The following is a 72,089-nucleotide window of genomic DNA, read 5'->3' as shown; positions in this document are numbered from 1 at the left end:
CATCACCATGAACAAGACAACTTCAAATATTTCTACATTCAATCATGACTGGCTCCAGTCTCTAAAGTTTCATTGGGAGCCTCTTCACGGACCTCCCCACCAGCAAGACCAAGTTCTCGGATCTCCACACTCCTAGACCTACCCTGAGTGGTGGAGGTCTCGACACCATGATCGAAAAAAATATTGGAGAGATCGAGTCTTGGAAACACCATCCTGATCTGATTCTGGCACATCCAAAAGTCTGTCATGTACCCCGCATCGAACATATGCCTGACTGTGTCGCCTAGAGACACAGGATCAGCTAATTCATTTCCAATCAGGCCTCGGGATCTTTTGGCCATTCACAAACTCTCCCTCGGATCATATTCAGTGACCATGTTCCTTGAATGCTCAAGCTTGGATATTTTCTCCTAGGTAGTGTGAAGATCTCTCTGGAGCTGCACCACATGATCAGCAAAATGCCTCCTAGCCTCATTGGTGGCAACCTCCGATGACTTCAATTCCAAAATTCTATTCTTAGACCAATGAAGCCGGATACGGAGATCTTGCTCTCGAGTAGCGGTGCCCCAAGTGGCATCTTTGACAAGCTTTGACAGTCGTGCAGACTCGATAATGAGTCGAGCCTTCTCGACTGAGAATGCCACTGAAGGAAACGTAGGTAGTGTTATACATGCAATTTCAAAATTTTTATGCAGCGAAAGTATAAGATTAAACTATTTAATCTAAATCACATGCATAAGATCTAATCTAAACTTCCATACCATGAAGAAAATATAAAATATAATGTATTTTAGATCTGAAAATAAAAATACACATCGATCTCATCGATACTAAAATCCTAGATCTAACTATTAGATCTAACGGTATAATCAAAATAGGTTAGAGATGATTACCAAACCAATTGGATTTTGATCTTCTCCAGTCCAACATTTGAAAAGGGTGTTCCTCAGGTCACTTGCAGCCACACAAAATCATCTGACTTTTACAAAAAATCCATGCAAAGACTGATGTAGATCAGGGACTGGGAGGTACTAGCCTGCAAGCAACTTTGATAGTTGGTTTCTTCCTTCTTCTTCAAGCAACTTGGACACTTCAAAGCAAGAGAGGATCTAGAGGAGAAAGAGAGGAGGAGGAGGAGAGGCTCTGAAAATAAAAACCAGCAAGAAAATTGATCATGGGACGTCCAAGAGAGAGGACCCCTTTTTATAAACTAGGAATTAGGGTTTTTACAAGGAAGGGCACCAATAGTCCATGCCAAAACCACCTTTTGGCATCCCAAAAAATTCTAAAAAAATTATTAAGACATGGAGAAGGATTCTAAAGTCTCACATGCCAAAGAATTCTTCAAGAAAAATAAGAATAAAAATAATATGGTGCCAACAATATTCTATGTATAAAAAATCTCTTTTCTAGTTAACATCTTATCTCTAATTCAGACCGCATTCGAATTAAGTAAGAGATAAGATTATGACTCATCAAATATTGCCACCAACTTTTATTGGACCCTCTATCATGATGCCAAAAATCACAATCCAAATCCAATTGGGCATGAAAAAATTGGCATGGGTTCAAGAGTGGCGCAAGAAATAAGGGTAGAGTCCAAGTTGACAAGGACTCTTCATTTTCAATTCTGATTCTAATTCAAATCAAATTTGGATTGAATCCACTGATGAAAATGAATCTAATCCAATTAAAAACTCAGATATCTCATCAAATTTTTAACCCAACTAGAAATTAGCCGAGTCCAAACTTTGATCAAATCAGGATCAGATTTCTCTTGTAATCAGGATTGATCATATCAAACCCAATCTGAGTCGAACTGAATCTCATTCAATTAGACTTAATCCAAAGCTCTTTACTTAATCAAATTAAGTCAATTAGTAATCTAATTACTAATAAATTTTTTATAAATAGTAAAGTCTCAATCCCAATAGAATTTTACTTCAGAGTCTCAGTCCCAGTAGGACTCTTCACCAGAGTCACAATCCAATTGGACTCTTCAGCCATCTGATCTGATCAAATCTTTTAATGCATGTGACCCCATAAGTTTGAACCCAAGCCAGTAGCATAGGAATAACTTTCTATACTAATTAATGTAACTATCTAGAAATGATGACTAGACAACCAGATCGGTCAAAGTATTGCAAAGCAACTTTCTAAAACCTACTGACGTATGGTTACCGTATAATTCATCTCTTTGACCCAAATGCTCAAGGTGACCTAGGATTTAACTGTCAATCCTAATTAAGTCAATCATATTATATTTCAATCTTTCAAATCTATCACATAGATTATCCTAGCCAAGATTTTACTAAATTAAAATATACTGATGCATATCTCCTACTAATTCAGAGGGGTCAATTCCATCTTGACTCACACACTGACTTGTTAAGTACTTGACTGCACCCAATATCTTTCCATCACTAAATTAGAAACTCAGATGGTCTGATACTAAAATACAGTGAGTTGCTTATAAGTTACCGTGATGGTCTCAGGTCTGAGGGATACTTATACCCATACCCTTCTCAAGCTACTCTTGATAGTAGAGTGCCTGGCACATGGTCACGTTCGATGCAAATGTACTTCTATATTTCATCTGCACATCATAACAATATCTTCACACTCCTTGATTAAGAGGACAACCAACTCATATGGTGCACAACGACCTACACTTGATATCGCTATCGTTCTTGTAATAGCATATCGTTTGATCGCAAATATTTTTAAGGACTTAATGACAAATCCTTCTTTATCAATTAATTATAGTCCTAAAGACTACATTACAATACAGAAGTTCAAAGATGATCAATTTATAATGAAAAAGCTAAATAATTTTTATTAATAAAAATTTATATATAATTTACAAGTCTGATCCTATGTCCCATATTAAAGGAATCTTGACCGTATGCAACTTGGGCATCATGATATTCCTCTAATATCTTGAAGCTATCAACTGCCTGAACCAGTTCCCGCTTGAAATCCTTCGACATCCTAAAGGATTCCATAGCCAATTGGTGGGCCCATCCATGCTTTCCTCGGCCTCCCATCTGACCTCGATGATTTGTTCTCTGGCCTCCACTGCTCGCTCCTCGACCTTCTGCTTGGCCTCGGTGAGCTTCACATTGGCCAGCTGAAGCTCCTCACCCTATTGTGTGAGATCGATGAAAGTTTTTTCGAGGGATTCCTTCAGCCTATTGACCTTTGCCTTGGCCGCTTTGGCTTATTCGCATGCCTCAACCACATCGAATTTGGCATCTCTGAGTAAAACCCTGACCATCTCCCTACGCAAACACTCTAAGACGTCGACTGAAAAATGGAGAACTTATAAAGAAGTTGTGATCAGCAAAGAGATGAAAAGAAAAACCTAGGAAGAAGTCTAGAGATGAGAATGGCATCTAATGAATGGCAGTCATGGAGAATCGCTACCAAGCACTGAGGTTCATGCGGCTCATGCCCCTCATCTCTGGGGGAAGCATCACCCTTTCGATCAACTCTCTGATTACTCTCCAATCATCAAAGGTCGCCTCATTAGGAATAAAGTGTTAGATGTATGACATAGAAAGTCAATTATTGACTGACACATTGTAATTTTTCAGGACATAAGTTTGTACTTGATTTATTAAAATTAAAATTAATAAAAAATTATTTTCATTCTAGAGTAATGTGTCCTAGAATCATTCAAGAAATTAATGGTCAATGATACATATTCTCAAAGAATTAAAAATTTAAGATATGTATCATTATAGATTAATTCCTAAAAGCTCCCAGCTGATAATCATCACGAGGATGGTGATTGATTTGAGTAGACTGGTGCATCAATCGCTTTCCTTTAGATAGATGGGTCATGAGCCTACGTGTGAGATACTGGAGTGAGAGTGTAGATGGTTATTAGAGAACTGTACTGAGCATGACCATGAATAAAAAGTCACATGGATGCCTACTCACTCGTCAGTAATTTTTCGATGCTGTAGTTGCATGAGTGGTTCTTTGACCTATGATGCCTCGGCTACTCACAATGGGGTTGATACAGTTTGACTACACATAAACATGATCTCTAGCCATATGTTGTTGGAAAATATGTCCTAAAGTTAATCATCTAGGTTGTAGATGATTGTGCTTCATACATGTATATAAATTATAAAATGATAAATGTTATCTGACAGATTTATCATAAGAAATATATCTTCCTAAATAAAACTTATATATTATGATGAAGTCCTTAGAGCTACTTCCAAAATGATAAAGAAGTATTTATTGTGTGGCTCTTAAATCCTGCTTGCAACTAAATGATACAATTGTTACAAGGATGATAATTATATCGAGTGTAGGTCGTTGTGTGCTATATTAGTTAGTTGTCCTCTTAATTAAACCATATGGTGATATGAGTATGGCATACGGTTGATATATAGAAGTACATTTCACTGAGTATGACCACTTTTGGAGCACTCTACTGTCTAAAGTTGTTTTGATGGGATATGGGTATAAGTGTCTCTCTGATCTGAGGCTGCCTCGGTGACTTACAAGCAACTCACTATGCTTTGATGCTGGACTATCCGAATTTTTAATTCAAAGATGAAGGATTTTTAGGTACAGTCAAGTACTTATGAAGTCTGAGTATGAGTCAAGATGGGATTGACCATTCTAAGTAAAATTAGAGATGATGCATCACCGTATTTCAATTTAGTAAAACTCTGACCAGAGTACTCCTAGTGAAGAGTCACAGAATTTTTGAGGTTGAGACACAATGTGGATCAGTCATCTTGGATTGACAGTTTAACCCTAAGTCATCCTTGAGCATCGAGTGTCAAAGGTATGAATTATACGATAACTATATCCACATAGGTTTTAGAGTGTTGCTGGGCATACATTCGGCCTATCCAAATGTCAGATCACTATTGCTAGATGGTTACATCAATTGATATAAAAATTATTCTTATGCTACCGACTTAGGTTCGAACCTATGGGATTTCACACATAGAAGTACCTGTCTGATCAAATGGTTGATCGACGATTATGAATCATTGAAGGATTTAATTATCAATGTGATTGATGATAATCTAATATAAAGATTACTATAAATTATTTACTAATGATTGATAAATTAAAAAAATAATTAATTAATAATTTAATTGTTATTAGCTTAATTTGATTGAGTAATAAAAATTGGATCAGATCTAATTGAATTGGATTCAATTAGATTTACTTTGGATTGATGGGATGCAGTCCTATTGGATAACAGGGCTTGTTCCAATTGATCTTAGAGAAGTAAATCAAATTTTGAGTTAAATAGGATTCAATTTAATTTGATTTGGATTTATTGGATCAAATCCTATTGGATAATAGGTTTGCTAGTCAAGCACTATTATCAAGAGCTTCCCTGATATCCATTAAGATGAGAAGAATTAATCTCTAGATTGATAGAATCTTAATCTAACTAAATTTCATAATTAGATTGGGGTCTAATTGATTTCATAATTGGGCTAGGACTTAATTAATTAGTTTGTTATAACTAATTCTTAAATTGGTTAGGATTGAGTCTAAAAATTAGTTAGGATTTGATCAAGATTCTTGTGTCCTATTTGGAATAGGAATGAACCAACCCATAACCTATCTATTTAAGAGATCCCATGCCCCTCTTGTTGGAAAATATATCCCAAAAGCCAATCGTCAACCTATTGATGGTTGAGCAACCTTATATTGTAATTGATTTGTTAATAAATAAAATATATTTTTGGCATCTTCATCATAAGTTTTCATCTTCTAATGAACTCCATTATTGTGATGAAGTCTTAAAGACTATTTAGGTTCGATAAAGAGAAGATTTATCGATTAGTCCTTAAAACTGCTCACAACCAAATGATAGGCTGTTAATAAGGATGACAGCCTCTATCGAGCATAGGTCGCTGTAGGCCATATGGGTTGGTTGTCTTCTTCACCAAAGAGTGTGGAGACACTGATATGGCATACAGATGAGATGTAAGGATATATCATCATTGAACGTGACCAACTCCAGAGCGTTCTACTGTCAAGAATGTCTCTAATGGGATATAGGTATAAGTATCCCTTAGACCTGAGATTGCCTCAGTGACTTGCAAGCAACTCACTGTGCTTTGGTACGGGACTAACTGAATTTTTAATTTAGTGACAGAAGGCTTCTGGGCATAGTCAAGTACTTGCGAAGTCAGAGTGTGATCGAGATGAGATTGACTACTCCAAGAGTTGGAGAAGAATGAGTCGCTGTATTTCAATTTAGCAAAACCTTGATCAGGGTAATCCATCAGACGGATTTCATATTTTGAAATACAATGTGGACAACCTGATCAGAGTTGACAGTTGAACTCTGAGGTGTCCTATAAATATTTTGGTTAAGAAGATGAATTATATAGAAACTATATCCGCATGGGTTCTAAGGATGTTGTTTTACACATTCGACCTATCCGGCCGTCAGGTACCATTGCTAGATGATCACTTTGATTGGTATAGAAATCTATTCCTATGCTACCAGCTTAGGTTTGGACCTATGAGGTCACACACATTAGAGTTCATGATCCGATTGGATGGTTGATCAATGATTAAGAATCGTTCTAGGGTTAAACGATCAATACGATTAATATTTAACCTAGTGCAAGTGTTGCAAGAGGATCAATTAGCAATTTGATTGCTAATTGGCTTAATTTGATTAAGCCAAAGGGCTGAGATTAAGTCTAATTAAATATGATTTAATTAGATTTAGTTTGGGCTTAATTGGATCAAGTCTAATTGGCTTATTGGATAAGCCAAGTGCAAGGAAAAACTAGTCCTAGTTCAAATAGGACTTGGGTCAACCAAATTTCTAATTTGATTAGAAAATTAAATCAGATTTAAATCTAATTTAATCTGATTAAATTAGGCTCTTAATTGGGTTAAGACTTATTTTAATTTAATTGGTTTGATTTTGGTTTGATTTGGTTTGAGAAACCAAATTTGAACAAGTCATAGATTGAGTCCTAGTAAGAATAGGATTCCACCTTACGCCACCTTAGCCCCCCACGCCCACTCTCTCTTACCCCACGCCCACTCTCTCTTATTTTCTGTGACAAAACTCTCTCTCCCAGGTCTTCGTCTGACCTCATTCTCTAAATCAATTAAATGCTCTAAAATTATTAGGTCTTAAAATAAAATAGTTATGGTGATAACTAGATCATAGCCTCCCATTAAGTGGATGATAATGGGTCCATCAGTTGGATAATCATTGGAGGCCCAAAGGCCTGATGGTTATCGGTTGATGGAATTATTATTCATAATATAATTTTTTGATTGCATCTTTCTAAATGGTGACTAGGTTAGCCAACCAAAATTGAGCCTAATCATTCATTGGCAAGATGGGCCAAGTATGGTCATGTTAATGGTTGGACCTAACCAGACCTTTTCAGTGGAGGCTAAAGCCTACTGATTAGGGACTGGGGAAAAATTAAAATTACTAAAAATTATTTAGAGAAATAATTGGTTATGAACCTACCCTTAGATATACAGGGATTGGCCAACCAAAGTTGGGCTTGTGTGCAGTCCAAGTGGATTCTAGTATCCACTAAGGAATTAGGGTAATTCCTCGAATTAGAGATAGAGGCTATCAATTCGAATAAAATAATAAAAAAAATCTTTTGATTAAAGTTCAAATCTTTAGATTTAATGAATTAATTACTAATTAGGTTATGGTTTTTCTTTGTGCAGTTATGGCCACTTTCCTATCGCTCTTATCATTGTTGGACAATGATAAGTTGGTGGGACCCAACTTCGATAGCTGGTACCGAAAGTTGAAGATAGTCCTGGAGCATGAACGGATCCTATATGTAATAACGGATCCTGCACCTGAGGAGCCAGCTGCCAATGCATGTGGAACAGTCAGAGATACTTACCAGAAGTGGCTCAGTGATCAGACCATGGTGCGCTGCATCATGTTGGCTGCCATGAGCGATGAGTTCAGTCATAGATTTGAGATGACTCAGCCAAAGGACATGCTTCAAGTGTTGGAGGATGCCTTTGGCATACCCAATGATGTGGAGAGGTACAAGACTAGTTGTACCATCTTCAACACTAAAATGCAGGATGGTGCCTCTATCACTGATCATGTATTGTACATGATCGGCTGATGGAGCATTTGAGCAAGCTCGGCTTTTTCTTGCATGAGCAGCTTAGGAAAGATGTAATACTGAACTCGCTACCCAAGTCTTTTCTCCCATTCCTCACTCATTATAGAATGACAAAGCCTGAAGTAAACTACCATGGGTTACTGGGGTTGCTTCAGAACTTTGAGAAGGATCACCAACTCCACAAGGAGTCGGTGAACTTAGTGGGAGGTTTATCTTTTGGTTCTCACCCTTTAAGAAAGGAAAGAAGAACAAGAAGAAGAAAGTGAAGAAGGTGGAAGTTCAGGCTAGGACATCAGTGCAAGGTCAGACCAGAAAGATCAAGCCCGATAATAGTCAAAAGGAACTGTCCTCAGTACATTGCCTCTCTGGACCCGAACAGGCAGACAAAGAAGCAAGCTATAGCTGGGCAAGGTATTTATACGATAACTCCTTGCAATTTCTTTATTTGTGATATAACTGACTGGGTATTGGATACCGATAGCCCTTACCATATTTGCAATTCATTGCAGGAGTTGCAGGTCAGTAGGAGACTCGAGCAAGGCGAGAGGTTCCTGAACGTTGGAGATGGAAGACCTGTTCTAGTTCTAGCATTAAGAATCTTGAAACTTGTATTTGAGTCCCATATCGTTGTTCTTAATGATTGTCATTTCTGTCCCAGTTTCTTTTTAAATGTCATTTCTGTAGGCCTTCCGGCCAAAAATGATTATGAAATTTCAATAAAGAAACAAGTTTGTAATGTCATTATAAATGGTGTTACTATTTTTTGTGGACATTTAAACAATGGTGTGTATATATTATCACAACCTATTAACGTAGTCTATTCTACTGACAAGCACCCTAGATTAGATAGTGTATCAGATATCTACTTATGGCACTGTAGGCTGGGTCATATAAATAAGAACAGGATAAACAGGTTGACTCAAGAGGAAATCTTCGAAGTCAGTGATTGTGAATCACTTCCAACCTGTGAGTTCTATCTTCTTAGTAAAATGACCAAGTCACCTTTTACCGAAAAAGATGAGAGAGCTACTGAGCTCTTGGTCCTAGTACATACTGATGTATGCGGGCCCATGAGCACAAGTGCTAGAGGTGGATATTTCTACTCATCACTTTCATGGATGATCTATCCAGATATGGATATATCTATTTGATGAAACATAAGTCGGATTCATTTGAAATGTTTAAATAATTTTGAAGTGAAGTAGAAAAACAAACTGAGAAGAGTATTAAAACTCTTCGGTCAGACTGAGGAGGAGAATACCTTTCTGATGAGTTTCTCACATATCTAAGAGAAAATGGGATTATCTCCTAATGGACTCCTCCAGGAATACCACAGCATAATGGTGTGTCTGAAAGGAGAAATCGGACTCTGTTAGATATGGTCCGATCCATGATGGATTTTGCCAGCTTGCCGATATCTTTTTGGGGATATGCACTCGAATTGGCCTGTTATCTGTTAAATAGGGTTCCAAGTAAGTTTGTAATTAAGACTCCATATGAGATATGGATAGGACGTAAGCTAGTACTTTCATACCTTAGGATCTGGAGGTGCCCAGCCTATATCAAATAGTTAGTTACAGATAAACTTGGACCTAGGTCTAACAAATGCACATTCATAGGGTATCCCAAAGAGACCAAAATATATTTTTTCTATCATGCTGATGAACAAAAGGTGTTCGTCAGCTTTAAGGAAACTTTTTTAGAAAAAGAGTTCCTTGGTGAAAGAACCATTGCCTCTAATGTTGAACTTGATGAAGTTCAATAGGTAGAAGGACCGACACCAATAGCTGAACCTGAGTCGGATTTGATTAGATCAGATTCGAAGCCCAATGTACCTGCATTATTAAGGCGATCTGGTAGAGTACCGCGTCAGTCGGACAAACACTACGGTTTCTTGGTCTGGGATGGTGATCCCATCAAACTCGATGAGAATGATGAGGATCTGATCATCTATATGAATGCAATGCAGAGACCTGATTCTGAGAAATGACTGGAAGCCATGAAATCTGAAAAGGAGTCCATGAAGGTCAACGATGTATGGACATTGGTTGACCTACCTGAAGGAGTCAAACCTATTGGGTGTAAATGGATCTTCAAAAGGAAGAGGGGTGCAGATGGAAAGGTGAAGACCTATAAAGCCCGTCTGGTTGCCAAGGGGTATCGTCAACGTTATGGTATTAACTATGATGAGATGTTCTCTCCTGTGGCAATGCTCAAATTCATTCTGATAATGCTTGCAGTTGCTGTCCCTTTGGATTATGAGATCTGGTAGATGGATGTAAAGACAGCTTTCTTGAATGGAGAGCTGACTAAAGAGGTGTATATGATACAACCTAAAGGGTTTACATCCACAGATGAGTCCAAGGTGTGCAAGCTTTAGAGATCCATTTATGGATTGAAGCAAGCTTCTCGGAGTTGGAACATGCATTTTGATAAGGTGATCAAAATATATGGCTTCGTTAAGAATGGAGAAGAACCCTACATCTATAAATGGGCAAATGGTCCAGTTGGAGTATTTCTTGTCTTGTACATGGATGACATTCTCTTAATCAAAAATGACATCCCCACACTACAGGGAATAAAAGTCTGGTTGTCATCACAGTTCTCCATGAAGAACTTGGGTGAAGCATCCTACATCCTAGGGATGAAGATCTATAAGGATAGATCTAAAAGGATGCTTGGGTTATCCCAGTCCACGTACATAGACACTGTGCTGAAGAGGTTCAACATAAAGAATTCCAAGAAGGGCTATCTACCGATAGGCCATGAAATTTCTCTCTCTAAAAAGGTTTGTCTGATAACTCCTGAAGAGAGAGAGCATATGTGTAGAGTCCCATATGCTTCGATCGTGGGATCTATCATGTACACCATGATATGTACAAGGTCAAATGTGGCATACTCACTAGGAGTAGTGAGTAGATACCAATCTGATCCTGGAGAAAACCATTGGAAAGTGGTTAAAGCCATCCTTAAGTATTTAAAAAATACTAAGGACTAATGGTTGGTTTATGGTGAGTTAGATCTGAAACTTGTGGGGTTCACAGACTCCAGCTTTCAATCTGACCATGATGACAGCAGAAGCATGTCGGGTTATATCTTTACTCTGAATGGTGGAGCCATCTGCTGGAAGAGTTCCAAACAGCATATTGTGGCAAACTCTGTTTGTGAAGTAGAGTACATCGCAGCATCGAATGCCTGAAGAAAGCTGTGTGGCTGAGAAAATTTATTAATGAGCTCGGAGTAGCACCCTCCCTCGATGGTCCGATCCTGCTCTACTGCGATAGCACTGGTGCCATAGCTCAGGCGAAGGAACCCAAAGCATACAAGCGGACGAAGCATATTTTGCACCGCTTTCATCTGATCCAGGAGATCATGGATCGAGGTGATGTCGACTTTCAGAAGATCGATGGAAAGGAGAACCTGACCGACCCCTTGACTAAAGTCCTAACGATAAAGGAGTTCGATAACCACAAGTCGAAGATGGATATTAGATACTGTGCCGAGTGGTTTTAGGACAAGTGGGAGTTGTTGAAAAATATGTCTCAAAAGTCAATCGTCAACCTGTTGATGGTTTAGCAATCTTATATTGTAATTGATTTATTAATAAATAAAATATATTTTTGATATTTTTATCATAAATTTTTATCTCCTAATGAACTCTGTTGTTGTGATGAAGTCTTTAGGACTATTTAGGTTCGATAAAGAAAAGATTTATCGATTAGTCCTTAAAACTGCTCACAACAAAATGATAGGCTGTTAATAAGGATGACAGCCTCTATCAAGCATAGTGTTGGGAATAGTGTCCCAAAGCCAAGCGTCAGCCTGTTGACGGTTGTGCTCATTTTTATATATGTACATGAATTATGAATTAATAAAAATTATTTTGGTATTTTTCATCACAAAATGTTTCATCTTCTAATGAACTCCTATGTTGTTGTGAAGTCCTTAGGACTATTTAGACTCGACAAAGGAGGATTTATCGTTTAGTCCTTAAATCTGTTCGTGACCAAATGATACGTTGTTACCAAGGACGACAATGTTTATCAAGCATAGGTCATTGTGTGCCATATAGGTTGATTGTTCTCTTAACCAATGAGTGTGGAGACACTGGTATGGCATACAGGTGAGATGTAAGGGTACATCTGCACTGAACATGACCGACTCTGGAGCTATTTCTGCTGTCAAGATTTGCTCCGATGGAATATGGATATAAATATCCCTCCGACCTGAGACCGCCACGGTGACTTGCAAGTAACTCACTACACTTAGGCACTGGACTACCTGAATTTCTAATTCAGTGACGGAAAGCTGCTGGGTGTAGTCAAGTACTTGACTTGTCGGTGCGTATGTCAAGATGAGATTGACCACTCCAGTTTAGGAGCTGTGTACAGTCGTATTTCAATTTAGCAAAACCTTGGCCAGAGTAGTCTTTGTGAGGAGTCATAGGACTGTTTGAGTTGAGCATGATTCGGATGATCTAATCAGGGTTGACAGTTTAACCCTGAGTCATCCTAAATACAGAGGTCAAAAGGATGAATTATATAGTAACCATATTCACGTAGGTTCTCAGTATTGCGATTGTGACCATTCGACCTATCTGATCATCGGGTACCATTACTAGATTGTCACTTCGATTAGTACAGAAATTGATTCCTATGCTACTGGCTTAGGTTCGAACCTGTGGAATCACACACATTAGAGATTCCTATCTGATCTGATAGCTGGTGAAGAGTCCTTCATGTCTGAGATTTTGTGATCGAGAATTAGGATTCTCTGATCATGAATTCCACACATTTTGGGTATCGGGGTCAAGAGTCCCACTGGTTTAGGACTCTTCGATCAGAGTTACATATCGATGAATTTTGATGCTCGATTACCCATCGAATTTGGATTCAATATTTATGAGAAATTTAATTAGTGATTTGATCGCTAATTAACTCAATTTGATTGAGTAATTATTTTTGGATCAAGTCCAATTGAATTAGATTCAGTTGGGTTTGACCCGATTAGGTTAAGAGTTGACCTAATCATCGAGATGGTTTGGTCCCTGATATGATCAGGGGTTGGGCTTAATCAATTCCTGATTTGATTAGGATTTTATTGACCCTAATTAAGCCTAATTAAGTTGAGTTTAAATTAGTCTAATTGGGTCTAACTTATTTGGTTCAATTAGGTTGGTATAAATAATGAAACCACCTTGACCCATTCTCCCTACGCCACCTCACTTCCACTGCGTCCATTTGAATTCACGAGAAGAAAGTTCTCATGAATTTTTCCTCACGCAAAGCCCTCCTCACACCCTACTTTAATGTGCCAAATGAGTGGATAAGGATGATTAGTTGGCTATTCAAATTCAAAACAAAATTTGAATTTGAATGAGCAACGAATCTTAGCGCCTTGACCTTATCCTCTTTTAACGCCCCATTTATTACATGAGAAAATATTTATCATGAAATCACTCACGCACTAATTAAGCCATGCCCTCCTCTTCTCATGCCCTTAGTGGATAGGAATAAATTGGTTTCCATTTGAATTCAAAATTTGATTTGAATTCAAATGTGCAATTACTCATCTTTATCCTCTCACATGGATAAGACGTTTGACATTATTTTAAAAGGAGGAGAAGAGTGGGACGTGTGTAAGAAAAAATTTGGAGAGAAAATCTAGGTGTGAGGAATCTTTGTGCGTGAGGTGAAGGTCCATATCCTTCCGAGAGAAAAAGAAAAAAAAAAGGTGCGCAGGGTTTCAGTGAGTTCCCCAGGGTTTCAGCCTGGGGTTAGAGAAGTGAGAAGGTGAGCTACGAGTGTCGTGAGCCCACTAAATTTTAGGGAGATCTTCATCATCCTCTCAAGCACGTCTGCTGATGATCCAGAGTATCCGAAGAATCAGCAGACATCGATCGAAGAAGTTCGATCAGCATTGACTGTTGAAAGGGCTCTACAACGAGCTAGCACTTGTGAGGAGTCGATCAGATCGAAAACTTTATGTGGATGATCCACAGAGGCCAGACATGCTATGTGACTATATCGCGATGATCAGACTCTTCCAACAATGATCAGATTGCGGTGATCTACTACCCGTATAAAGGTATTGTGTTCTGAACACATTACAGTAAAGTGTTTATTGTTCAAATTGAATTTCAAATTTAAATGTATGCATGCTATATATCATATTTAGATCCTAGTGTAGGGTTAATTCATGTTAATTAATTAGATTAATTAATATTTTTTCACTGTAAAATCATAATTTTGAAAAAGTTTTAAAATTATCATTTTACCCCTACACTGAATTTTCTCACAAATGGTATCAGAGCAAGGTTCTAAGATATGATATATATATTTGCATGCATAGATTAAGTTGTAATCTAAAAGTTTAAATTTAAAATTTAAAATTTAAAATTTAAAATTTAAATTTTGAAAGTTGTTTGAAATTCAAAATTCAAAATTTGAAATTCAAAATTTAAAATTTAAAATTTGAAATTTGAAATTCAAAATTCAAAAATTTGAAATTCAAAATTTAAAATTCAAAATTTGAAATTCAAAATTCAAAATTCAAAATTTTAAAATTTGAAATTTGAAATTTGAAATTCAAAATTTAAAATTTAAAATTTAAAATTTGAAATTAGTATATTTAGATATACTTAATCCAAGTAGCAAGTAATCGAATTGGGTTGGTTGCCATGGCCATCCGATCATAGGAGAAAAGTAGGGTTTAAAGACCCTTTTCTCCCATTCGATGGAGTCTCCTATGGTGGTTGGGGTGCCGCTGTAATTATATCCCATGCAGATGAAGCAGCGAAAGAAATTAATTGTATAGGTTCAATTATGAAATTTATCATGAATGTGTTAGATTAGATCTAAAGGAATATTCATGATTTATTTTGATTGAGTTATTTTCTGTTATGTAATTAGCAATAGGATTGCTATTTATGAAATGTGCTGATCTATTTGTGAAATGAGTCAATATATTTGGTGAACAGAAAATAAAACCTTTCAAATTTGAAAATTATTTTTGAAATGCCAAACCCTAACCCATCAGCCCAAATACTTAATTAAAAGAATTAAGTGTTGTCTAGTAGGTCTAGAATTATGAATTAAGATCTAAGACAGTTGTATAAACTTGTGGGTCAATGGGTTAGATGGATTAGGTCGATAATTGGGTTAGACCTAAGGTTAGCTTAAAGAAGTGGACTAAACTAGAGTAATTGGTCAGATCTAATCAAAAGTTGAATTAGATTAGGTCAAGGATACTCTAGACTCAACTCCAATAGTTGTAGTTGGATGGGTCCATGTCTTTAACTAGACCAAGATGGACTTAATTCATGGTTACGTGGTGGAACCCTATTTACTAAGTTGATCAAATTAAAACTAATGAACCGGTTGGTGTCTAAGGTAAGTTTGGTAGTTTGACCAGTGGTTTTTAAGTGGGAGCTACTCGCAGTGATTCGATCTCTGACGAGTTAATGGCTTATCCCCACCACTGATCTCACTTACCTGGCCAACCTGGTGAATTAGGTTTTGATTAGATCACTTGGTGATTAGGGCTCACCCATGTCATTAGGTAAATCAGTGTGACTGATTTAGGTGCTCCTAATGCCGGCTTTAATTAAATCTTTTTTAATCTGACTTGGTGAAGCCAGTGGGAGGATTGAAATTGGCTGGATATGATATTTTCTTCTCATCTATCCTTTAATAAAATCTTCAAAATTATTAGGTCCCTAAAATGATTAAGTTATAATGATAACTAAGTCATAGCCTCCCATTAAGTGAGTGATAATCAGTCCATTAGTTTAATAATCATTGGAGGCCCAAAGGCCTGGTGCTTATTGACTAATAGAATTATCATTCATAATATGATAATTTGGTTTGAGTCTTTCTGATGGTGGTCAGGTTGGCCGGTCAAAGTCGGGTCTAATCATTTATTGGTCCGATTTACCAAATCAAGTCAGTTAATGGTTAGACCTAACCAGATCTTTTCAGTGGAGGCCAAAGCCTACTGATTAGGTTCTGGGGCAAAATCAATTACTAGAAGTTGTTTAGAGAAACAACTGGTTATGAACCTACCCATAGATGCACATGGGTTGACTAACCAAAGTTGGGCTCGTGTGTAGTCTGTGTGGATTCTAGTACCCACTAAGAAATTAAAGAAATTCTTCGAATTGGAGGTTGAGGCTACCAATTCGTAAAAATACTGGGAGAAACTTTAGACTAAAGTCCAAGTCTTTAGTATTAATAATTTATGTACTAATATAGGTCTGGTTTTCCTTTATGAAGCTATGGCCACTACCCTTTCGCTTCGGTCATTATTAAATAATGACAAGCTCATGGGACCTAATTTCGATAGCTGGTATCGAAAATTAAAAATCGTCCTTGAGCATGAGCGGATCCTTTATGTAGTAACGGATCCGACACTTGAGGAGCCAGTCCCGAACGCTAGAGGGGTGGTCCGAGATACTTACCAGAAGTGGCTCAACGACCGCACCATCGTTCGGTGCATTATGCTGGCGGCAATGAATGATGAGTTCAGTCGCAGGTTTGAGAACGCCCAACCACAGAAGATGCTTCAAATGTTGAACGACTCCTTTGGCACGCCTGACAATGTTGAAAGGCACAAAACTAGTTGTGCCATTTTCAATGCTCGGATGAGGAATGGAGCCTCAGTCACTGATCATGTACTGTACATGATCGAAATGATTGAGCATCTAAGTAAACTGGGTTTTCTCCTACACGAGCAGCTCGGTAAGGATGTGATCCTTAATTCTCTGCCCAAGTTCTACCTTCTCTTCCTTACTCATTTTCGAATGACAAAGCCTGCAGTGAACTACCACGGCTTGTTGGGGTTCCTGCAGAACTTTGAGAAGGACTACCAGCTCCATAAGGAATCGGTAAATATTGTGGGAGGATCTTCTTTTGGTCGTCAACCCTTTAAGAAAGGGAAGAAGAAGAGAAGAAGAAGAATAAGAAGGTGCAGCTGCATGTTGGGATGTCTGCACAGGGTCAGACCAAGAAGCGCAAGCCCGATCAGAGCCAGGCAGAGTACTTCTTTTGCAAGAAGCAGGGGCACTGAAAGAGGAACTGTCCTCTATACATTGCCTCACTGGACCCGAACAGGCCGAAAAAGAAGCAAGGTACTTATATGATAATACATTGCAACTTTTCCATTTGTGATACTACTGCCTGGGTATTGGATACCGGAAGCCCTTATTATATTTGCAATTCGATGCAGGGTCTGCAGGTCAGTAGGAGATTTGATGAAGGCGAGAGATTCCCGAACGTTGGAGATGGAAGCAAAGTTTCAGTTCTAGCATTAGGAATCATGAACCTTGTAATCAATTTTCGAAATATAATTCTGAGTGAATGTCACTATTGTCTAAGCTTTTTATTAAATATTATTTCTGTAGGCCTTTTGGCCATGAACGGTTATCAATTTTTAATAAAAGGAAACGTTTGCACTATCATTTTGAATGGTGTTAAAATGATTGTTGGACAACTTAATAATGAAATTTACTTTCTATCACAACTTGTTAATGTGGTTCAAACCTTCGGTAAATGCCCAAGAATAGATAATGTGTCAGAAGTCTACTTTTGGCACTGTAGGCTAGGTCATATCAATAAGAACAGGATAAACAAGTTGGCTCAAGAAGAAATTTTTGAAGTAGGTGATTATGAATCACTTCCAACCTGTGAGTCCTATCTTCTTGATAAAATGATCAAGTCACCTTTTACTGAAAAAGGTGAGCGAGCCAGTGAACTCTTGCTCTGGTATATTCTGATGTATGTGGACCCATGAGCTCAAGTGCAAGAGGTGGATATTTCTACTTCATAACCTTCACAGACGACCTATCGAGGAATGGGTATGTCTATTTAATGAAGCATAAGTCGGAGTCATTTGAAATGTTCAAACTATTCTGAAATGAGGTAGAAAAATAAACTGAAAAGTGTATTAAAACTCTTCGATCTGATCGAGGAGGTGAATATCTTTTCAATGATTTTCTGACATATCTTGGGGAGAATGGGATTCTCTCTCAATGGACTCCTCTTGGAACACCACAGCATAATGGTGTATCTGAAAGGAGGAATCGGACCTTGTTAGACATGGTTCGATCTATGATGGGGTTTGCTGGTCTGCCGATCTCCCTCTGGGGATATGTGCTCGAATCGACTTGTTACCTTCTAAATAGAGTTCCGATTAAGTCTATAACCAAAATGCCATATGAGATATGGATAGGATGTAAGCCAGTACTCTCGCACCTTAGGGTTTGGGGGTGTCCGGCTTATGTTAAACGTTTAATTACAGATAAGCTTGGACCTAGGTCTGACAAGTGTAATTTTATAGGGTACCCAAAAGAGACCAAAGGATATTACTTCTACCTAGCTGATGAGCAAAAAGTGTTTGTCAGCCTTAAGGCAATCTTTTTGGAAAGGGAGTTCCTTGGTGAAGGGATTGTTGCCTCTAAGGTTGAACTTAACGAAGTTCGACAGGTGGAAAAATCGACCCAAGTTGCTGAACCTGAATCAGATTTGATTAGATTAGATCCGGAGCCCATTGTTCAAGCACCCATAAGGCGATCTGGTAGAGTACCATGTCAACTGGATAGATACTATGGTTTCTTGATCCGGAACGACGATCCTATCAAACTTGATGAAAATGATGAGGATCTGATCACCTACATGGATGCAATGCAGAGACCCGACTCTAAGAAATGGCTAGAGGCCATGAAATCCAAAATAGAGTCCATAAAGGTCAATGATGTGTGGACATTGGTTGACCCACTCGAAAGAGTAAAACCCATAGGGTGTAAGTGGATCTTCAAGAGGAAGAGGGGCGCAGATGAAAAGGTAGAAACCTATAAAGCCCGTCTGGTTGCTAAGGGATATCGTCAACGTTATGGTATAGACTATGACGAGACATTTTCTCCTATGGCAATGCTCAAATCCATTCGGATTATGCTTGCGATAGCTGTCCATCTGGACTATGAAATCTGGTATATGGATGTGAAGACAGCTTTTCTAAATGAAGAGCTGGATGAAGAAGTGTATATGATACAACCTGAAGGATTCATATCCACTGATGAGTCTAAGGTGTGCAGACTATAGAGATCCATTTATGGACTTAAGCAGGCATCCCAGAGTTGGAACATACGTTTTGATAGGACGATCAAGACGTATGGCTTCATTAAGAATGGAGAAGAGCCCTGCATTTATAAGTGGGCTAATGGTCCAGTAGTGGTATTTCTTGTATTATATGTGGATGATATTCTCTTAATCGGGAATGATGTCCATGCATTACAGGGAATAAAAATTTGGTTGTTATCACAGTTCTCCATGAAGGATTTGGAAGAAGCTTCCTACATCCTAGGGATGAGGATCTATAGAGATAGATCTAAAAGGCTGCTTGGCATATCTCAGTCCACGTATATTGATACTATGCTAAAACGGTTCAGCATGAAGAATTCCAAGAAAGGCTATTTACCAATAGGCCATGGAATTTCTCTCTCGAAGAGGGGTTGTCCGACAACACCTCAAGAGAGAGAACATATGGGTAGGATTTCATATGCTTCGACAGTGGGATCTATCATGTACGCCATGATATGTATATGACTAGATGTGGCATACTCACTAGGGGTAGTGAGTAGATACCAATCTGATCTAGGGAAGAATCACTGGAAGGTTGTTAAAACCATCCTAAAGTATTTAAGAAATACTAAGGACCAGTGGCTTGTTTATGGTGAATCGAACTTGAGACTTATAGGGTTTACAGACTGTAGTTTCCAGTCTGATCATGATGACAATAAAAGTGTGTCGGGATTTATTTTTACCCTTAATGGTGGGGCTATCTGCTGGAAGAGTCCCAAGCAACACAGTGGCTGATTCAGTTTGCGAGGTGGAGTATGTTGCTGCATCAGATATTACCAAAGAAGCGGTGTGGCTGAGAAAATTCATCACCGAGCTCGGAGTAGCACCCTCCCTTATTGGTCCAGTTCTGCTCTATTGTGACAGCTCTAGAGCCATTGCTCAGGCGAAGGAATCCAAGACACACCAACGGACGAAGTATATTCTGCACCGCTACCATCTCATCCGAGAAATTATGGATCGAGGTGACGTCGACCTTCAGAAGATCGATGAAAAGGAGAACATGACCGACCCATTCACTAAAGCCATTGCGGTGAAGGAGTTCGACGACTACAAGTCGAAGATGGGTATTAGATACTACACCGATTGGCTTTAGGCCAAGTGGGAGATTGTTGGGAATAGTGTCCCAAAGTCAATCATCAGTCTATTGACGGTTGTACTCATTTTTGTATATGTACATGAATTATGAATTAATAAAAATTATTTTGATATTTTTCATCATAAAATATTTCATCTTCTAATGAACTCCTATGTTGTGGTGAAGTCCTTAGGACTATTTAGACTCGACAAAGGAGGATTTGTTGTTTAATCCTTAAATCTGTTCACGACCAAATGATACGTTGTTACAAAGGACGACAATGTTTATCAAGCATAGGTCATTGTGTGCCATATAGGTTGGTTGTCCTCTTAACCAATGAGTGTGGAGACATTGGTATGGCATACAAGTGAGATGTAAGGGTACATCTGCACTGAACGTGACCGACTCCGGAGCTATTTCTGCTGCCAAGATTTACTCCGATGGAATATGGGTATAAATATCTCTCCGACCTGAGACCACCACGGTGACTTACAAGCAACTCACTGCACTTAGGCACTGGACTACCTGAATTTCTAATTCAGTGATGGAAAGCTGCTGGGTGTAGTCAAGTACTTGACTTGTTGGTATGTGTGTCAAGATGGGATTGACCACTCCAGTTTAAGAGCTGTGTACAGTCATATTTTAATTTAGCAAAACCTTGGCCAGGGTAGTCTTTGTGAGGAGTCACAGGACTGTTTGAGTTGAGCACGATTCGGATGATCTAATCAGGGTTGACAGTTTAACCCTGAGTCATCCTAAACACAGAGGTCAAAAGGATGAATTATATAGTAACCATATTCACGTAGGTTCTGAGTGTTGCGATTGCCACCATTCGACCTATCCGATTGTCGGGTACTATTGCTAGATGGTCACTTCGATTAGTACAGGAATTGATTCCTGTGCTACCGGCTTAGGTTCGAACCTGTGGGGTCACACACATTAGAGGTTCCTATCTGATCTGATAGCTGGTGAAGAGTCCTTCATATTTGAGATTTTGTGATCGAGAATCAGGATTCTCTGATCACAAATTTCACACATTTTGGGTACCAGTGTCAAGAGTCCCACTGGTTTAGGACTCTTCGATCAGGGTTACATATCGATGAATTCTGATGCCCGATTACCCATCAAATTTGGACTTAATATTTATGAGAGATTTAATTAGTGATTTAATCATTAATTAACTCAATTTGATTGAGTAATTATTTTTGGATCAAGTCCAATTGAATTGGATTCAGTTGGATTTGACCCGATTAGGTTAAGAGTTGACCTAATCGTCGAGATGGTTTGGTCCCTGATATGATCAAAGGTTGGGCTTAATCAATTTCTGATTTGATTAAAATTTTATTGAGCCTAATTAAGCCTAATTAAGTTAAGTTTAAATTAATCTAATTGGGCCTAACTTATTTGGTTCAATTAGGTTGGTTTAAATAATGAAACCACCTTGACCCATTCTCCCTGCGCCACCTCACTTCCACTGCGCCCATTTGAATTCACGAGAAGGAAGTTCTCATGAATTTTTTCTCACACAAAGCCCTTCTCACACCCTACTTTAATGTGCCAAATGAGTGGATAAGGATGATTAGTTGGCCATTCAAATTCAAAATAAAGTTTGAATTTGAATGAGCAACCAATCTTAGCGCCTTGACCTTATCCTCTTTTAATGCCCCATTTATTACACGAGAAAATATTTCTCATGAAATCACTCATGCACTAATTAAGCCATGCCCTTCTCTTCTCACACCCTTAGTGGATAGGAATAAATTGGTTTCCATTTGAATTCAAAATTGGATTTGAATTCAAATGTGCAATTACTCATCTTTATCCTCTCACGTGGATAAGACGTTTGACATTGTTTTAAAAGGAGGAGAAGAGTGGGGCATGTGCAAGAAAAATTTTGGACAGAAAATCTAGGTGTGAGGAATCTTTGTGCATGAGGTGAAGGTCCATATCCTTCCGAGAGAAAAAGAAAAAAAAAGGTGCGCAGGATTTCAGTGAGTTCCCCAGGGTTTCAGCCTGGGGTTAGGGAAGTGAGAAGGTGAGCTACGAGTGTCGTGAGCCCATTAAATTTTAGAGAGATCTTTATCATCCTCTCAAGCATGTCTGTTGATAATCCAGAGCATCCAAAGAATCGACAGATATTGATCGAAGGAGTTCGATCAGCATCGATCGTCGAAAGGGCTCTACAACGAGCTAGCACTCGTGAGGAGTTGATCAGATTGGGAACTTCATGTGGACGATCTGCAGAGGTCAGACACACTGTGTGGTTGTATCACGATGATCAGACTCTTTCAATAGTGATCAAATTATGGTGATCTTCTACCCGCACAAAGGTATTGTGTTTTGAACACATTACAGTAAAGTATTTATTGTTCAAATTCAAATTTCAAATTTAAATGCATGCATGCTATATATCATATTTAGATCCTAGTGTAGGATAAATTTATGTTAATTAATTAGATTAATTAATATTTTTTCACTGTAAAATCATAATTTTAAAAAAGTTTTAAATTTATCATTTTACCCCTACACTGAATTTCCCCACACATAGGTCACTGTAGACCATATGGGTTGGTTGTCTTCTTCACCAAAGAGTGTGGAGACACTGGTATGACATACAGGTGAGATGTAAGGATACATCATTATTGAATAGGATCAACTCCAGAGTATTTTACTGTCGAGAATGTCTCTAATGGGATATAGGTATAAGTGTCCCTTAGACCTGAGATTGCCTTAGTGACTTGCAAGCAACTCATTGTGCTTTGGTACTGGACTAACTGAATTTTTAATTCAGTGACAGAAAGCTTCTGGGCATAGTCAAGTACTTGCGAAGTCAGAGTGTGATCGAGATGGGATTGACCACTCCAAGAGTTGGAGAAGAATGAGTCGTTGTATTTCAATTTAGCAAAACCTTGGCCAGGGAAATCCATCAGACGGATTTGATATTTTGAAATACAATATGGACAACCTGATCAGAGTTGACAGTGGAACTCTGAGGTGTCCTATGAATATTTTGGTCAAGAAGATGAATTATATGGAAACTATATCCACATGGGTTCTAAGGATGTTGTTCTACACATTCGACCTATCCGACCATTGGGTACCATTGCTAGATGGTCACTTCAATTGGTATAGAAATCTATTCCTATACTATCGACTTAGGTTCAAACCTATGAGGTCACACACATTAGAGTTCACAATCCAATCGGATGGTTGATCAATGATTAAGAATCGTTCTAGGGTTAAACGATCAATACGATTAACATTTAACCTAGTGCAAAGTGTTGCAGGAGGATCGATTAGCAATTTGATTGCTAATTGGCTTAACTTGATTAAGCCAAAGGGCTAAGATTAAGTTTAATTAAATATGATTTAATTAGATTTAGATTGGGCTTGATTGGATCAAGTCCAATTGGCTTATTGGATAAGCCAAGTGCAAGAAAAAACTAGTCCTAGTTCGAATAGGACTTGGATCAACATAATTTCTAATTTGATTAAAAAATTAAATCAGATTTAAATATAATTTAATCTGATTAAATTAAGTTCTTAATTAGGTTAAGATCTATTTTAATTAGGTTAATTTGGTTTTGGTTTGATTTGGTTTGAGAAACCAAATTTGAACAAGTCATAGATTGAATCCTAGTAAGACTAGGATTCCACCTTGCACCACCTTAGCCCCCTGCACCCACTCTCTCTTATTTTGTGTGACAAAACTCTCTCTCTCAGGTCTTCATGCATGCCCAAAACTTTTCTCTCTTTCTCTCTTACATGGAATGTAGTGTGGACCAAGTCAAAGTAGGAATTAGTTTGGATTTCAAAATCTATGGGATAGAGTTTTAGAAAACCAAAACTCTTTCCTTATGGCACTGATTTTATCTAAATTTTTTTTGAGATTTTTGTGACTTTTATGTCACATAATATGCACCCTTTGCTGGTGGTCCATGATAGAAAAAGAAGGAGGAGATGCCCAAGAGTTGGGTGCTCCTTGTCTTGCCTTGTTTGGATAATCCTTGACTAGGTATTTGACCTAGACAATGACTCTTCATATCTCTCTATTTAAAATAAATTTCTTTATGAAATTTTTATGAAACATATATCATTGAGAGACCTTTGGGGTGTCCAAAAATCATGAAGAAAGAGTCTTAGGGCATGGAGATCTAATGGATACAAAATTAGGTATCTGGGTTAGAGCAAAGAGAAGAAGAAGAGGGTCTTCTTCTAGAGTTTCTGGGTTCATCTCTTTTCTTCCTCCATCTATAAGTTTTCTGAGAGTATCTCATCTAAAACTCTTTCTCTTACTTCTCATCTTTGGAAGAGTCCAAATCAAGAAGAAGGAGGCATCTGATTGACCATCGAAGAAGGATCAGCATAGTACTAGCATACTATGCTGATTTCCTAGACCAGGACTTCTGATCATGATTCATGGCCTTGTGTGAATGACTTCTAAAGATCGGATGTATGTGCAGCTCACAACATCATCCCCAAGCCCAGATCAGTAAAGTTAGAACGTCTAACTTGCAAGGTAATAGATCTGATCTATTATATTTTATATACATTAGATGTAGTATAGAAACATGTTGATATGATCAACATGTAGTTCTTGCCCTTTATATTTTAATTTTTGATTTAATACCATATAATAATCATGTAATAGGATCTTAGATCTAGGGATTCTCTGATTTTATATGATAAATTTTGATTTATTTTAGTCTTCCGCTGCTTGATCTTGAAAAAATTTCAAGATCTACCCCTGAAACTCTAGATCTGGTTCCTTCACCTCTTGTATTTCACCATGAGTATCTATGCCCCAAATCAAATGTCGCACCCTCTCCTCTCTTCCATGAAAGAAAAGAGGCTGTCCCCCTCTTTATGTCACCAAAAAGAAAGGTGGGGGGCCATCCCCCATATCCTACATGCTAAGCCTTGTTCTCATACCCTTTTTGAAGGATTTTATGAGGTTTTTATTGCTAGTTCTTAGGAATCAAAGAGAGGCTCTTCTGTTGATTTTACGATGAAAAATTGAAGAAGAAAGGTTCTTCCCAATGAGAGAAAGAGAAGAAAGAAGAAGGATCTTCTTTCTAGTGTGCATCTTTGGAGAATAAGGAGTTCTTCTCTCAATTTTTTTTTATTTTTTTTAAGATAAAAATTAGGTTGGATCTAATATTTAATATAAAAATTTAGAGAAAAAATATTAAAAAAATCTGGTTTGGTGTTTGGGGCTTTCTAGGACTCTAGATCAAGGAGAAAAAAGGGAGAAGAAGAGAGAAGAACGATTTTTCTCTTGGATCTTTCTTTTGGATTTTTTTAAAGCTTAAAATTTTATGTAATTTTTTACATAAGAAATTAGATTAGATCTAATTTTTATTATAAAAAATTAAAGAAAAAAAGTTCTTCTTAAAGGTGTTAAAGAAAGAGAGAAATGTTCTCTCTTATACATGGGAGAATTGAGAAAAAATGATTCTTCTCTTGATCTCTATTATAGAGATTTGATACGTGAATCCAGAAAGAAAAAGAGAGGCTCTCCTTATTCTTCATCTTCTTCATGTTCCTCTTAGATCAACCAAGAGCATAGTATCTTCGTGAGCTAGCACTCCTGAGGAGATCGATCAGCACAAGGACTTCGTGTGGATATCTGTAGAGGCCGAACATGTGTATGACTGCTGAACATTATGAAAAATCAACTATCATAGATTTTGGATGCATTGATTTGCTATCCATGCTCAGATATGGAGTTTTGAACTCAGTTCATATTTAGATATGATCTAAATATAATTTAGATATGATCTAATTTGATATAGATGTGATCTATGTTTGCTGAATTTCAGATTTCAGATTTACATACATGCATATTAATTCATATCATAGATCTTATATGATAGTTTTAGATTTGATCTATGCAGGCATTATAGATTAAATTATTTAATCTATGTATGTTCTACTGTAAAATTTTAAAAATATATACACAAAACCGCCATGCTTCCCTTCAAATGGTATTAGAGTGAAGGTTAGTTGTGACATGAACAATATGCATGTAGATTTGAAATCTAGATTTAGTAATCCATGAGATGTGTTATGATCTGATTTTGGATAAATATAAAAATTAGATCTGATATAATTTAAATTAGATCTAAATTTTTGCATATATGATATATGAGTAAATTAGATGATCCAATTAGTAAGTTCTTGGATTGGATTGATCACTAGACCGTCTAATTATAATAGTAAAAAAAATTTAAAGGCCCTCTTTTTCTATTCGATAGGGTGCTCTTATGGTGTATAGGGATGCCATGTGATTTAATCTCATGAAGAAGAATGCAAAAAGAAGAACTTACTTTTCTGTAAAATCCTAGATGTTGAAACCATTGGATATGTTGTATATGATACAAAACTTGAGTTGTATAAAAAATAGAACATCTAATCTATATGATTAAAATTATTTTAATCATGAAAAATAAAATTTAGAATCATAAAATATTTAGATATGATCTAAAGTTTATTTATGATTAATTTTATTTCAGTTTATGTTAGAATTTTTAGATCTAAAACTATGTGATACCCGTTGGCATGCCAACTGAGTCGACTTAGTTTTGAGCTGTGTCAATCCAGTCCCCTGATTTAATTAGCTCAGCACTAACTGACTCGATCCAGTTGTCTCAGGTTGAACAATAATGATTACTGTTCATGATCAATTAGTCGATTAAGTATTAGACTTAGTCGACCCATTCAAGTGAGCCGACTTAGTTTAGGAGTGAGCCGACCTAGTTTTCAGAACAAAAAATTTTACATAAAAATGATGTAAAATTATTTTACAAATTGAAATGATTTCAATTAATAACCTTAACCCATGTTAATGCTATACTTAATTGAAAATTAAGAAATATATTTTAGATCTAGAATTATGATTAAAGATCTAATGATATTGCATAAAACATGGGGCATGGATTAGCTCAAATCAGGTCCTTCTAATTGGGTTAGACCTCAGGTTAGAATCAAAAACTTAATAGACTAAAAAGAGTAGTTGATCAAATCTAATTAATAGTTGATTTAGATTAGATCAAGGATACTCTAGATCAAATATAATAGTTGTAGAAGGTCGAGTTCATATCTTTGATTAAACCAAATGGATCTTGATTGTGGCTCAAAGGTTGAGCCCGAGTCATTGGGCTGGTTAGATTGCTAGGTGACTGGAGTTGACCCATATTGTTAAGGTTGATTAGTATGACTGATTTAGGTGTCCTAGACTGACTTATCTCAGTCTTTCTCATGACTTAGTGAAGTCAGTAGAAGGATTTATGACTTGTCGGTTAGATCAGCTAGTCTTTAATCTTTTACATGACTTGATGAAGTCAGTAGAAAGATTTATGACTTGCAGGTGGACTGATGTTTTATAAAATATATTAATCAAATTTTTTAAATTATTAGATCCATAAAATGAGCAAGTTATAAGGATAACTGGATTATAGCTTTTCATTAAGGTACATGATAATGTGTCCAATATTCTAAATAGGCATTGGAGGGGCCACACGCCTGGTGTCTATTGGGTATTGAAATTATCATTCATCATATGATCTTCTTGTTGTATCCTTCAGATCAATGTTCAAATTGATCGAGCTACACTCAGGCCTGGGCATTCATTTTCTGGATACACTTGATGTAGTCATGTTAATGATTGGACCTAACTAAATTTTTCAATGGAGGCGCACATGCTTGTTGAAGAGATACCTTGGTAAAATCTGATTGCTAAAAATTATTTGAAAAGATAATTGGTTAAGAACCTACCCATGGATACACTAAGGTTGGTCGAGCCACATTCAGGTCCGAATGCAGTCTGTGTGGATTCTAGTACCCACTAAAAAATTAAAGTAATTTCTCAGATTGAAAGTAAAAGCTACCAATTCATATAAAATAGTGGAAGAACCTTTAAACTAAAGTTCAAATCTTTAGGCTTAAAATAATTCATATACTAATAGATCAATTATTTTCTTTTTAGAAATGACTAGAATATTGTCTCTCTATTTATTGTTAGATAGTGACAACGTTATTGGACCTAATTTTGATAGCCAGTATCGAAAATTGAATATAGTTTTTGAGCGAATTGATCAAGAAGTCTTAGGCTAACCCAAACAAGCCTAAAAAAAATCAACAAATGATTGCTGGTCAAGATAGTTGTATGATAATTTCTTAAAATTTTTCTATTGATAATACTACTACCTGGATATAGAATACCGACAGTATAAGTTATATTTGCAAATTGTTACAAAAGACTTCAAGATAGTAGAAGATTTGAAAACGACAAAAGACTCTTGAATGTAAGAGATGAAAGTCTATTCCAGTCTTTATATTAGGAATCAACGAGCTTATTTTCAATCTTGAAGATGTCATTTCAAGTGATTGTCACTATTGTCAATCTTATTGATGGTATCAATAAGAATGATTATTATAATATTATTGTGAATGATATTACAAAAATGAGTGGACAATTGAAAATGATATAAACTCAGTTCTATAGCCTGTTAGTGTAAAGTATACATCTAACTAGCATCCTAGATTAGATAATATCACTGAAGCATGCCTTTGGCATAGTTGACTTAGTCACCTTTTATTGAAAAAGGTGAATGAGCCAGTGATGTTCTGAATTTGGTACATATTGATGTATGTGCACTCATGAACATAAATATCAAAGAAAGGCTTACTACTTCATTAAAATCTTTGATGACCTATCTTGGTATGGATGCATCTTGCTTATGAAGTACATGTTCGAATCGATTGAAATATTCAAATGATTTCATAATGAGATAGAAAAATAAACTATAAAAATATTAGAACTCATCGGTTTGACCAATGAAGTGAATACCTTTATAGTAATTTTTTTGACATATCTTGAAGAGAATTAGATTTTTTCTCAATGGACCTCTCTTGGGACACCATTGTTTAAAAAGGATGTTTGAATGGAGGAATCGAACTTTGTTAGATATAGTTCGATCCACTGTGGGGTTTGCTGGTCTACCTGAGGTTATGTTTTAGAGACTACTTATATGTGCTCGAGAATGTTCCGAGCAAATCAGTCACCAAAATTTTATATGAGATATGAACTTGAGTAATTCGATGCTCTCTTACCTTAGGATTTTGGAGTGTTGGGCTTATGTGAAACGTTCACAAACTGACTAATTTGGATCTACATCTGATAAATATTATATTAGGTATATTCCTTCTACCTTCCTAATAGATATGAGATGTTCATGAATCTTAAGGCATTCTTTTTGAAAAAAAATTTCTTTGGTGAAGGAACTGATACTATTAAGAGCAAGCTTAGTGAAGCTTGATAGGTAGAGAAACTGACTCTGACACAAACCAACAAAATCAGAGTTGATTATATCAAATTTGGAGCCTAATGTAAAGGCATCCTTGAGTAGATACGGTAGAGTATCGTGTCAGCCGAACAGCTACTTCAGTTTTTAAGTTTGAGATAGGGATTTGATCTCCCATATGGATGCCATATAAGGATCTAACCTTGAGAAGTGGCTTGGAGCCATTAAATCTGAAATGAAGTCCATAAAGATCGATGATGTATGGACATTCGTTGATTCACCTGAAGGGATAAGACCCATAAGATGTGAGTAGATTTTAGATGGATAAGAGGTACAGACGGAAAGATGGAGACCTATTAATTCTATCTGTTTACCAAAGATTCATCAAAGTTATAGTGTTCACTATGGCGAGATGTTTTTCTTGTAGCAATCCTCAAGTCTATTCAGATTGAATTAAACTTCTTGAAGTTGAAATATTTGTTTTAAATGTATGGCTTCATTGAGAATGGAGCAGAATCCTATATGTACAAATAGGCTAATAGTTCTGTAATAATATTTTTTATATTATTAGGATGAAATTCTCTTAATCGAAAATGACATCTCTACATTACAAAAAATAAAAGCTTGGTTGTCATCTTTGTTCTCCATAAAGGTTTGGAAGGTTATGAGATCTATCCTTAAGTATTTATGAGATACTAAGGATCAATGGCTTATTTATGAAGAATCTGACTTAAAATCTATGGAATATTGATTCTAATTTTTAGTCAGATAGAAATGATGAAGTTGTGTCAGGTTATATTTTTATCCTAAAAGAGGAGAGACATGCTGGAAAGATTCCATGCAGTATTTAGTAACCAGTTTTATTTACGATACAAAATTCTTTGCAGCATTTGATGCTGGTAAATAAGTTATTTAGTTATAGAAGTTTATTAGCGAGCTTGGAGTGGCACCTTTCGTTGATAGTCCAGTCCTTCTGTATTAACAACAGCACTGGATCCATAGCTCAAGCTAAAGAACCGATGTTCCATCTGAGAATCAAACACTTTCTATATTGCAATCACCTTATTTGATAAGATCGAAATAAAGTTGACCTTAGAAAAATAAGCTAAAAGGAGAACTTGGCCGACCCATTGACTAGAGCAATTGGATCCAATGAGCTCGATGATCACAAATGGAAGATGGATATTTGATACCGATCTGATTGGCTTTAGTCCAAGTGCGAGTTGTTGGAAAATATTTTTTAAAGTCAATCATCTAGGTTATAGATGATTGTGCTCCATACATCTATATGAATTATAAAATGATAAATATTATTTGGCAGATTCATCGTAAGGAATACATCTTCCTAAATAGAACTCATATGTTATGATGAAGTCCTTAGAGCTACTTCCAAAACAATAAAGGAAGATTTATCGTGTAGCTCTTAAATCTTGCTCGTGACCAAATGATACAATTGTTACAAGGATGATAATTATATTGATGGTAGGTCATTGTATACCATATTAGTTAGTTATCCTCTTAACCAAGGCATGTGGTGACATGGATATGGCATACGGGTGATATGTAGGAGTATATTTCACTGAGCATGAACACTTTTGGAGTACTCTACTATCAAGCATTGCTCTGATGTGATATGGGTATAAGTATCCCTCTGACCTGAGGCTATCTCGGTGACTTATAAGCAACTCACTATACTTTAGTACCGAACTATTTAAATTTCTAATTCGATGACGGAAGATTTTTGGGTACAGTCAGATACTTGTAAAGTCTAAGTGCAGTCAAAATAGGATTGACCGCTCCAAGTAAAATTGGAGATGATGCATCACTGTATTTCAATTCAGCAAAACTCTGGCCAAAGTAGTCCTAGTGAGGAATCACAAGATTTTTGAGGTTGAGACACAATGCGGACCACTTATCCTGGGTTGACAGTTTAACCCTAAGTTATCCTTGAGCATCGAGTGTCAAAGGGATGAATTATATGATAACTATATCCATGTAGATTCTAGAATATTGCTGGACATACATTCGGTCTATCCAGATGTCGGATCACCATTACTAGATGGTTACATCAATTAATACAGAAATTATTCTTGTGCTATCGGCTTAGGTTCGAACCTATGAAGTCACACACATAGAAGTATCAATCTAATCAAATGACTGATCGATAATTATGAATCATTGAAGGATTTAATTATCAATGTGATTGATGATTAATCCAATACAAAGATTGTAATAAATTATTTACTAATGATTGATAAATTAGAGAAATAATTAAATAATAATTTGATTGTTATTGGCTCAATTTGATTGAGCAATGGGGATTGGATCAGATCTAATTGAATTAGATTCAACTAAGTTTGCTTTGTATTGATTGGATGCAGCCTTATTGGATAATAGGGCTTGTTCCAATTGATCTTAGAGATGCAAATCACATTTTGAGTTAAATAAGATTTAATTTGATTTGATTTAGGTTTGATTGGATCAAATCCTATTGGATAATAGGTTTGCTAGTCAAGCACTATTATCAAGAGCTTCCCTAATATCCATTAAGATGAGAAGAATTAATCTCTAGATTGATGGGGTCTTAATCTAACTAATTTTCTAATTAGATTGAAGCCTAATTGGTTTCATAATTGGGCTAGGATCTAATTAGTTAGTTTGTTATAACAAATTCTTAAATTGGTTAGGATTAGATTCAAAAATTAGTTAGAATTAGACCAAAATTTATGAGTCCTATTTGGAATAGGACTAAACTAACCCATAACCTATCTATTTAAGAGATCCCATGTCCCTCTTGTGTTTCACTGTGAGTATCCATGCCCCAAATCAGATGCCGTGCCCTCTCCTCTCTTCCATGAAAGAAAACAGGCCGTCCCCCTCTTTATGTCGCCAAAAAGAAAGGTGGGGGACATCCAACTAGGGGGCATCCAACCCCCTCTTTATGTCACCAAAAAGAAAGGTGGGGGGCATCCAAGAGTTGGACGCCCCATATCCCACATGCCAAGCCTTGTTCTCCTACCCCTTTTGAAGAATTTTTTGAGATTTTTGCTGCTGGTTCTTAGGCATCAAAGAGAGGATCCTCTACTAGTTTTATAGTGAAAAATTGGAGAAGAAAGATTCTTTTCAATGAGAGAAAGAGAAGGAAGAAGAATGGTCTTCTTTCTTGTGCACAGCCTTGGAGAAGGAGTTCTTCTTTCAATTTTTTTTTAAATTTTTTTAAGATAAAAATTAGATTGGATCTAATTTTTAATATAAAAATTTAGAGAAAAAATACTAAAAATATTTGGTTGGGTGTTTGGCGCTTCCTGGGGCTCTAGATCAAGGAGAAAAAAGAAAGAAAAAGAGAAAAGAACGGTTCTTCTCTTGAATTTTTCTTTTAGATTTGTCTAAGACATAGAATTTCATGTAATTTTTTACATAAAAAATCAGATTGGATCTAATTTTTATCATAAAAAATTAGAGAAGAAAAGTTCTTCTTAAAGGTGTTAAAGGAAGAGAGAAAGGTTCTCTCTTATGCGTGGGAGAATTGAGAAGAAAGGGTTCTTCTCTTGATCTCTATCGTTGAGATTTGATGCGTAGATTCAGAAAAAAAAAAGAGATGATCCCCTTATTCTTCATCTTCTTTATGCTCCTCTTAGATCAGCCAAGAGCATGGTGTCTTCGTGAGCTAGTACTCTCAGAGAGATCGATCAACATAAAAGCTTCATGTAGATATTGGTAGAGGTCGGACACGTGTATGGCTGCTGTGCATCATGAAAAATTCACTACCATTGATTTTAGATATGGTGATCAGCTATCCACACTCAGGTATAGAGTTTTGAACTCCATTCATATTTAGATATGATCTAAATATAATTTAGATATAATCTAATTTGATATAGATGTGATCTATGTTTGCTGAATTTTAGATTTCAAATTTGCATACATGCATATTAATTTATGTCATAGATCTTGTATGGTAGTTTTAGATTTGATTTATGCATGCATTATAGATTAAATTATTTAATCTATATATATTCTATTGTAAAATTTTAAAAATACATGCACAAAACCATCATGCTTTCCTTCCAAATCCTTGTAGTGGATGTTGGCTATAGTAAGTTCACTGTAGAAGTAGGAGTGCACTTATAGGAGATCTATCAGCCTTAGTAGTTGAGGAGTAGTCCTATGCGACCTAAGAGACTAAGTCCATAAGTTTGTGGTCACAGCAGCATGATTATGGAAAGGAGTTTTCATGGGATTCATGATTGGACTTGAGCTAATTAAGTCTGGCATATGATGGATACTTGAGGTTTGATGAGTTTCCATGATCTGTATCCTATCGAAACTCTCGATAGAGGAACTTGATCCCACAGTAACTACACCTAAGGGTTCATCCTTTTGTTCTATTGGGTTGCCACAATATGCTGCTAGACATCACTGGTAGATCGTAAAAATTCACTAAGATCATTTTTGGATCAATGATCCTTATTGGGGTGAGTTGAAATTATTCCAGCCCATCGAAAAGAGTTTCGATGATATGGTGATGGAGATTATGGTATGTCTCACTATCAGAGAAATAGAACCTAAGGGGTCACACACAACAAAAGCTCATCCTGATCAATAGCTTGGATCATGTTCAAATTATCAATTAGACTGATGGTTTGGATCAATTTGTAAGAGTTATAAATTTGAAAATTACTAATTATTAGCATAAAGGACTTAATTGCAAGTGTTGCAATTTAATTGGATCTGATTAAATTATGGATCAAATCTTAACTAATTTAAATTAGATTTAATTTTATTAGGTTTGACTTAATTTAAGGCTTATTGTGTTTAATTATCCAAGTTAGACTTGGATTATAATCCTGATTAGATCAGGATTGATGGCTTTTTCGAATTTGATTCAAATCAGACTCGAATTGGATTCAAATCGAATCCAACTTGAAATCCAATCAAATCAAATGCCTTAGAATCCTTTTACTAGGCTTCTCTCTCATCTTTCATGTAGAGAAAGGGAGTGGGGGAGTGAGAAATCATGCTGCTTTCTCTTTTGTATGCATGAAGGTGTGAGGAGGTGCAAGTTGGTGCCTCTCCACTTCTCTGGGACTCTCTCTCCCTTTTTGACCTAACTTCTTTTTGAATTTGATTCAAATAAGAAAGCAGATCAGATCCTTATCAGTTTTGGGGTGTGAAAAATTATTTTTGTGTGACAAAAGTAAAAAAAAAAAGAGTGGGGGGTGCGCTATTTGATAGTGTGCAGATTTTTGTATGGTGATTCCTTATCGCAAGAGACATCTCAACAACTCTTTTTCTCTCCTTCTTCATCCCATGCCACACCTCTAGATCTGAGAGAGATAGAGGAAGATTAGGGAGAGTGAAGAAGGGAAGAATAAGGGTCTTCTTCCTCTTCTTGATGATCTTATTTAGATCAAATCGAATCAGCACGATGAGATCGTGCTGCAGCCTTCTCTATCTCCCTTTCCTCCACATCTCCAGTTCTTTCTCCCTTTAGATGAGATCTGAGAGAGAGAAATTAGAGAGAGAGGAAGAGAAAAAAAAGATATTTTCTTCTCTTCTTGGTGGTCTTGATCTGATCAGATCAGATCAGCACGATCTCATCATGCTGCAGTCCTATTCTATAAGGTATTGAAGGAGTCCAGATCCAAAGCAAAAGGAATGAGACCTGCAAGGTGCTAGCACTTTGATGGCCTCGATGCTCTAATTAAGATGTCTCCATATAGATGTAAGAACCAGATCTAGGGTTTCAGAGTTAGATCTTGAAACTTTTTCAAGATCACGCAGTAGAAGACTAAAATAAATCAAAATTTATCTTATAAAATTAGAAAATTTCTAGATCTAAGATCCTATTACATGATTATTACATGGCATTAAATCAAAAATTAAAATATAAAAGGTAAGAACTACATGTTGATCATATCAATATATTTCTATACTACATCTAATGTATGTAAAATAGATCATATCTATTACCTTGAAAGTTAGACATTCTAACTTTACTGATCTGAGCTTGAGGATGATGTTGCAAGCCGCACATGCATTCGGCCTTTAGGAGTCATCCACACGAGCCCACGAATCATGATCAGAAGTTCTGGTCCAGGAAATCAGCACAGTATGCTAGTACTGTGCTGATCCTTCTTCGATGGTCGATCAGATGCCTCCTTCTTCTTGATTTAGACTCTTCCAAAGATGAAAAGTAGGAGAAGGGGTTTTAGATGTGAGACACTCTTAAAAAAACTCACAGATGAAGGAAGAAAAGAGGTGAACACAGCAACCATAGAAGAAGACCCTCTTCTTCTTCTCTTTGCTCTAACCTGGATACTTACTTTTGTGTCTATTATATCTCTATGCTCCAACATTTTTTCTCTCTAATTTTCACACACCGCAAAGGTCTCTCAATGCTCTATAATATACAAAAATTTCAAGAAGAAATTCATCTTAAATAATGAGATATAAAGAATCTTTGTCTAGGTCAAATACCTAGTCAAGAAAAATCCAAATAGGGCAAGACAAGTGGTGCCCAACTCATGGGTGCCCCCTCCTTTCTCTGCCAGGGACCACCAGAAAAGGGTACATAATATGTGCCATAAAATTCATAAAAATTCAAAAAAAATCTGGGTAAAATCAGTGCCATAAGGAAAGAGTTTTGGTTTCTTAAAATTCTATCTCATAGAATTTAAAATCCAAACTAATTCCTACTTTGACTTAGTCTACAACCACATTCCATGTAAGAGAAAAAGAGTGGAAAGCTTTGAGCATGCATGAAGACCTGGGAGAGAAGGTTTTGTTGTATAAAATAAGAGAGAGTGGGCGTGGGGGCCTAAGGTGGCGCAAGGTGGAATCTTAGTTTTATTAGGATTCAGTCTATGACTTGTTCAAATTTGATTTCTCAAACCAAATCAAATCAAAAATTAATTAACTCAATTAAAATAGGTCTTAACTCAATTAAAAATCTAATTTAATCATATTAAATTAAATTTTAATCTGATTTAATTTTCTAATCGAATTAGAAATTAGGTTGACCCGAGTCCTAATTGAACTAGGACTAGTTTTTTCTTGCACTTGGCTTATCCAATAAACCAATTGAACTTGATCCAATTAAGTCCAAACTAAATCTAATTAAATAATATTCAATTAGACTTAATCTCAACTCATTGGCTTAATCAAATTAAGTCAATTAGCAATCAAATTACTAATCGATCCTCCTGCAACACTTGCACTAGGTTAAATGTCAATCATATTGATCGTTTAACCCTAGAATGATTCTTAATTGTTGATCAACCATCTGATCGGATCGTGAACTCTAATGTGTGTGACCTCATAGGTCTGAACCTAAATCAGTAGCATAGAAATAAATTTTTATACCAATTGAAGTGACCATCTAGCAATGGTACCTGACGGTCGGATAGGTAGAATGTGTAGAACAACATCCTTAGAACCCATGCGGATATAGTTTCCATATAATTCTTGCCCTTGACCAAAATGCTCATAGGACACCTGAGAGTTCAACTTTCAACTCTGATCAAGTTGTCCATATTGTATTTCAAAATATCAAATCTATCTGATGGATTATCTTGGCTAAAGTTTTGCTAAATTGAAATACAGTGACCCATTCTTCTCCAACTCTTAGAGTGGTCAATCCCATCTTGATCACACTCTGACTTCACAAGTGCTGGACTGTGCCCAAAAGCCTTCCATCACTGAATTAGAAATTTAGTTAGTCCAGTACCAAAGCACAGTGAGTTGCTTGCAAGTCACTGATGTGATCTCAAGTCTAAGGGACACTTATATCTATATCCTATCAGAAATATTCTCGACAGCAAAATGCTTTGGAGTTGGTCATGTTCTATGATAATGTACCCTTACATCTCACCTGTATGTCATAGCAGTGTCTCCACACTCCTTGATTAAGAGGACAACCAACCCATATGGCTTACAGCGACCTATGCTCGATAGAAGCTGTCATCCTTATTAACAGCCCATCATTTGGTCATGAACAGTTTTAAGGACTAATCGATAAATCCTCTCTTTATCGAACCTAAATAGTCCTAAGGACTTCATCACAACAACAGAGTTCATTAGAAGATGAAAACTTATGATAAAAATATCAAAAATATATTTTCTTTATTAACAAATCAATTACAATACAAAGTTGCTCAACTGTCAACAGACTGACGATTGACTTTTGGTACATATTTTCCAACAACTCCCACTTATCCTAAAGCCACTTGGCACAGTATCTAATACCCATCTTTGACTTGTGATTGTCAAACTCCTTTATCACCAGGGCTTTTGTGAAGGGGTCGGTCAGGTTCTCCTTTTCGTCGATCTTCTGAAGATCGACGTCACCTCGATCCACGATCTCCCAAACCAGATGAAAGCGGCACAAAATATGCTTCATCCGCTGGTGTGCTTTAGGTTCCTTTGCCTGAGCTATGGCACCACTGCTATCGCAGTAGAGCAGGATCGGACTATTGAGGGAGGGTGCTACTCCGAGCTCGATGATGAATTTTCTCAGCCACACAGTTTTCTTTACGGCATCCAATACTGCGATGTACTCCACCTCACAAACAGAGTCTGCTACAGTATGCTGCTTGGCACTCTTCCAGTAGATGGCTCCACCATTCAGAGTAAAGATATAATCTGACACGCTTCTGCTATCATCAAGGTTAGATTGAAAGCTAGAGTTTGTGAACCCCACAAGTTTCAGATTTGACTCGCCATAAACCAACCATTGGTCCTTAGTATTTCTCAAATACTTAAGGATGGCTTTAACCACTTTTCAATGGTTTTTCCAAGATCAAATTGGTATCTACTCACTACTCTTCATGAGTATGCCACATCTGGCCTTGTACATATCATGACGTACATGATAGATCCCATGACCGAAGTATATGAGACTTTACTCACACGCTCTCTCTCTTCAGGAGTTGTTGGACAATCCTTCTTAGAGAGAAAAATTTTATGGCTTATCGATAGATAGCCCTTCTTGAAATTCTCCATGCTGAACTTCTTTAGCACAGTGTCTATGTATGTGGACTGGGATAACCCAAGCATCCTTTTAGATCTATCCTTATAGATCTTCATCCCTAGGATATAGGATGCTTCACCTAAGTCCTTCATGGAGAACTGTGATGACAACCAAACTTTTATTTCCTGTAGTGTGGGGATGTCATTCTCGATTAAGAGAATGTCATCCACGTACAAGATAAGGAATACCACAACTGGACCATTGGCCCATTTATAGATGTAGGGCTCTTCTCCATTCTTAACGAAGCCATATATATTGATCATCTTATCAAAATGCATGTTCCAACTCTGAGAAGCTTGTTTCAATCCATAAATGGATCTCTGAAGCTTGCATACCTTGGACTCATCTGTGAATGTAAACCCCTCAGGTTTTATCATATACACCTCTTCGGTCAGCTCTCCATTCAGAAAAGTTGTCTTTACATCCATTTGCCAGATCTCATAATCCAATTGGGTAGCTATTGTAAGCATTATCTGAATGGATTTGAGCATTGCCACAGGGGAGAACATCTCGTTATTGTCAATACCATAATGTTGACGATACCCCTTGGCAACCAGACAGGCTTTATAGGTCTCCACCTTTCCGTCTGTGCCTTTCTTTCTTTTGAAGACCCATTTACACCCAATGGGTTTAACCCTTTCAGGTAGGTCAACCAATGTCCATACATCGTTGACCTTCATGGACCTCATTTCAAATTTCATGGCTTCAAGCTATTTCTCGAAATTAGATCTCTGCATTGCATCCATATAGGTAATCAGATCCTCATCGTTCTCATCGAGTTCGATGGGATCACCGTCCTGGACTAAGAAACCGTAGTATCTGTCCGACTGACGAGGTACTCTACTAAATTGCCTTAATGGTGCAGATACATTGGGCTTCGAATTTGATCTAATCAAATTTGACTCAGGTTCAGCTATTAGTGTCGGTCCTTCTACCTGTTGAACTTCATAAGTTCAACTTTAGAGGCAATGGTTCCTTCACCAAGGAACTCCTTTTCTAAAATGGTTACCTTAAGGCTGACGAACACCTTTTGTTCATTAGCATGGTAGAAAAAATATCCTTTGGTCTCTTTGAGGTACCCTATGAATGTGCATTTGTCAGACCTTGGTCCAAGTTTATCTGTAACTAATAATTTGACATAGGCCGGGCACCCCAGACCCTAAGGTGTGAAAGTGCTGGCTTACGTCCTGTCCATATCTCATATGGAGTCTTAATTACAGACTTACTTGGAACCCTATTTAATAGATAACAGACTGATTTGAGTGCATATCCCCAGAAGGATATTGGCAAGCTGGCAAAATCCATCATGGATCGGACCATGTCTAATAGAGTCTGATTTCTCCTTTCAGACACACCATTATGCTGTGGTGTTCCTGAAGGAGTCCATTAGGAGAGAATCCTATTCTCTCCTAGATATGTGAGAAACTCACTAGAAAGGTATTCTCCTCCTCGATCAGACCGAAGAGTTTTAATACTCTATCTAATTTATTTTTCTACTTCATTTCGAAATCATTTGAACATTTCAAATGAATCCGACTTATGTTTCAACAGATAGACATATCCATATCTGGATAGATCATCCGTGAAAGTGATGAAGTAAAAATATCCACCACTATCACTTGTGCTCATGAGCCGCATACATTAGTATGTATTAGGCCCAAGAGCTCAATAGCTCTCTCACCTTTTTCAGTAAAAAGTGATTTGGTCATTTTATCAAGAAGACATGACTCACAGGTTGGATGTGATTCATAATCACTGACTTCGAAGATTCCCTTTTGAGTCAACCTATTTATCCTGTTCTTATTTATATGACCTAGCCTACAGTGCCATAAGTAGATATCTGATACACTATCTAATCTAGGGTGCTTGCCGGTAGAATAGACTACGTTAACAGGTTGTAATAACATATACACACTATTGTTCAAATATCCATAAAAAATAGTAACACCATTCATAATGATATTACAAACTAGTTTCTTTATTAAAATTTCATAATCATTTTTGGCCAGAAGGCCTACAGAAATAACATTTAAAAAGAAACTGGGACAGAAATGACAATCATTAAGAACAACGGTATGGGACTCAAATACAAGTTTCAATATTCCTAATGCTAGAACTGAAACTGGTCTTCCATCTTCAATATTAAGGAACCTCTTGCCTTGCTCAAATCTCCTACTAACCTGCAACCCCAGCAATGAATTGCAAATATGGTAAGGGCTACCGATATCCAATACCCAGTCAGTTATATCATAAATAGAGAAATTGCAAGGAGTTATCATATAAATACCTTGCCCAGCAATAGCTTGCTTCTTTCTCTGCCTGTTAGGGTCCAGGAAGGCAATATATTGAGGACAGTTCTTCTTTCAGTGCCCCCACTTCTTGCAAAAGAAGCATTCAGTTTGAGTCTTATCAAGCTTGATCTTTCTGGTCTGGCCCTGTACTGATGTCCCAGCCTAAACTTGCACCTTCTTCACTTTCTTCTTCTTGTTCTTCTTCCTTTTCTTAAAGGGTCGAGAACCAGAAGACGAACCTCTCACTAAGTTCACCGACTCCTTGTGGAGTTGGTGATTCTTCTTAAAGTTCTGAAGCAACCCCAGTAACCCATGGTAGTTTACTTCAGGCTTTGTCATTCTATAATGAGTGAGGAATAGGAGATAAGACTTAGGCAGTGAGTTTAGTATTGCATCTTTCCCAAGCTGCTCATGCAAGGAAAAGCCGAGCTTGCTCAAACACTCCATCAGCTCGATCATATACAATACATGATCAGTGACAGAGGTACCATCTCACATTTTGACGTTGAAGATGGCACAACTAGTCTTATGCCTCTCTGCATCATCGGGTGTGCCAAAAGCATCCTCCAACACTTGAAGCATGTCCTTTGGCTAAGCCATCTTAAATCTGTGACTAAACTCGTTGCTCATGGTAGCCAGCATAATGTAGTGCACTGTGGTCTGATCACTGAGCCACTTCTGGTAAGTGTCTCTGACTGTTCCACGTGCATTGGCAGCTAGCTTCTCAGATGTAGGATCCATTATCATATATAGAATCTGTTCATGCTCCAAGACAATCTTCAACTTTCAGTACCAGCTACTGAAGTTGGATCCCACCAAATTTTCATTATCCAACAATGATCGGAGCGATAGGGAAGTGGCCATATCTGTACAAAGAAAAATCATAACCTAATTAGTAATTGATTCATTAAATCTAAAGATTTAGACTTTAATCAAAAGATTTCTCCTACTATTTTATTCGAATTGGTAGCCTCTATCTCCAATTCGAGGAATTACCCTAATTTCTTAGTGGGTACTAGAATCCACTTAGACTGCACACAAGCCTAACTTTGGTTGGCCAACCCATGTATATCTAAGGGTAGGTTCATAACCAATTATTTCTCTAAATAATTTTTAGTAATTTTAATTTTGCCCGTCCCTAATCAGTAGGCTTTGGCCTCCACTGAAAAGGTCTGGTTAGGTCCAACCATTAACATGACCATACTTGGCCCATCTAGCCAATGAATGATTAGGCCCAACTTTGGTTGGCTAACCTAACTACCATTTAGAAAGATGCAGTCAAGAAATCATATTATGAATGACAATTCCATCAGCCAATAAGCACCAGGCCTTTGGGCCTCCAATGATTATCCAACTGATGGATCCATTATCATCCACTTAATGGGAGGCTAAGATCTAGTTATCACCATAACTATTTTATTTTAAGGACCTAATAATTTTAGAAGATTTAATTGATTTAGAGGAGGAGGTCAGATGAACCAGCTTATCATAATCCTCCCACTGGCTTCACCAAGTCAGCTTAAGGGAGACCATTAAAAGGGCTGGTCTAGGAGCACCTAAATCAGTTACACTGATTTATCTAGCTGATATAGGTCAGCTCGAATAGTCAAATGATTCGATCAAAATATAATTTCACCAAGAGGCCAGGTATATTCGATCGGTGGGAGGATCTGCCAAAGCTTGCCTTAGATACCATCAGAAAAGGTCAGGTAAGCGGGCTGCCAATTAAAAACCACCGGTCTGGTTTACCTTAGACACCAACTGGTTTAATTAGTTTCGATTAGATCAACCTAACAGTTCATGCTAGACTGCTTAGCCAAGAATCAAGTCCATTTGGTTCTCGTTAAAGACATGGACTTGACCAACTACAACTATTGTAATTGATCTAGAGAATCCTTGACCTAATCTAAGATAACAATTGATTAGATTTAGTCAATTCTCTAATTATGTCCATCATTAATCTAACCTTAGGTCTAACCTAATTAATGGACCTAATTTTCACTAACCCATTAACCCAATGTGTTATGGTTTGTGTCTTAGGTTCTTCAATTCACAATCCTAGAACTTAATCAAACAACTTCTTAATTCTCAATTAAGTTTTGGGCTAAGGATTGGGGTTTGATTTTTTGAAAATAATTTTCATATTTGTAAAATATTTTTACAATATGATTCTACCAACCAAGTTGTATATTTGATTCATAATCAAAATACAAGTAAAATAAGCATGAAACTACTTTAGATCTAATCTAAACAGGTTTATGTAATTAAAATAATTTCAACTTTAAACTGCGTAAATTTTTCAGACAAATATATGATGGTTTTTTGTACGAAAATTATTAACAAAAAAAATTTATTTTAGATTTGGATATTTTTTAAATCTAATATATCATAAATTTAATCTAGATCACATCGAATAAATTTATGATTAAGATAGATCTACACGAACTAGGACAACCTTTGCACTGTAAGGGGTAAACCTTACAGCAGGACAACCTACAGTCCATGATTGATCTAAAAATTTTAATTTTAGATTTAACAATCAGATTATAAATTAAATTTAATCTAAAAAATAATCTAAGAATGTATAAATAATCATGTAATAAACAACCTAGGCTCTGATACCAATTGAAGGAATCAGATCTAGGGTTTCAGGGTTAGATCTTGAAATTTTTTCAAGATCACGTAGCGGAAGACTAAAATAAATTAAAATTTATCTTATAAAACTAGAGAATCCTTAGATCTAAGATTCTATTACATAATTATTACATGATATTAAATTAAAAATTAAAATATAAAAAGCAAGATCTACATGTTGATCATATCAATATGTTTCTATACTACATCTAATGTATGTAAAATAGATCAGATTTATTATCTTGCAAGTTAGATGTTTTAACTTTACTGATCTGAGCTTGAGGATGATGTTGTGAGCCGCACATACATCCAGCCTCTAGGAGTCATCCACATGAGCCCACGAATCACGATTAGAAGTCTTGATCCAGAAAATCAGCACAGTATGCTAGTACTGTGCTGATCTTTCTTCGATGGTCGATCGATGCCTCTTTCTTCTTGATTTGGACTCTTCCAAAGATGAGAAGTAAGAGAAAGAGTTTTAGATATGATATACTCTCAAAAAACTCAAAGATGGAGGAAGAGAAGAGGTGAACACAGCAACCCTAGAAGAAGACCCTCTTCTTCTTCTCTTTGTTCTAACCCAGACACTTAGTTTTGTGTCTATTATATCTCCATGCTCCAACACTCTTTCTCCTTAATTTTCACATGCCTCAAAGGTCTCTAAATGATCTATAATTTATGAAAATTTTAAAAAGAGATTCATCTTAAATAATGAGATATGAAGAAGCCTTGTCTAGATCAAATACCTAGTCAAGAAAAATCCAAATAGGGCAAGACAAGTGGTGCCCAACTCATGAGTGCCCCCTCCTTCTTTTTCTGCCATGGACCACCAGAAAAGGGTGCATAATATGTGCCATAAAAGTTACAAAAATTCTAAAAAAAATTTGAGTAAAATCAGTACCATAAGGAAAGAGTTTTGGTTTCTTAAAATTCTATCTCATAGAATTTAAAATCCAAACTAATTCCTACTTTGACTTGGTCTACAACCACATTCCATGTAAGAGAGAAAGAGTGAAAAGCTTTGGGCATACATGAAGACCTAGGAGAGAATATTTTGTCGCATAAAATAAGAGAGAGTGGGTGTGGGGGGCTAAGGTGGCGCAAGGTGGAATCCTAGTCTTACTAGGATTCAGTTTATGACTTGTTCAAATTTGGTTTCTCAAACCAAATCAAACTAAAACTAAATCAATCTAATTAAAATAGATCTTAACTCAATTAAGAATCTAATTTAATCAGATTAAATTAGATTTAAATCTAATTTTATTTTTTAATCAAATTAGAAATTAGGTTGATCCAAGTCCTAATTGAACTAGGACTAGTTTTTCCTTGCACTTGGCTTATCCAATAAACCAATTGAACTTGATCCAATCAAGCCCAAACTAAATCTAATTAAATTATATTCAATTAGACTTAATCTTAACCCATTGGCTTAATCAAATTAAGCTAATTAGCAATTAAATTACTAATCAATCCTCCTACAATACTTGCACTAGGTTAAATATCAATCATATTGATCGTTTAACCCTAAAATGATTCTTAATCATTGATCAACCATCCGATCGGATCGTGAACTCTAATGTGTGTGACCTCATAGGTCCAAACCTAAGTCAATAGCATAGAAATAAATTTTTATACCAATCGAAGTGACCATCTAGCAATGGTACCCGACGGTCGGATAGATCGAATGTGTAGAACAATATCCTTAGAACCCATGCGGATATAGTTTCCATACAATTCATCTCCTTGACCAAAATGCTCATAGGATACCTCAGAGTTTAACTATCAACTCTGATCAGGTTGTCCACATTGTATTTCAAAATATCAAATCCATCTGATGGATGATCCTGGCCAAGGTTTAGCTAAATTGAAATACAGCGACTCATTCTTCTCCAACTCTTGGAGTGGTCAATCTCATCTTGATCACACTCTAACCTCATAAGTACTTGACTGTACCCAAAAATCTTCCATCACTGAATTAAAAATTCAGTTAGTCTAGTACCAAAGCACAGTGAGTTACCTGCAAGTCACTGAGGCGATCTCAGGTCTAAGGGACACTTATATCTATATCCCATCAGAGATATTCTCAATAGTAGAATGCTCTGAAATTGGTCATGATCAATGATGATGTACCCTTACATCTCACCTGTATGCCATACCAGTATCTCCACACTCCTAGGTTAAGAAGACAACCAACCCATATGGCCTACAGCGATCTATGCTCAATAGAAGATGTCGTCCTTATTAACAGCCTATCATTTGATTATGAACAGTTTTAAAGACTAATCAATAATTTCTCTCTTTATCAAACCTCAATAGTCCTAAGAACTTCATCACAACAACGGAGTTCATTAGAAGATGAAAACTTATGATGAAAATATCAAAAATATATTTTATTTATTAACAAATCAATTACAATACAAGGTTGCTCAACCGTCAATAGGTTGACGATTGGCTTTTGGGATATATTTCCCAACAATAGATAATAGCATAGGTCAGACACTTGCGTGGCTACATCAAAAATCTCAGGCATCCAAAGGATCTGATCTAAGTAAGGCATAGGGAAAGCAGTTAACGTAATCGATCTTCCCTCCCTCTTTATTTCTATTTTTCAGATCTAAATAATTTTTATGCATGTCTAAACTAGATCCTTAGGTGATATTAGGATTAGTCTTTTGCATGCCATAAATTAAAATTATTTTAATTTATGCTTCCACTATCCTATTTTCATGAGATGAAAATTTCAACATGCCAATCACCTGGATTTTCTTCTAGTGGTATCAAAGCCACGTTGTTTGTACATGCATGAAAAGTTAATTTTCTATTTTAGATATAAAAAATTAGATTATAAAATTAGATTAGATCTAATTAATAATACATATAATGTATTGGATATTAACAATGCATGAGATGTATTGGATCCTATTTTTGCATGTGATGCATAGATCTGAAAATCATCATTGCAATCTATTTTATGTGAAACATGAGATATTTAGATCTAATATACATGTGATGTATGATGTATCAGCTTGATTAAATCATATTTATGTTAGATATTTTAATTAATGGCTATAGATTTGACCTATTATGTAAGCCATAGTCTTTAGGGTTAATTTAGAATCATCCTGACATAAGGTTGTCCTGACATAATTTATGTTATGCTATATGGTTGTCCTAGGATGAGACTAGATCGATTGTTAATCAAAATTAAAATCATCTGATCCATAAAATAATTTAATCACACATAAATCAGATTGGTAATCGGATTGATTTTCATCAAATCGATAGCAGTTCAGCCTGTTGAGTCGACTTAATTTTTGTTTGAGTCGACTTGAGACCATGGTGAGTCAACTCATTTGCTGATGAGTCGACTCAATTGTGTAGACTGAGGCTATGGGGTTTTTGTTTGTTGCTGTGATGAGTCGACTCAAGTCAGGGTGAGTTGACTCGTTACTGTGTATAGAAAATTTTGTATGAAATAAAAAATGTAAATTGTTTAGATCTGAAATTATTTTGATTTCTAAACAAACCCATGATCATAATACACTTAATTGAGAATTAAGACATAAAATTAAGAGATCTAAAATTGAGAATTTAAGATCTAATTTCATTGCATAATATATGGGGTTTTGGATATGGGTTGAACAAATTAGATTTAATGATCAAACTACAATTAGAGTTAATTGACTAGATCAGGTTAGAACCCTTGTTGATTTGAGCAGTTAATCAAATCTAATCAATTATTGATTAGATTAGGTCAAAAAGGCTCAAAATTGAGTTTAATTATAGTTGGTCATATCGATTCATATTTTGATATGAATTGATTGACTCAAGGTCAAATTTGACTCAGTGGTTTGGACTCAAGTCAATAGGCTAACCTGATCAATTCTAATCAACCAATTTGATGTCTAAGATAAGTATTTAGATGGTCATTATTTAATTGATTCCATTGTCTGACCTAGCCAATTTGTTAGTGTCTAAGAAAAGCAACGGTAGGACCCCCACTCATCTTAACTTATTTGATTATTTTGGAAGATTATATTTTGTATTAGGTTACTTGTTGACTCGAGTTCACCCATACCGACTAGGTTGGACAGACATAAGATATGCTGATCTAAACTAGGCTTGATCAGATATGAGATGTGCTAATCTAAATTAATTTAATCAGACATGAGATGTGCTGACTTAAACTAGATTAGTCAGACATGAGATGTGCTGACCTAAACTAGACTAGTCAATTACATAAGATATATATGACATGTAGAAGAGACCTAAATCAAACCTCTTTAATAATATTAAGTTGAGGGATCTTCCACCATTGTAGAGTATCATGCCCTCTTCGATGTTGATTGTTCTTGGTTGGATATAGTTGATCAGTTGCATCAGGGGAGAAGCAAACACTCTATATGCAGGGTGGAGATGGGGTTGAGCCCAAGATCTATCAGGTGAGGATCCAATGATGGCTTCACTCATACTCAATTGTGGGTCTGACTTAACTAAGGAATGAGATCAAGATCTGTCAGATGAACTCTCAGAACTTAGAGACCAAGTCTGCTGTAATTTGCTTAAGAAACATTAGGCAAGAGTTATCCACCCATTGGTTGATACATTCATTAAAATCTGTCAGGTGAGGTAGTGTGCCAAACAATGGGACCGCAGTACTCACTAGTAACCTTAACTCACGCATGGATTTCCGCTTCCTAACCTGAGGAGTGTTAGGATCTAAAAAAATAGTGAGACATTAATTTATTTCTTAAAATCCCTAGAATAAATTTTAAAATCTAGTATAAATATATAATTATAATTTTTTTCTCTCTTCAATTCATTACTCAGCTTCAAATTCCATAGCCCGAATTGAATCCCATTAGATTGGGATTTTTCTCAAATTGCAATAGTTACTAAATTATTTAATTTGATTAAATAATGAGATTGGGTCCTGATCAAGTTAAATCAGATTTAATTTGATTAAATTCAAGTTTGAGTTTGACTCAGTTTGATTTTCATTAGTCTAATGAGATTGGACTAGATAAGTGTTTGACTTATTTTAAAATCAAACCCAATTCACTTGGATCAATTCCAAGATTCAACCAATTGACCGAGTAGACTACAAAGAACTAGCTTAGGACTTCAGAATGGTTATGAAATCTGGTAAGGGTTACGGTATGTTCTAGACCAGGATTTTCTTGGGTCACCAAACCATCCAACAGCTGAAATGTTTAGCACTCGAGAAATAAATGGATGATATCAATTAGATTAGATGCTATATCTTTGTCTTAGTGCCAATATGAGGACATCATGAATTTAAGACTATGATAACTCATCTACAATAGTTATGTGGTGAGCAAAGTCAAACTGTGCATTTAGTAGTCCATCTATGATTATTGTTTGACAATGGCCAAGAACCTTATGAGTTCAAGATGACCATGCATGGGGAACTGCGGGTGGATTTGATCCAGCACTCTTAATGGTTCATTTGGTCAGTTTAGAGTAAAATGCTATATGAACAAGTATGATAGCGCATTATCAAAATTGATAAACATATTAGTGATCACTAAGGAAGAAAGAATCTTCTCAAGGAGTAGACATTAGGCGAGAAAAAATATTTCCACTGCAATACTGATGGTCACTCAGATGAGAAGCGTTCTCCTACCTTGATAGCATAAGAAAAAAGGATGACACACCTTATGAAGGTATGTCAGATTTGTTTGTATGTTGATGTTAGAAAATTGGATAGGCAACATGTATAGATTTCAAAACTTTTGAAAAATACAGCGGAAAATAAAATGGGTTAAACCTTTTAACCACACATGCAAAAGATCAAATCTAATCCTACCCAAGTCTAGGAGAAAATACATATATACAATCTGGAATTTAGAGACAAATATGAGATCAGATCTCATTACCTTAGTGTGAATAGATATTCATCACTTTTGATGATCACGAATTCGTAGATGCTCAAGCCACACACGTGTCTGATCTCTACGGGTATCTATCGAGATCAATCTCGAACTTATCTCTCCTTGTATAAGATTCTTCTTCTCAAGAAGAATCTTAGCCTTGAGCACTTTGATCAACATCGTGATTTGGACTGTGGAATCAACACCTTGATCAGCAGCCTTCTTCTTTTCTCGTCGATCTTCACTCTTGAAGTCACAAAGCACTACCTCTTAGCATGTGAAAAGGAGATGCCCAACTCTTGGGCATGGAAGAGAAGAGAGGGAGGAGAGGAGGCATGGAGAAGGGAGAGAGAAGAATTTTTTTCACCAAAAATTCTATTAGCCAGGAACCCTAAAGACATACCCTTTATATAGGCATTATCCTGACACATAATAGGAACCCAATTATCTTAAAAAGATAGATCCTTATCTCATAAGAATCCTCTACCTTTTTAATCTAATTTATTCTAATTAAAATTAGATATAATTGGTATATTATCAGCTCTTTAAAGTAGGTACAAGGGGCATCCTAGAAATATATGTTAGGTAGTTTGGGCACCAACTCTTGGTGCCAAGTTGGCACCCCACAATAGGCTTTCTAGCCAAATAAGAAGGGATGTGGCCCCCTACTCTCTCTCCTCCATGCCACTCCATGAGAAGGGGGCAAGCCCCACATGCCAAATCCAGGGGGTTGGCACCCCCTGGTCTTGTTAAAAAGAGAAGATTGCGCCTTCCTCTTTCCATCAATTCCACATGCACACTTAGAGATAATTAGGAGATAAAGAAGATAATGTTAGAATAATTATACCAACTAATTAACTTAATCAAATCTTCTTGGGCTTACAATTAAGAATCCAATTAAGTCCAAATGAATTTAAGTTAAGTTCAAAGCTATGGACTTCATCAAATCGAAGTCTCGAGAAGAATTAAATTTAACCTTGTGCTAGCATGGTTCTCATAAATCTAATAAGATTTCAATAAACCCTAACTCAATTGGAACTTCATAAGTCCAATTGACAAATTTGAGATTAAATTCTTTAATGTGTGACCCCATAGGTTCCATTCTATCTGATAGTGAGATATATTGTGATCTCCATTATAATATCATCGAAACTCCTTTCAATGGATTGGAATATTTTCAATTCTACCCTTCGAGGGCCATCGATCATCAGGATGATGCCCGATGAGTCTCACAATCTACCAGTGACACCTGACAGATGTAGTGGCAATCCAGTAGAATGAAAATATGAACTCCCAAGTGTAGTTATCGTATGATTTAGTTCTTCTATTGTAAATCTCGACTTGACGAAGGTCATAGAGAACTCGTCAGACCCCATCGTCAGTCATATGTAAGATTGTCTCGACTCGAGTTCATTTATAAATTTTGTGAAAACTCTTTTTCGATATTCATACTTGATTTGGCCAAAGACTTTTTGAACTCAATCTCGCAAATCGCATAGGACTTCTTTTTTTCTATCAAGGTCGATAGATTCCATCTAGGTACATCTTACTCCAAACAGCGAATGGCTGGGATCAAAAAAATATACAGTCAAACCCAGCAACCTCACTGTGAATAACCAATAGCATCGTAGGTCAAAGGACCACTCACACCACTACAGCATCGAGAAGACCACTGATGAGTGAGTAAACATCCATGTGGTTCTCATGTTGGTCATGCTCAATACAAGTTATTCTCCAACAACCACTCGCATCTTCACCCCAGTGTCTCTACACCGCAATTCGATACTCATGTGCCTATAAAGGAGGTGAACCATGCGTCGATCTCAAATGGATTGATCACTATCCTCCATGACGATCTTTTGATCGAGAGCATTTAAAAATTAACCATTAATTAATGTATATCTCAAATTCTTAACTCTTTAAGAATATACAAAAATTATCTTTGTTAATTTCTAAAAAAAATCATGGACACATAAATATGATTGAAATAAAAAAGCTCTTTATTGATAATAACAAGATTACAAGAAGTTCAGATCCTGAAATTACATAATCTGTCAGCCAACAATTGGCTTCTAGGACACAAATCTAACAAACTCTCACTTGACCTAAAGCCAATTGGCTATATACCTATGACCCATTTTTTCAAGGTGAGCTTCGATCTTCTGCTGGCTGAGAGGCTTGGTCAATGGGTCCATCACGTTTAGCATGGAGTCGACTCTCTACACCTCGATGAACTTCTTCTCGAGGTATTCGTGTATGATGTGAAATCACCACTCTATGTGCTTGAAATTCTGGTAAGACCTAGACTTCTTAGCGAAGGCTATGGCACCATTATTGTCATAGTGTAGTGCAATAGTATCTAATGGCATCACACCTAGCTCCGCAACAAACTTCTTGAACCAAAAGGCTTCCTTAGTAGCTTCAGAGGTGGTGATGTACTCGACTTTCAGGGTCAAATCTGCAATGATCGATTACTTGAAACTCTTCTAGCTAACCGCTGTTGGTTTTTGATGGCACAGCGGAAGGGTTAGGTATTTAAAATTTTCATTCAAAACACCCAATGCATCGGAAGCCCTAATGCCCAAAAACTCTTGACTATAATAATCAAAGCATAATAAATATAAATTAGGATAAAAAGAATACCTGTAGCACTAATCCTAATTTTCATAAGGCATCCAAGTGTCCACCCTCTAATGGAGATCCACACAAAAATTGAACCAAAGATAGCGCTCCTTCTTCACCTTGCTTCAAGAGTTCTAGTCCCTAGAACTCGACTAGCCTCTACCGATCAAGTTTCTTCAAGAACCTGACCTCACCCTCTTAGAACCTCCTTTGAACTTCTGATTCTTCTTCTTTAGGACCCTTACAACCCTTGTTAGGACCAGATAAGGCTTTGTCTTAAATTTCAAAGCCTTGTCCTAAAACTAAGATAGGTTGTAAGAAAGAAAGGAGAGCAACTGGAGAGAAATTGGAAACCCCTCTTCCATTCTCGGATACCTAGCACCCCAGTCTATTTATAGCCACCAGAGGGATGCCAAAAGAGAGGGATATGCCTTATCCAAAAAGTATATCTGATCTGATTATCAGAGATAAGAGTTCCTTCAAGCAGAAGGACTCTTATTCATGATACATCGATCAGCATCCTGGTCTGCACGCGTGCAACCAAAGAAGGGATATTTTTACATCCCTTCTCAAATCAAAAAAAATCCTCAAAATCCATGTAGATTGGAGATTTAATCTATATTCCATAAAATAAAAAATGGTGATAAAATTATCATGAAAGGATGCTATCCTTGCACCTCTTCACACAAGTGCTGATCACCGCCCATGCAAGCATTAGGACCAACTTATGGCATCCGTTTGGCATTTAGATAAGTTTGAAAAAATTCTAAAAAAATTATCAAACATAGCTTATCAAATGAAAAATATTATCACCTAAAATCATTTTAATCTGAAAGTATTTGATAGGGAGAAGGACTCTCCAAATCATGGAGAGATGCGATGCTTCTGTGCACGCACGCGAGACATCCTTCTTTTTCTAATTTTTTCTCTTCCTCAAAAATTTTAGAAAAAATATATCTCAGGCTTTAAGATATGTACCAGAAAATGGAGGGTGATGTGTGCTACCACACATAATTTTAATCCTATGAAAAAATAAATTTTTTCTTCTGCCTATGCCAACACTTATACGCAGAACCTATTTTGCACCAAGAGTCCACCACAACTTGGACTCTTCATAATTGGTGTTAACATGGGATGTGGTGCCCCAATTTGGGCTACTTTCAGATGATATGACTTGACCCAAATGTCTACCAAATTGGGCTAGCTAATTTGCAAGGGATGGGACCAAATTGGTCTCCAAAGGAGCAAGGGTTTCCATATGTGTTAGCATGCTTACCGGAACCCTGATTGAATCCAAAATTCCAATCAACCTTTTTCAAAAGAGTCCTTGGCCAATTTTTATATGTGTGTGACCCATTGGGTTCCACATCTAGCTAATAGTAGGTTCAGATATAAGTTGACCAAATTTGATTAGATTTCAATCTAATCTATTTAGGTCCAATCAAGCTAACCCGAGTTCAATAATTAGAATCATTTCTAATTGGCAATCAAATTAAACTCTTTAATTCGGTCAAAAATCTACAAGTCAAGATTGACATCTAGCAACGTATCATAACTATCCAGAAGATGTAGAATTTGATAAAAATACTAAATCTATCCTTCGGTGGTAAATTACCGTGCAATTCCATCCTTCGATCATCCTTGCACCCTGAATATGTTCATGAGTATGGAATCATGTCAAACTCAAACACATATTCATATTGATTCTCAATTAACCAATAATGACTTCAATGAAGAAGTATTAGAAACTCTTTCTAATCTCCTTCCTGCTTTTGGCCAAAAGACTTTTCTGAGTCATCTAGGATTGAGAATACACAGGATGCGATCTCCTCTTACTAGGAGTGATCGATTCCATATTGACCTACTCACAACCTTCATACACACTCCACCATATCCAGAACACCCCGTACATGTCTTAATGCCATGCCTGGATATAAACCAAAATATGGGTTGATGTGCACAAGATTCCATGATGGTTTCAGGTCTAAGGATCACTTGAACAACTCCCACTTAGAGAACCATCTTTGACATGTAAATAAGGCTTCCATTAGATGTTCTCTTTCATCGAGTCAATTCAGTGAATTCATTTCTCAAATGAGCACCCACATCCTTATATTAGTATCTCATATAAGTGGCTAGTGAGATCTGCCACCCTCTCCATTGAGCATACATAGGATGTGCCAGTCTATCTGGAACATTGATCCCTGACTCAATGCTCCTACAACCAGAAATATTTAAGATTAGGATATTAGGTCTCACTAGCATCACCCATTCATGTCTCCTAAAACCATTATCGTAATCTTTGGGGTTCATCATAATCTTAGATATATTAAGATGCAGCTAATATGATGAATCAATGCCTCAAATAATAAATATCATTTCATGAGTTGGAAAATTTTAAAGAAAGTCCCATCGCAACACACTTACGATTGGCTTATAGGGCATTCTTCTTTCAATCTCCCACTTGCACTAAAGTCAATCGTCTTTGTATCTCATACAACTAAGATGGCTATCATATAGCTACTGTGGTATGGTCTTAGTGAATAGATCTGCTATATTGTTCTTTCTGTCTACTCATTCAAAGACAACATTTTATCTTTAACGAGATGGAAATGTCTGAGGATGTGCTTGGATCTATAATGAGATCTAGGTTCCTTATTTTGAATAACGGTCCTAGTGTTATGAAAATAGAGCGACACCAATCCTTCAATCTTAGGAACGACTCTTAAATCCATGATGAGTTTCTTCATCCAGATAGCTTCCTTAATGGCTTCACTAGCAGCAACATACTCTGGCTCAGTAGTTGAGTCAGCTACTATCTGCTGTTTGGAACTCTTCCAACTCACTGCCCCATTAATTAGGATAAATATATACCCTGATATTGACTTGCTATCATCTGCTTTCCAATGATTCTTCCTTAGATCAGCCTGAAATCTACTAGCTATGCCCAAAGCATAGGCTACATCAGGCTTGGTACATAGCATGGCATACATAATTGATCCCACAGCCGAAGCATAAGAGATTTCATTCATCCTTTTCCTCTCTTCTGGTGTCTTTAAGACATACTTTCTTAGAGACATGTATACCATAACTTACAGACAAGTAACCTTTCTTACTTGCCTTCATATTAAATCTCTTTAATATGAGGTCTATGTACCGTGACTGGGATAAGCGTAACATCCTTTTAGATCTATCTCTATAAATCTTTATACCCAATATATAGGATGCTTCACCCTAGTCTTTTATGAAAAACTTATTTGATAGCCATGTTTTGACCGATTATATCATGGGATATCATTCTCAATGAGCAGTATGTCACCGACATACAGAACCAAGAAGACAATAACACTCCCACTTGTCTTCTTATATACATATGGTTCATCCGTATTTTTGATAAAGCCAAACTCTTTGACTGTCATATCAAATCGGATGTTCCAGCTCCTCAAAATCTGCTTCGATCCATAGATGGATCTCATTAGCTTGCATACTTGATTTGCTCTCTCACTTGAGACAAATCTCTCTGGCTGAGTCATATAGACCTCTTCCTCTAGATTACTATTAAAAATTGGTCTTGACATCCATCTACCAGATTTCATAATCATAGTATGTTGCTATAGCAAGCATAATCCAGACGGACTTGAGCATAGCCACTGGTGAGAAGGTTCATCATAGTCAATTCCTTGCCTTTGATTGAAACCCTTCGCCACTAACCTAGCTTTGTAGGTTTCTACTTGGCCATCTACTCTGATCTTCCTTTTGAAGATCCACTTGCACCCTATTGGGGTCACACCCTCAGGTGCATCAACCAAGGTCTACACTTGGTTGGTATTAATCGAGTCCATCTCAGATTTCATAGCTTCCAGTTAGCTGTTTGAGTCTCTATTCATGACAGCTTCCAAATAGGTCAGTGGATCAACATTCTAAATGATGTTGATAAAATTATTATTCTCAATGATAAAATTATATCTCAGAGATGCTTGACGCACTCTATCTGACCTTCGGAGAGGAGGTGTGTATAGTTGATGTACCTCATCCTTGGATACTTTTGATTGAGGATCTTCTTATGGTCCAACCACTGGTATTTCTGGATCAGTTTGTAGATCATGAACTTTCATAAATTCAATATTCCTCTCACTGCCTCCTTTTTGGATAAATTCATATTTCAAGAAAGTGGCGTGCCTACTAACAAACACCTTTTGTTTAGTAGGGTGGTTGAAATAATATCCATTAATTTTATTAAGATACTTTACAAACCTACACTTGTCTAATCTAGTATTAAGCTTATGTCCAAAAATATTTTTGACATAAGTAGGACAGCCCAAAGTCTTTAGATGTTTAAGATTAGGCTTCCTTCCATTTCATATCTCATATGGAGTGCTGGCAACAGACTTTGAAGGCATTCTGTTTAATATATATGTGGCAGTCTCTAAGGCATTATCCCTAGAAAGATATTGGAAGATCGGTGAAGCATATCATAGACCGCACCATATCCATTAAAGTGCGATTCCTCCTTTCTGCTACACCATTTAACTGAGGTGTATAAGGAGGGGTCCATTTAGAGAGAATACCTTTATTTTTAAGATGATCAAAAAATTCACTGGATAAGTACTCTCCTCTTCAATCAGATCGAAGAACTTTGATACCTTTTTCAGTTTATTTCTCGATCATACCTTGATACTCCTTGAACTTATCAAAGGCTTCAAATTTATGTTTCACAAGATATACATATCCGAACCTTAATAAATCATCTGTAAAGGTAATAAAATAGGAGTATCTTCTTCTGACCTAAATTATTATCAGTCTATATACATCTATATGTACTAGAGCTAACAACTCACATGTCCTCTCTCCATATCCAGAAAATGGAGTCTTGGTCATCTTACCCATGAGACAAGATTTATAAGTTCTCAATGATTCATAATCATTTAGGTCAAAGAATTCTTCTTTGTATAACTTGTTTATCCTTGACTTACTAATATGACCAAGGCGACAATGCCAGAGATATGTGACATTCATATTTTCTCTCTTTCTTTCATATTTCTTTCAATATAAAAAATATTTTTATTGAGTGCAAGAATTAAAAGATTGTTATCAATATAACCACTGCCATAAAATTCAAAAAAAAAATGGAGCATGCATTTTTCATTAGCTTTATTTCATAACCTTGTTTTAATAACAAAGGTATAAAAATAATATTTTTAATGACCTTTGACATATAATAATAATCTTTTAATTCTAAAGTTTTGCCTGAAGGTAAATCAAGCATACATGTTTCCACAGCCTCTACGCTAATGGACTTTCCACTAGCACCATAAAGCTCGAGGTTACCACTTTTCAGATCTTTGATATTCTGTAGTTACAGTAATGAACTATAAAAGTATGATCCATAGGTGGTATCCAATATCCAAATATCAGAATTTGAATCACTCAATTGAAAAATAGGTCTGTATCATATACACACCTTTTGGTGTTACACTTGCACCCTACTTCAATCTTACAAGATTATTCTTGCAATTATACTCTCAATTTTCAAATTTGCCACAAATAATATCCATACGGATATCATTACCTTCTTATTATTACTGACCAATCTAGGGTCAGAAATATCCAGAATATCAGAGTTTTTTTCTGATATAAACCTAATTTATAAGTTTCTCAACCAATCCACATAGTTGTATCGATCAACATAGTTTTATTTATTATATCATGGGATGAAAATAAAGAAGCCATAATGTAGACTTAAATCTACATAAAACAATAGTATAAGTAGACCACTCATATTTGACATGTATAACTATATGAGGACTTTTAAAACTAGTTATGTCTCCCACTATTTTATCAGATACCATAGCCCTCTCCTATGGTAAAGAAGATATATTTTATATTTATCTTAGTGGAATTGAGACCCTAATTCCTCATAACGATCTTGTGTTAACACAACAAATCCTTATGAGTTTATAGGTAGGAAACTCTTTCCAATTACATCTCATACAATTTTCAATATTTTATCTTGGCCTCTAAAATATTATTAGCCTTGTGTTAACACAACAAGCTATAATATTTTAGTTAAGTAAGATCCTTTATTTCAATACAGTCAAAATCGAATATAATTGCCCTTATGTTAGCATAACAAAGCAGTATATCCAAAATTGCCGTAAGCATCTTCTATGCACCAGGATTATGTTATATCAATCCTTATGACAAGCCTTATGGTAACACAACAAACTAGCCATAGTTCATAATGTAACATTAACCTAGCATGAAGGAAGGCCCTTAGTGGTGTTTAAAATACTAAGCTACCTTCATTCAAGATTCGAACTAATCTAGTTGGCCAAAAAAGTGTTAAGATTGGTGGGGATCCCTCCATTGCTCTTTTTAGACACCAATAAAATTGGTCAGATCAGCAATGGAACCAGTTAAATAACCACCATACTTGAAATACTCCTTAGACACCAATTAATTAATCGATTCAAGAAAATAGGTCAGCTTGTGGTTCATAACACTATGACTTAATATGATTTTTATGAGGGCTTTAATGGTCTCAAACACATCCTAATTCAATCTATCACAAGAATATACTATAATAGTTGTATCTTAATAATCATAACAACTAATTATGGCATCTTATCATATCTTAAGATATGGAAGTAGAATCATACAATATGATTATAACTAAACATCTCAAGCATATCATATATGCATGAAGTTTTAATAATATACATGAATATAAAATACTCTTTTCACCGTTCTTCTTCTTGGAACATCACAGTGGCACCCCTCCATGCCATAAGAGTATCCTATTGAATAAGAAGAGAGGGTCTCTGAACCTTACTTGCTCTTATGACCGGATGGTCTGGTGATGAACTTCAATTAGAGTACTAAGCTACTAAGAAAATTCTACACATACATCATGCATTTTATATTTAAAACATATCTCTAAGACATGATAGGATTTGGATATTCAATCGGGTTCAACCCTTGACCCGACTTGAATCAAACCAAAAACTCATGCTTGATCACAATCAAGATAATAATTTAATATTTGATTATATAAATCAAAATAGGCTCTGATATCACTGTTGATTTTCGATGGCACAGTGGAAGGGTTAGGTGTTTAAAATTTTCATTCAAAACACCCAATGCATCGGAAGCCCTAATGCCCAGAAACTCTTGACTATAATAATCAAAGTATAATAAATATAAATTAAGATAAGAAGAATACCTGTAGCGTTAATCTCAATTTCTACAAGGCATCCAAGTGTCCACCCTCCAATGGTGATCCACACAAAAATTGAACCAAAGACAGCACTCCTTCTTCACCTTGCTTCAAGAGTTCTAACCCCTAGAACTCGACTAGCCTCGTACCGGTCAAGTTTCTTCAAGAACCTGACCTCACCCTCTTAGAACCTCCTTTGGACTTCTGATTCTTCTTCTTTAGAATCCTTACAACCCTTGTTAGGATTAGATAAGGCTTTGTCTTAAATCCCAAAGCCTTATCCTAAAACTAAGATAGGTTGTAAGAAAGAAAGGAGAGCAACATGAGAGAAATTGGAAACCCCTCTTCCATTCTCGGATACCCAGTACCCCGACCTATTTATAGCCACCAGAGGGATGCCAAAAGAAAGAGACATGCCTTATCTAAAAGGCATATCTGATTTGATTATCAGAGATAAGAGTTCCTTCAAGCAGAAGGACTCTCATCCATGATATGTCGATCAGCACCCTGGTCTGCGCACGTGCAACCAAAGAAGGGATGTTTTCACATCTCTTCTCAAATCAGAAAAAATCATCAAAAATACACATGGATTGGGTATTCAATATAGATTTTAGAAAAATAAAAATGGTGATAAAATTCTCATGGAAGGATGCTATCCTCGCACCTCTTCACGCAAGTCCTGATCACCGCATGTGCAAGCATCAGGACCAACTTATGGCATCCGTTTGACATCCAGATAAGTCTGAAAAAATTCCAAAAAAATTACCAAACATTTTTTATCAAATGTAGAATGTTATTACAAAATCATTCTAATCTAAAAGTATTTGATAGGGAGAAGGACTCTCCAAATCATAGAGAGATGCGATGCTTCTACGCGCATGCACGAGACATCCTTCTTTTTCCAATTTTTTCTCTTCCTCAAAAATTTTAGAAAAAATATATCTTAGGCTTTAAGATATGTACTAGAGGATGGAGGGTGATGTGAGCTATCACACATAATTTTAATCCTATGAAAAAATAAATTTTTTCTTTTGCCTATGCCAACACTTATACGCAGAACCTATTTTGCACCAAGAGTCCACCACAACTTGGACTCTTCATAATTGGTGTTAACATGGGATGTGGTGCCCCAATTTGGACTGCTTCTAGGTAATATGACCTGACCCAAATGTCTACCAAATTGGGCTAGCTAATTAGCAAGGGATGGGATCAAATTGGTCTCCAAAGGAGCAAGGGTTTCCACATGTGCTAGCATGCTTACCGAAACCCTGATTGAATCCAAAATTCCAATCAACCTTTTTCAAAAGGGTCTTTGGCCAATTTCTATTTGTGTGTGACCCATTGGGTTCCAAATTTAACTAACAGTAGGTTCAGGTATAAGTTGATCAAATTTTATTAGATTTCAATCTAATCAATTTAGGTCCAATCGAGCTAACCCGAGTTCAATAATTAGAATCATTTCTAATTGGCAATCGAATTAAACTCTTTAATTCGGTCAAAAATCTATAAGTTAAGATTGACATCTAGCAATGTATCATGACTACCCAGAAGATATGGAATTTAGTAGAAATACCAAATTTATCCTTCAGTGATAAATTACCATGCAATTCAATCCTTCGATCATCTTTGCACCCTGAATATGTTCATGAGTATGGAATCATATCAAACTCAAACACATATTCATATCGATTCTCAATTAACCAATAATGACTCCAATGAAGAAGCATTAGAAACTCTTTCTACTCTCCTTCCTACTTTTGGCCAAAAGACCTTTCTGAGTCATCTAGGATTGAGAATACACAGGATGCGATCTCCTCTTACTAGGAGTGATCGATTCCATATTGACCTACTCACAACCTTCATACACACTCCACCATATCCAGAACACCCGTATATATCTTAATGCTATGTCTGGATATGAACCAAAATATGGGTTCATGTGCATAAGATTCCATGATGGTTTCAGGTCTAAGGATCACTTGCACAACTTCCACTTTGAGAACCATCTTTGACATGCAAATAAGGCTTCTATTAGATGTTCTCTTTCATTGAGTCAATTTGATGGACTCATTTCTCAAATGAGTACCCACATTCTTGTATTAGTATCTCACACAAGTGGCTAGTGAGATCTGCCACCCTCTCCATTGAGCATACATAGGATGTGCCAGTCTATCTGGAATATTGATCTCTGACTCAATACTCTTATGACCAGGAATATTTAAGATTAGGATTTAAGGTCTCACTAGCATGACCCATTCATGTCTCTTAAAATTATTATCCTAATCTTTGGGGTTCATCATAATCTTAGATATATTAAGATGTAGCTAATATGATGAATCAATGCCTCAAATAATAAATATCATTTCATGAGTTGGAAAATTTTAAAGAAAGTCCCATTGCAACACACTTACGATTGGCTTATAGGACATTCTTCTTTTAACCGCACCACCATTATACAAGAAGATACACTCCAATGTAGACTTTCTATCATCGACATCAGTCATAAAGTCTGAATCGATGTATCCCTCAACTTTCAGCTCCGATCCTCCACCAAAGACCAACATCAAATTCTTAGTCCTTCTCAAGTACTTAACGATATTTTTAATAGCAATCTAGTGTTCTTCACCTGGATTCGACTGATTTCTACTCGTGACACTCACGGCAAGTGCTATATCAGGGCATGTGCATAACATGACAAATATAAGGCTCTTTATTGTCAAAGCATAAGGGATCTTGCTCATGCACTGGATCTCCTTAAATGTGTCAGGACACATCTTCTTGAAGAGATGAATGCCATGTCTAAGGGGTAAAAGACCCCTCTTGGATTTTTTCATGCTGAATTTTTTCAGTACCTCCTCTATGTACATATGCTGTGAGAGTCCTATCATTCTCTTAGATCTATCCCTATAAATGTAGGAAGCTTCTCCAAAGTCTTTCATGGCGAACTCTTTCGACAACTATACTTTGACTGACGTCACCATAGGAATATCATTTTCAATCAGGAGGATATCATCTACGTACAAATGAGGAATGTGACAGTGCTCCCACTGATCTTTTTGTACACACATGGCTCTTCCTCATTTTTGATGAAATCAAATATTTTGATTACATCATTGAAGCGAGTATTCCAACTCTGAGATGCTTGCTTAAGTCTATATATAGATCTTTGTATTTTACAGACCTTATGATCACTATCACTGGACGTGAAACCTAGAGGCTGCTCCATATAGATATCTTGCTCAAGATATCCATTTAGGAAGGCAGTTTTTACATCCATCTGTTAAATTTCATAATCATAAAATGCTGCTATGGCAAATAGAGTATGGATGGATTTCAGCATGTCTACAGGTGGAAAAGTTTTATGATAGTCAATGCCTTCGCATTGACTATAACCTTTCACAACTAGCCTTGCCTTATAGGTCTCTACCTTACCATCCGACCCAATCTTTCTTTTGTAAATCCATTTACACCTAATAGGTACAATAGCTTCAGGTAGATCTACTAAGGACCAAACCTAGTTGGAATGCATGGAGTTAATTTCTAACTTCATCGCATCCATCCATTTTTCGAAGTCTACTCTAACATTGCCTCATCGTAGGTTTTATGATCATTCCTAATATCTCTATCTCCCATAAGGAATGTTTTCTCTAAATATTCTATAAGAATACCTAAGTACCTTTCAGAAGGATGGAAGACCCTACTTGATCTACAAGGTAGAGGAGGTATCACATTTACTGGCTCAGTACTGGGTTCAGGTTCTTAGACTCGATGCTCTTCAGAGATTTTCTCTTCGACCTCAATCTTCCTCCCACTGTCTCCATCTTGGATAAATTCTTTTTTCAAGAAGATAGCATGATGGCTCACAATCATATTGTGATCCTCAGAAAGATAAAAGTAGTATCCCATGGTTTCTTTGGGATACCCTATAAAGCGAGCCCTAAAGGACCTAACCTCTAACTTGTTCGCTTGCTGTCGCTTGACATGGGCCGAACATCTCTAAATCTTGAGGTACCCAAGAGTTGGCTTCTTACCATGCCAAAACTCATATAGTGTGGTAGGAACAGATTTAGAGAGAACCCGATTCAAGAGATGAATTGCAGAAAGTAAAGCATATCCCTAGAGAAAGTCAGGAAGATTTGTGAACCTCATTATAGACCCAACCATATCTTATAGGGTTCGATTCCTCATTTTGGATATCCCGTTGAGCTGAGATATCTCTGAAGGTGTCCACTATGAGACTATGCCATTATCTTTCAGATAGGTCTAAAATTTCTCACTAAGGTATTCTCCTCCTCGATCTGATCAAAGAACCTTTATAGATTTTTCGATCTACTTTTCTACTTTATGTCTGAACTCTATAAATTTTTTAAAGGCTTCAAACTTTTGGTGTATCAAATATATAAATTCATATGTGAATAATCATCGGTAAAGGTTATGAAGTAGATATAGCCACCTCTGGTTTATACATCAAATGGACCACACACATCAGTGTGTACCAGGGCTAATATCTCAGGAGCCCTTTTCTCTTGTCCCATAAAGGGTAGCTTGGCCATCTTTTCTTAAAGATACTATTCACAAACTGGATAAGACTCGAAAGTCAATAGTCCAAGAAGACCATCCTTCTCCAGTTTATTGAGTCTGTCCTCTCCAATATGGCCTAGCCTAAGATGCCATAGATACTTTTGGCTAATCCTATCTCTAGATCTCTTAGACCCTATGGCAGTCACTATTTACTCATTAATGTTTACACTCACATTTGTATGCAAATGGTAAAGACCGTCAATTAAAAAAGTACATGTTACAACTTTATTTTCGAAATAAATTAAACATATATCTTTATTGAAATAAAAATTATAGTTATCCTGTGCCAGCATAGAGATAGAAATCAAATTTCTACTGGCTATAGGTATATAATAACAGTGTTTCAAAAGCAAACTATGTCCTAATGGTAGTCGCAAAGGGTAAGTTCCAATGGCCACAGCAGCAACCCTGGCTCCTTGCCGACCCGGAGAGTGATCTCGCCTTCCGTCAGCCTCCTAACTTCTTCAAGATCCTGTATAGAAGTATTGAGAAATGTGTTCCAAAGCCAATCGTTAGCCTGTTGACGGTTGTGCTATTTGATGTAATTGTATATGAATTAATTAATAAAATATTTATTTGATAGTTTTTCATCATAAGCTTGTACATCTTCTATATCGAACTTCTGTGTTATATGAAAGTCCTTAGGACTATTTTTAATCAATAAAGGAGGATTTATCATTTAATCCCTAAATGAGTTCACGACCAAGTGATATGCTATTACTAGGACAATAGACATATCAAGTGTAGGTCGTTGTGTGCCATATAGATTGGTTATCCACTTAACCAAGGAGCATGGAGATGCTGGTATGGCATGTAGGTGAATTGAAAGAGTATATTTCACTGAATGTGACCAACTCTGGAGCACTCTGCAGTAACGAGTCACTTCGAAAGAATATGGATATAAGTATCCCTCCGATCTGAGATCACCATGGTGACTTGCAAGCAACGCACTATGCTTTGGTGTCGGACTATCTAAATTTTTAATTCAGGATCGAAAGGTTTCTGGGCACAGTCAAGTTCTTGTGAAGTCTGTGCGTGAGTCAAGATGAAATTGATCACTCCAAGAGATTGGAGAGAATGCTTTGTGTTTTAATTTAGTAAGACCTTGGCCAGGACAATCCTTGTGAAGAGTCATAGGATTTATTAGGTTGAGATATATAATAAATGTACCATTAAGAGTTGACAGTTTAAACTCTAAGTCATCCTAGCATCAAAGGTCAAAGGGATGAATTATATGGTAACTATATTCAAATAGGTTCTTGAGTGTGGCTTTGCATACATTCAGCCTATCCGGATGTCAGGTACCATTGCTAGATAGTTACTCTGATTGGTATAAGAATTAGTTTCTATACTACCGACTTAGGTTTGAACCTATGGGATCACACATATTAGAAGTTTTTCTCCGATCACATGGCTAATCTGAAGAGTCTCAGTCAACGGAGACTCTGATGAAGAGTCCCACTGGATGGGGACTCTAGAGAAGAGTTTCAATAGATGTAGACTCTATCATTAATGGAGGATTAATTAATAATTAGATCACTGATTAGCTCAGTTTGATTGAGCATTAAAATCTGGATCAAGTCTGATTGAATTTGATTCAATCAGGTCAAGTTTGATGAGGTTATGAGATGACCTAATCAGTAAGAAAAAAATGATCCTCATTTGATCGGATCTATGGCTCAATTAATTTGTTGTTTGATCAAATTTAATTGAGATTATAGAAGCCTAATTATATTAAATTTATCATATTTTATTTGTATCTAATTGGATTGGGTTTGAAAGAAATTCAATTGCTTAAACCCTAGAGTCCCAAATGAATAGGACTCTATCCCTTGCGCCACCTAAATTATCTCACACTTTTTCTCATCACACAAAATCAGTTTGTACATGAGAAAACTAAAAAATAACTCTTATTTTGTCACTCATTAAGGATATGAATTGATTGGTTTTGATCTTAATTCAAATTGGTTTGAATTTCAACTTAAAACCTTATCCATATCCATCCACACATCGACAGTTTCTAAAGGTGCCCATTTTATATGAGAAAAAAAAGTCTTTTCAATTGATTTTTATGCTTAATTTTCTTTAGTAAGTCTCTATTTAAGTCAGATAAGGGTGAAAAGAAGTTAGAGTCAAATTGAAATTCAAAATAATTTGAATTGCAACAAACTCCAGCCCTTATCCTGTCTTATCTGGTTTGTGCGACAACCATAAAAAGGCTATAATTTTATGTACTAAACAAAGAGAGCCTTTTAATGTGAGATACCAGAGAGAAAAAGGGTAAAAAATATTTCTTTGGGATGTGAGGATTGGGTGGATTTCCTTCCTCCTTGGCATGAACAAAAAAGGAGATCGATCTCCTCTCGAGTGAGTGATCTAGAACTATTCTAAGATTTTGGGTGAGAGAAAAACTATAAAGAAGAGAGTCTTCATCAAAGTTTTCTCTACCATCCAGCATCTTCTTCTAATCCATCTTTGACATCAAAAAGGTCCGAGATGATCGAAGAAGGAGATCAAGTCAGATCTACTATTAGAAGTCGACTGCACGAGCTAGCACTCCTGCAGAGGGCTGATTGATCTGAGGGCTTCGTGTGGACTATCCATAGAGGTCGGATGCTTGTGTAGCTGTGAGCGATCAGAGAAGACTTCCAGATCTATGATCTCAATCATAGAGTTCAATTACCCATGCTCAGATATTAGGTTCGGAATCCTAGAAGTGGTAGATTAGATCTATCATTAATTGTTGTTCTTGTTCAAATGCTTGTAATTTTAGATTTATATTTTTATGCATATAAATTTATATTATAAATATATTTGTAAAAGTTTTAAGATCAAATTTTATGCATGTATTTATAGATTAAATAATTTAATCTAATGTTCTTTCACTGAAAATTTTAAAATGTATGCATGAAACCCCTGCACAATCCAACAAGAAGTGCATAAATGAGCACTTGAACTGGAATCTAAAATCTAATTAGAAGAAGAGGAAATCGTTAGATTAGTTTCGATAATGAGTAATTCAGATGTACCTTCAGAAGGCCCATCCTTCTTTCTGCTTTTGATAGTCACTAGGTAGGTCGGACAGTTCCTCCTCCAGTGGCCTTCGATGTTGCAATGGAAATATTTTTCTTTGTCGTCAATCTTCTTCGAAACCTATTTCTTGGGCTTGGCCTCATTCTTCTATTTTTTTGTAGCTTTTTTTTTCTTCTTAAAAGAAGACTTCCTTTTAGAGGAAACCTACTCCACAGCCAAAACTATGCCCCTTGAACTTTTCAAGATGCCTTCTGCAGTCACCAGCATATTCAATAACTCAGGCAAAGTGGCATCGATTTTATTCATATGGTGGTTCATGATGAATTGCCCATATGAATCAGAAAGAGATAGGAGGATCAGATCCACCCGTAATTCTTTGTTCATGTTCATACCGAGCTTCTGAAGCTCCTCTATATCCTTGATCATTGTCAAACAATGATCATTAATGAACTGTCCATCACACTCTTCACTCTAAAAAGTCTTTGAGAGACCTCAAAGTGAGCTGTGCGACTCTGTTCACCATACAATCTTGCAAGTGAATCAGCATCTCTCTGGCAGTCCTCATGTCTTCATGATGTTGCTGAAGATCATTGGACATGGATGCTAAGATGTAGCACTTTGCCTTGTTATCTTCGTCCATCCACTTCTCAAGTGCAGCTCGTTGATCAGTGGATGGATGAGCAAGTAACACAAGTACTTTTTAATCTAGGATATGTGTGAGTTTTTCAAAATTGAGAACAATTCTCAAATTTCAGAGCTAGTCTTTGTAATTGATGCTGGTCAACCTATTTGTATCGAGGATTCAGGCTAAGGGGTTTGAACTCGATATGGTTATCTGCAGAGAGAATAATTTCTAATTAGATTTTGTACTTATAAGATTATTTATTCTAGAAACTTTAAAAATAAATAAAGGCTCCCACTATTTCTTCGAATCTCCCACACTCCTCAGGTGGAGAAACAAAAGTCTATACACGATCGGTTTCAAGTGGGTACTGTAGTCCCATTAATCTATACACACTTCACCTAACAATTATTAATGGGTACAGACCAATGAGTGGATAATACTTTGTCCATTGCTTTACTAAGCAAGATATAGTGGGCTTGGTCTCTAAGTCCTGTGGCCTCACCTAACAGTTATTGGCACATTTCTTAGTTAAGTCAGACCCATCATTCACCAGTGGATGCAAAGCCGTCATTGGGACCCTCACCTAACAGTTATTGGACCCAACCCCATCTCTACCTCAGAACATCAAATATCAACAGAGTGATTGTATCTTTTCGATGCAAATGAACCACTGTAACTAGCTGAGAATGATCAACACCAAGAAGGCACCCGCATCTCTACAACGATGAAAGATCTCTAAACTTAATATTTAATGAGGAGATTTGAATTTAGGTCTCTTCTAAATCAGTAGATTTGACATCTGACTGATTAAATTTGGTCAGCACATCAATATGTCTAACCATCCTAGTTGGCATGGGTGAACTCGAGTCAACAAGTAACCTAACATGAAACTTAATCTCCTAAGATGGCCAGGTAAGTTAAGATGTGTGGGGATCCCCCCATTGCTTTCTTTAGATACCAATTAGAATTAGCCAGGTCAGACAATGGAATCAATTAAATAACCACCATCTAAAAACTTGCCTTAGATACCAAATTGATTGATTAGAATCGATTAGGTTAATCTATTGAAACGGATCCGAACCACTGAGCCAAATTCGATCTTGAGTTAATCAACTCACATTAAAATATAAATCGATGCAAACAACTACAACTAAACTTCACTTTGAGCCCCTTTGATCTAATTTTAATCATCCATCGATTAGGTTTAATCAACTGCTCAAAATCGAAAATAGATTCTATCCTGATCTAATCAATTAGACCCTAATTGTAGTTTGATCGCTAGATCTAAATTTGTTCAACCCATACCCAAATGCAACAACATAATTTTAGATCTAAAAATATTTTTTAGATTATATTTTATTGCATGCAATTAGTGGCTTATGATCTTCAAACTATTTCAGATCTAAACTTAATTTCATATATCAAATATATGTAGTTTCAGATCTAAATTAAATAAGCATCACATATACATTAAATTTTAGATCTAAAACTAAATTTACACATATTAAATATATATAAAATCAGATCTAGAATAATGATTAAAATATTTTGAAAATATCATTTCAAAAATCTATTCACATCAAACTAGGATAACTTTTACAATATAGAGGGTAAAATTTATATCAGGATTGAAGAAAAAATCATCTTTTTCCTTGTAGGATCTTCCAAATCTAATGAGATCTGGGGCAAAATATTTAAAAAAAAATTATTCTATGATATTTTAGATCTAAGATTTATTAGATCTAATTCTTATTATCTGATATTTAATCTAAAATTAAATCTAAAATTTGAAGATTAGAGAAATACCTCTAGGGTAACTAGATTACCCTGTAGATGATCGCAGCAATGCCTGAGGTTCTAAAATAGCCATGCAGTTGCCTGGCCTCCACTAGTATCCACTCAAGTAGGATTTGCATCATCTTCTCCTCACAAATCTTTTCTCCAAAAATCAGATCTGGATCTAATCTGAAAGATCTTGAAAAGATCTTCTGAAGCTAGAGCAGCAGCTTCTCGATAAATCCCTACAGCCTTCTGATCAGGGAACCACCATGCCTTGGACAAGCACCAGATGGATGCCCAACTTTTTGGATGTGAAGAGGGGAGAGAGAGGACCAGAGAGAGAATAGAGAAGTGGAGGGATATCAGGCTTTCACTAGGGATTGAGCAAATTCTCTTAACTGCAGGCGCAGATAGGGTCTAAATAGACCCTGCAGCGCCATGCAGTGACACATCTTTCGATCAATAAAAAAATTTTAATTAATTTTGAAAAAATTTTAATTAATGGAGTGATGTCATATGATCATATCAGATAAGAACCCCACCAAACCCTCCTACTGTTGGTGCCACCATTGGATAAACACAGTGAGATTGGCGCCCAACAGTTTGAGTCGATCAAGGCATAGAGTCCTCATCTCATGGGACTCTATCCTTATCCACTTGGGGCGCATGCCATATCTGATTATGGCACCCACTTTGAGGGTAAAATTAGCAGGTGGACACTCCACAAAAAATCTTCAATGACCTCTTGCCAAGTGGCCTTCAGTCCAAGGTCCATGGATCAACATTTGACCAATGTCCTAAAATAAAAATGGCAGGTGACAGGAATTAGCAGGTGTTATCTTAAATTCATCTCATGAATTAAGATAAATCCTTTCTAAGCTGGACTGGCTCCAGTCAGACTATGAGAAACCTTCTCAAGATTCTCTGAGTGAGTCAAATCATATTTGGCTCAGTCGAGATAGAAAAGATTACACGAGGAGAAAGTTAGGCTCAATCGTGTGCTAGCACGATTTTTTTGAATCTAATTGGATTTAATCCAAATCAATCGAATTGGGCTAGCTTAATTGATGACATCCAGATCCTAACTCTTATTTGTGTGATCCAGTTAGGTTCATTTTCATATGATAATGAGATATGTCATGATCTCATCATCGACATCATCGAAACTCCTTTCGATGGACCAGAACTCTTCTGATTCAGATAATTAGAATGATCGATCATCAAGATCATTCTAATTGCTCCCAAAATCCACCAGTGATACCTAACAGTATATGGTGACAACCCATCAGAAATAAAAATGAATATCTCAATGCAGCTACCTGTGTGATTGAGTTCCTCTATCATGAGTCCCTACTGAATTAGGGTTAAGGTGAACTCGTCAAATCCAACATCAGTCATATGAATCAATCGATCGATCCAAGTCTGATGTGAAACCTTAATGGAAAACTCTTTTTCATTATTTCACTCTGCCATGACCATGGGCTTAAGGACTCGATCTTTCAATCATCACAGGACTACTCCTCTCATCTATCGAGGTTGATAGATCCCATCTTGGTGCAATCTGGTTCCTACAATGAATATGCTACAGCCAACATACACCTCAGGGTTCTGAATGGCTAGGAGATTAAGTTATGGTGTAGTCAAACTATAACATACTCAAGATGAACTGTCGATGTACCTCAGGTCAAAGAACTAGATACACAGCTGCAGCATTGTGCTAGTCATCGACGAAAAGGTAGATTTCCTTATGACTGCTCGAGGTGGTCACGCTCAGTACTCTCGTTCTCAATTAATACCTATACTCTCACTCGGTATCTCTATACCGTAGACTCAAGACACATCTATCCTAAGGAAGCGATTGTACACCAACCTTCTGGATCAATCACCATCCTCGTGATGATCCTATGGTCAGGAGCTGTTTATGAGTTAGTTATGTAAATTCATGCCTTAAATTTTTAACTCTTGAAAATATGAATTAACATTCCTACTAACTCAAAGGATGTATCATAGACATAATATACACAATGTGATAGTAGAATAACCTTTTAATTTATTTTTAGTTAAAATTATAAATTTGCCCTTATATTTGTACAGGAATGTGTTAGCCAATCTGGCATCTAGGGCACACATCTAACAAACTCCCACTTGACCTAATGCCAATTGGCTACATATCTAAGTCCCATCTTCTCAAGGTGGGCTTTGATCTTCTGCTGGCCTAATGGCTTTGTCAGCGGGTCTGCCACATTGTCTGTGGAGTCGACTTTCTTAACCTCGACATAATCTTTTTCGAGATAATCACGGATCAGATGGAATCGCCGCTCGATATGTTTGGACTTCTAATGAGACCTTGGCTCCTTAGCTAGGGCTATGGCGCCATTATTGTCATAGTAAAGAGGGATGGCATCCAATGACATCACTCCAAGCTCTGCGGTAAACTTCTTGTACCAGAATGCTTCCTTCGCAGCTTTAGATGCAGCAATATACTCTGTCTCTATGGTGGAATCAGCAATCACCATCTGCTTGAAACTCTTCCAGCTAACTGCACCACCATTGCAAATGAACAGACTTCTAGATATCGATTTTCAATCATCTATATCAGACATAAAGTCTGTCTATAAATCTCTGAACCTGGAGTTCTCCATTCCCAAAGACTAGAAACATATCCTTAGTCATTCTCAAGTACTTAAGGATACATTTCACAGAAGTCCAGTGCTCTTCACCTGGATTTGACTGATATCT

This window comes from Elaeis guineensis, chromosome 3, assembly GCF_000442705.2.
Source record: "Elaeis guineensis isolate ETL-2024a chromosome 3, EG11, whole genome shotgun sequence".
Taxonomy (NCBI): domain Eukaryota; kingdom Viridiplantae; phylum Streptophyta; class Magnoliopsida; order Arecales; family Arecaceae; genus Elaeis; species Elaeis guineensis.
The sequence above is the reverse complement of the archived record's forward strand: the minus strand, read 5'-3'. Positions refer to the sequence as shown.